Consider the following 72,089-nt stretch of genomic DNA (forward strand, 5'->3'; position numbering starts at 1 on the left):
AAGATAATAAGGAGAGTGTACCTCAGATTAAAAAAGAAATCCAGGAGGGTGGAAAAGAAATGAAAAGTTCCAAATATTTTCACTGCAATAAACTAGGCCATGTAAAGTCACAGTGTTGGTGGTTGAAGAAAAGCACTGGGAAGACTGATGTGGTAAAACAGGATAAGACAGTGGGGTTTGTTAGAGTGGTAAAGGAAAGCCCAAGGGAAGCGAAGGAGGTGCAAACGATTGTACAGCCTGTTCAAGAAGTTATTGTTAAGAAGGTGCCAGATGTATTTAATGAATTTACTTGTGTGGGTAAAGTTTACTCATGGTATCAGGAGGAGCAGGTAAAGAAGTCACAATTTTAAGAGATACAGGGGCTAGTCAATCTTTAATGGTAAGAGATGAGAAATTATGAAGTTTGGGAAGAATGTTGCCAGAAAAGGTGGTGATATGTGGAATTCAGGGTGAGAGGAGTAGCGTTCCATTATATAAGGTAAGGTTGGAAAGTCCAGTGAAGAGTGGTGAAGTGGTAGTAGGAGTAATAGTTAAACTATCTTGTCCAGGAATACAGTTTATCTTGGTTAATGATATAGCTGGATCACAGGTGGGAGTGATGCCTTCTGTGGTTGATAAGCCAGTGGAAAATCAGTCAACTGAAGGGTTGAAGGACAAATATCCTGGGATTTTTCCAGATTGTGTAGTAACAAGGTGGCAAAGTCACAGGTTAAGACAAGAGGAGAAATCAAGGAGTGAAGATGAAGTTGAAGTGCAATTATCAGAAACGATTTTTGATCAGATGGTTGAAAAAGAACAAGAACTGGTGGAGGATGAGGCGGATATTTTTAGTTCAGGAAAATTGGCGGAGTTGCAACAGAAAGATGTAGAAATAAAACGGATATATTAGAAAGCATATACGGAAGAGGAATCTGAGAGTATACCAGAGTGTTATTACCGCAAAAATGATGGCTTGATGAGAAAATGGAGACCTGTACATATGCAGGCGGATGAAAAGTGGGCAGGTTCATCAAGTAGTATTGCCGGTAGGGTATAGAAAGGAGGCGTTGCGAGTTGCGCATGAGGTACAAGTGGGAGGTCATTTGGGAATAAGGAAAATTCAAGCTAAAATCCAGAAACATTTTTATTGGCCTGGACTACATAAAGATGTAATTAAATTTGGTCAATCATGTCACACATGTCAAGTGACAGGGAAACCTCAAGCAGTGATAAAACCAGCGCCCATAATACCCATTCCAGCACTTGAGGAACTTTTTACAAGGATCCTAATCGATTATCATAGAATTTACAGTGCAGAAGGAGGCTATTCGGCCCATCGAGTCTGCACTGGCTCTTGGAAAGAGCACCCTACCCAAGGTCAACACCTCCACCCTATCCCCATAACCCAGTAACCCCACCCAACACTAAGGGCAATTTTGGACACTAACGCAATTTATCATAGCCAATCCACCTAACCTGCACATCTTTGAACTGTGGGAGGAAACCGGAGCACCTGGAGGAAACCCACGCACACACGGGGAGGATGTGCAGACTCCGCACAGACAGTGACCCAAGCAGGAAGCGAACCTGGGACCCTGGTGCTGTGAAGCAATTGTGCTATCCACAATGCTACCGTGCTGCAGGAGCGCTTCCTAAAACAAAAAGTGTGAATCAATATGTTTTGACTGTAATGGATGTCTACTAGGTTTCCAGAGGCCATTCCAGTACATAATATTACAGCTAAAAGGGTTGTGGAGGAGTTACTTAAATTCTTTACGAGATATGGACTACCCACAGAAATTCAATCGGATCAAGGAATGAATTTTACTTCAAAGTTATTCAAAGAAGGTATGGATAGCTTAGTAATAAAACAATTTAAATCAACTGCGTACCATCCAGAATCGCAGGGAGCGTTAGAAAGGTGGCATCAGACATTAAAGACAATGTTGAGGGCGTATTGTCAAGATTATCCAGAGGATTGGGATAAAGGAATCCCATTCGTATTGTTTGCAATTAGGGATGCACCTAATCAGTCTACCAAATTTAGTCCTTTTGAACTAATTTTTGGTCATGAGGTAAGAGGACCACTTAAATTGATTAAGGAAAAATTGGTGGGTGAGAAATCGGAAATTACACTCGTCAAATTTTAGGGAACGATTAAATAGAGGTGAATTGGCTAGACATTTGAAAGTTGCACAAAATGTGATGAAATGGGTAGCGGACAAGAAATCCGAAGTTCGTAGTTTAGCCAGTGGGGATAAAGTTTTAGTGTTGTTACCAATGGTAGGGGAGCCTTTAAATGCTAGGTTTTGTGGACCATATCAGATTGAAAGGAACTTAAGTGATGTGAATTATGTGGTAAAAACAACAGATAGAAGACTCACCGAGTGTGTCATGTGAATATGCTTAAAAGGTAATTTGAAAGGGAAGGAGAGAAAAAGGAGGTTTTAATGATACTAACTCAAAGTGATGAACCAAATCCAGATGACTGTGAATTTGACATACCTCAAATTTAATTGGAAAATGAGGATGTTCTTAAAAATTGGGATGAATTGTTAAGTTACCTTCCAGAGGAAAAACGAACTGACCTGAAAGAGTTATTGATATCACATGGGCAAGTTTGTAGAGATAAATTGGGAAGTACTAAAATGGCTATACACGACGTAGATGTGGGAAATGCTGTTCCTATCAAACACCATCCATATAGGCTTAATCCTTTAAAATTGGCACAGGTTAACAGAGATTGAGAGTATGCTGAAGAATGGCATAATTGAAGTGGATTGCAGCCAATGGAGCTCACCCATAGTGATGGTACCTAAACCAGACGGTACCCAATGGTTGTGGGTGGACTATCGAAAGGTGAATGCAGTTACAAGAACGGACTCCTATCCTGTCCCATCATTGAAGGATTGCATGGAGAGAGTGGGACAATCTGCTTTTATTTCCAACTTCCAAACATGGAAAGAACAGTTAAAACATCGTGTGGAGTTCTTCAATCGACTTCAGGAGGCGGGTTTGGTGATGAACCTAGCCAAAAGTGAATTTGGAGAAGCCCGAATCACTTCCCTTGCGGAGTTTCCGTTATCCTCAAGACGAAGGGAAATAATGCGATTTCTTAGCAGGAGTGGATTAGATTGAACATTTGTGCAAAGGTTTTGTGACGTGATTACTCCACTGATGGAATTGCTGAAGAAACGTAAAAAAATTCAATGGACAGCAGATTTTCAACAGGCATTTGACTGCCAGAAAGCTGTGATTACCAATGCTCCTGTATTGGAGAATTGCAAGGGACTCTGTGGTCAGATTGAACTAAAATATCTGATTCTGAAGAGAAATGCCGAGGAGTAGAGGAATGGATGGATCGTGCAGAGACTTTGTTCAAAGAGACTGTCAATCGAGAAGGATTTCGGTTGGAGGAGGAAGAACAAAGAAAAATGGACTATATTATTATACCTGTTTGCATGTGTTTTTTTTTTTAAACAAAAAATATTTACTGTGTACATTTCTTAGAGGATAGTGTAAAAGTGAAAAATGAAACCATCTTGAAGTTGATGGTTTTATTTTTTTTTCTTGGGGGGAGGTGTCATGCGAGAGTGCCTTTAAGAACTGAATGTTTAAGCAATGTACCTTTAAGAAAACAGTTATGTCATAGAATAGGTGGAGCTCAGCTCAGTTCAGCTATTTTACAGGTTTGTAGTTTCAGTTTGAAAAGTGCCTGGCTGTTTTTGCTGAGAGCAGTTTAAAAGTGCCTGGCTGTTTTGCTGGAGCTGAAGGCAACCAAGCTAATATATCTCTGCCATTCTACAGAAAATATATATATACTTTAACCTGATGTGATTTTGTTTAAAGGTGTTACGTCTCTTGGAAGTTTGAAGGAACAGTTTAAGGAATTATTTACTGTTGCAATATTTTCTGAGTTATCTATGAAGTAAGGGGTGTTAAGAGATCCAATGTTTATTTGAGATGTTAAGTTGAGTTCATGGAATAAACAGCGTTTTGTGTTTAAAAACCCACGTGTCCATAATTGTAATCCCACACCTAGGGAAAAAGCCGCGTGCTCGGAAAAGCAACAAATCCATTAAAGGGAGAGGTTGGTTGAACTCCATGATACATTTTGGGGTTCTGAAAACGCCTCGCCCATAACACACGTTAAATTCCATCTGCCACATTTTGGCCCACTCACCTATCGATATCCGTTTGTAAGGTTCTTATTTCCTCATTGCAACTTACTGTCCCACCTATTTTAGTGTCATCTGCAAATCTGGCGATCAAACCTTCTATCCCTGTATCCAAGTCATGAACATAGATTGTTAAAGTTGGGGCCCCAAGGACCGAACCCTATGACACACTACTAGTTACATCTTGTCATTCCGAAAAAGACCCATTTATCCAGGCTCTCTGTCTTCTGTCCATCAGCCAGTCCTCTATCCAAGTTAATAAATTACCCCGAACCCCATGTGATCTAATCTTGTGTATTAACCTTTTGTTCGGCACCTTATCAAACACCTTCCGAAGTCTAGATATACTACATCTACAGGATCCCCATTATCCACTTGGCTTGGTACATCTTGGAAGAATTCTACCAGATTTGTCAAACATGATTTACCAATCCATTGGAACATTGCCCATGTCCAGGGAATTTTAGAATATTATAAACAATGGATCCACTATCGCCAATGGCACTTTCTTTAACACCCGAGGATGTAGGCCATTAGGCCTTGTCTGCCTTCAATCCCAACAATTTGTTGTGTACGGTTTCCCTAATGATGCTGATTGTTCTATTACATCTGAATGACCAATTTCTAAGGCGATGGTGCTAGTGTCCTCCACCGTGAAAACAAAGCAAAATATTGATGAACCATCTCCGCCATTTCTGTGTTCTTTACTTTTGACTCTCTTGGTTCGTCTTCCAAGGAACCAACATTCACTTTAATGACTTGCTTCCCTTTTATGTACTTATAGAAGCTTTTGCTATCCTTATTGATATTTGGTGCGAGCTTTCTTTCATAATTTACCTTACCTCTTTTTTAATTACATTTTTTATTAACCCTTTGCTTATTTTTGAAGTTTCCCAATCTTCCAGACTGCCATTTGTGTTTGCAACATGATTATACCATTGTTTTTGTCTTTATATTGCCCTTACCATCCTTGTTTAGTCATGCATGCATTTTTACACCTTTTACCGTCTTTCTTCCTCTCTGGAATATATTTTAGTTATGAGGAATTAAGTTGTGAGGAATTGAGTATCTCCTTAAAAAACTGCACTGCTCATCAGCTGGCCTACCCATGGTATTGTCATACCTTTCTTACAAGCCCTCATTATTTCATGGTTTACACTGTGCCCCACTGTGGAACTACCTTTTGGGGACCTATAGATTACTCCTACCAGGGTCTTCCTCCCTTTGCTATTTTTTATTTCTACCCACACTGATTCCACATCTTGAACTCCGGTGCTTATATAATTTCATTCCATCACTGATCCATTTCTTCACCGACAAAGCTACAGCACTTCCTTTTCCTTTCAGTTTGTCTTTCTGAAATACTAGTACCCTTGGATAATCAATTCCCAGACCTGGTCTCCTTGTAACCATGACTCAGCAATCACCACATCATACCCATTTGTCTCTATTTGTGCCATTAACTCATAATTTGTTCTGATTGCTTCAAGCATTTAAATACAAAGCTTTTAAAATTTGTTCTATTGTCATATTTCCCTACTCTTTCGTAGTTCCTTGATGCAAAAAGCCATTTGCCGTTCTGTCCCTCACCTTTATTTTTTGGTAACCACCTGTCACATCGCTAACTGTAATTGAACCCACTCCCATTCAGTTTAAAGCCCTATCTACAGACCCAGTTATGCGATTTGCCAGGACTTTGGTCCCAGCATGATTCAGATGAAGACCGTCCCATCAGAACAGGCCCCTCCTTCCCCTGTACTGGTGACAATGTCCCATGAATTCAAACCCATTTCTCCCACACCAATCTTTAAGCCACACATTTACCTCCCTAATCTTACTGACTCTATGGCAGTTAGCTCGTGACTCAGGTATTAATCCAGAGATTACTACCTTTCTGGTTCTGCTTTTTTAATTTTCATATTCCTTTAGCAGAACCTCTTGCCTTTGGTCTATGTATATCATTGGTACCTACGTGGACCATAACAATTGGATCTTTACTATCCCACTCCAAGTTCCTCTGCAGCCCAGACGATTTCCCAAACCCTGGCACCAGGTAGGCAGCACAACCTTTGGACTCTCGATCCTGGTCACTGAGAACAGTGTCTATGTCCCTAGCTATACTATCCCCAATTATGACATTATCCTTCTCTCCCCCCACTTGAATGGCTCCCTGCACCACAGTGCTGTGGTCAGTTTGCTCATTCTCCCTGCAGTCCCCGTTCCAGTCCACACAGGGAGCAAGAATCTCAAATCTGTTGGACAAGGACAAAGGCTGAGGCTCTTGCAACCCTATCTCCTGGATACTTCCCCAGTGAGAAGTTATAACATTGGTTGTGTGCATATGAAAGACTCATAACTTATGATAAAATCCTAGTTGAAACGCTCCTAAAATGATTCAATGGTAAGTGATTCAATTTGTTCTGAAAATGACTGTTATATGAAAGAAAATGAAACGTTTTTAAAATTATTTTGAACACCATGGTATAGTGGAAACAATGTGGAATAACGAGTTCTGATTTTTAAGGTATAAACCAGAGAGTTGATTTCAGCTGTTTACAAATCTCAGCTGAAGCTTGAATTTGCATATTCAGGTTTCTGAAGTCACTTTTACAACAGTAGACAAACAGAATGAAGGGTTTTGGAAAACTGCAGATTATCAAAGACTGATGTGACATCAAAGGATAAAATCATTGATATTCATTTGAATTTTCACCATCGAACAAATCTTCCTCTATTTTTAATATTTAACTCTAACTACGGAAAATAAGGAAATTATTGAGACAAAATGCATTCATAAGACAAATCTTATGTCAGTATCTCAAAAAGGAGCAGAAATATTCAATAAGTTTTCTCACACTTATTTGTACAAAAGCAAGGAAATTGTTTCCATAGCACAGTGATAAACATAACAGCATTGTTACGCACTAATCGTGACCTATGAAATAACTGCACCACAAACAGGAAGAAACATGCAGCCACAATCTGATACATCTCAATGTCAAGATGGCATGCCTGGTCTAAGAGTGCACCTGAAATTTTTATTGCTTTTTAAATTTAAAAAAATCCTGTGCTATTCGTGACAAAACAATTCTATCACGTAATGTGCAAAAAGGCAAAATGTTAAAGTCAAAATAGTTCTTATTGTGGAGCAGCAAAAATAAGGAACAAAATAAAAATCAGTTAAATAGTGCTGGAGACGAGTCTTCAGTAAACCAGAATGAACCCTAATAAATTATGTATTTGTAAGAGTGCAAGTGCAAAATAATATATAATTAGTGGAAAGATATAATCACATTGGTTTCAAATTAATTAAAAAGGAGTGCCAAGCTGTAATACAATGTGGTTATTTAAATATATTTTTTTACTTGTGAACATATGAGTGGGCAACAAAATTACCAAACTTTTTCACAGTTATATTCATGCATATTGACCCAGAATCTGCTGCCACAATATGGGAAATACAATGGTGTTTGCAATTTTTAATGTGTAAACTGCCCAGCTACTTTTGGTAAGGAACAAATACCCTAATATTTGCAACTCATAAGTTGCATGACGATATACACTCCACTACTGTTAGACTCGCGAAAATGACTCGCAAAAATGGAGTCACAAATTTACACATTAATTGCCTGTTGAACTCTTCATAAACATTAGGGGTATATTTAACAGTGCATATATATCTTTATAATTAGGAGATTAATGCTCCTGCTATGCCAAACAACCTCTCCAGCCCAGAAAATTTAAACAATTAAAACTTCTGTTATAGATTTTTAAAATAGAAAATGTAATGTTTTTTCTGTCTTAATGGAATCTTTCTTTCCCTCTTATTTCTCATCCTGTACTTGATTTGACTTTTATTTCACTCTCTTCCTCCATCACTCATCTGTTTCTTGCTCAAACCCTAAATCTCATTGCTAAAGGAGGTAAACTGTTGGTCCCATCATTCATTAAGCTCGCCTTGCTGTGCCAGCCCACACTTCAAAAAACAAATAGAGCTAACATTTTGAGCTAGAGGGGAAACTCTAGAAGGAAGTCACCAAGAGGACACAAGAGGACAGTGCACACATAAGTGCATATTGACATGCACAAAAATCGAACATCAAAATTACAGGACAAAGCCCTTGCCTGCATCAATCAACCCACGACATGGGACGACCGCTTCAAAATATAATCCGGGACAGCTGTTCAAGTTGCCTATTTCCACACTTATTCCTCGTACTGGTTTTTCGAAGAATAGTTTTCACTCTACCTTCACTTTTAAACACAACACACATAAGCAGATCTCATCAATTAATTTATTTTTTGTAGCTTTCATAGCTGAAGTCTATACAGAGCTATCACACGGAAGAGAAAGAGTGGGAAGATTCCAAATGGTTCCTCTCAATGATGTATCTGCTTAAAACGAAGTCCACAATAGCCACATGTTCCAACTTTTGTCTCTTTGTCCTGATAAAGAAAGAAAGAAGAAAAGTCAAGATGTTGTTCTAAATTTGAAGAGTACTCAAAATAATTAACCAAAATAATTAATCAACTTACTAAATATCAAGGAGCAAATATTCACTTTACAATTATATGCAACGTTATTTTTAGGAGTGCGCTCATTTTATCCAAAATCTAACTATACTGTAGCATAATACAATGGATCTTCTTGTGTTTTGAACTGAATATTGTTTTTGAAGTGACCTGGAGAGAGACTCGGTACGACAGTGCAAGTTATAGATTAAGCTGTTTTATTTCACAGTGAGTATAGGAACACAATATCAGGAGATCATTCAGTTCTGCATGCTTACTTCTCAATTCAATTTAATCTGTTTATCTGCCTTAGCTTTATATTCCTTGATACCCTTGGCCTAACAGAAAAATCTAGCAATCTCAGCTTTAAAAGTTCCAAATCATCCAGCACCTAGTCTTTTAGGGTAGAGAATCCCAGGTTTCTACTACTCTTTGTAAAAGTGCTTCCTGATTGCTTCATGCAGAAATTGAGTTGTAGCCATTATAAAATTAACAATTTTTTTAGTTATTCCATTAAAAATAAGTAATATTCCAAGGTGACTTGGAAATAAATTTCTAAGAAATATTAGGTAAGTTATATGGATTATATATGGCTACAACATTAACCAAGCCAAGTTTACATTATTCACCCTTTCATTTTTGCTAATATTATTCTGTACTCAGCAAATAGGAATTTTCCAAGACTTGTCTTGGCTTGCTCTATCTTAGGATAAACAGATCACAGGACACTTCCAGTGAAAACTGATCTCTCTGAAATAGCAATCTTGCTATCTGGTGATCGGCCAATTTTCTTCCGTATAAATACTGATTAATAACAAATAGGTTCTTAAAAAGATCATAAACATAGCACTTTTTAAACATTTCAACAAGGAATATACCTATGAAATCTGGTAAAATCATATTGTTAAAGTAATCAAAGAATTTGAACCAATGCAAGCTAAACACATTCTTGCCACATGTAACCTGCATGCGCACAATAGTTTTATCTTTTTTTATTCAAATTTAGAAGACCCAATGATTTTTTTCCCAATTAAGGGACAATTTAGCATGGCCTATCTACCTACCCTGTACATCTTTGGGTTTGTGGGGGTGAGAGTCACACAGACACAGGGAAAATGTGCAAACTCCACACGGACAGTGATCCAGGGCCGGGATCGAACCCGGGTCCTCAGCACTGAGGCAACAGTGTTAACCACAGCACCACCATGCCACCCACAATAGTTTTATCTATATATAAATTAAACCAGGGGCTGGTTTAGCACACTCGGCTAAATCGCTGGCTTTGAAAGCAGACCAAGGCAGGCCAGCAGCACGGTTCGATTCCCGTACCAGCCTCCCCAAACAGGCGCTAGAATGTGGCGACTAGGGGCTTTTCACAGTAACTTCATTGAAGCCTACTTGTGACAATAAGCGATTTTCATTTCATTTCAATTTTCTTTGCAAGTGTCACATGCATATGTGTAACTTAATACCCAAAATTCAAACATCAGGAAAATTTATAATAGATTCTAACTTTCTACCAAATACATTTATGGAGCACTTATTTCAGCCAAATACTTACCAAGTTTATGTACACTTTAGGATGTCCAAGGGCTCCTCCACCACCATCGCATGAAACCACTCTATCTGAAGTCTCGGTTACTGGCTCCTCAGCAACTAAATCAATGGCAAAGCTTTCATTTACCTATCAAAATAAAATTGGAAGCGCACATGGTTTGACATTTAACTTTGAGAAAACAAATGTCAAAGTTTCCTCAGAATTCACAAAGAAAATACTCAAATTCTTGTATACATTTGTAATGCAATATGTAATATTGGGGGCCAGTTTAGCTCACTTGGCTTAAAACTTAAACATTTCCAGGGTTCACAGACTCGACGTACCTTTACATTAATATTGTATTGTCCAAAGGACATTGCACCTTTTGTTGTTTCTAGGTACTCAACAGCATTACTTGAACACAGGCCCGAAATAACAAACATTTCCTCAGCATTTTCTCTCATCACTTGCGTCCTCTCCCTCGCCTCCCCTCGAAACATGAGTGTGAACAGAGCAGGACAACAAGGACACATTTACTGGTCGTACACAGTATCAGCCAAGTCACAATATTAGAATGATGTATTGGTATTACTCTCATTGGTATTAAATGGAAATAAAATCCAGGAATTTATGATGTAAACGATTTGCTCGGAGTGCTGATTCTCCACATATTGTTGGATGATTTGTGCCACTCTGCCATCAAAGCTGATAAAGTTTGCTCCCAAATGTAAAGCTCCCCTTTGAACTATGATTTTACAATGTCATTATGAATTATTCCTGCTGTAGCCATTTAGAGTTTATAGTTAATTAATTTCCATACAGTGACCAATGAAGCTCTGACATCTCACAACATGTAGTGAATTGCTCATATTGAGAATTTTTATAAATCGGACTTGGCAATATTTTTGTGGCCATCTTGACATTCACATTCCTATTAGTGAATAAAGGCAACAGATTTTCAGCATTCATATGCTGTTTCTACACTCAAAAGCACCCATCATTCAAATGCAAATTAGAGTTCCTGCAGAAAATTAAGTTTTGGGACTCAGTATGCAAGTAATGTCATGATATGACATGCTAAGTGTCGAATAACATGTACATTTTAGAGCTATGATTCTCAAAGCTTTCCACCATGGAGTTTTCCTCAAATCTAGGCTTGTTGTAGGTTGCCTCAAAATCATAGCACAGAAGGAGTCCATTTCGCCAGTCGTGCCTCTGCTGGCTTTTTGAAAGAAGATCCAAGCTTAATCTCTGTTTGTACATAACTCTGTCAAACCTCTTAGCCTCAAGTACTTGTCCAATTGAATCAGCTTCCATTATCTTTGAGGCACCACATACCAACACACTAGGAGCAGCAGTAGGCCATTTGGCCCTTGAATCTGCTCTGCCATTGAAGATAATAGCCAATAGGATTGCAACTTCAAACCCATGTTTGTGCCTACCCCCAACAATGGAAACAATTAACTGCATCCCTGCATGGTTTTGAATCTATAACCTCTGTTTCTTGACCCACTCACCAGAGAATAGTTTCTCTATCTACTCTAGCGAAATCTCTAAACTCTCTCTGTTTCATAGAGAACAGTCCTATTTTTTTCCACTTTCGTCTCAGAACAGAAGTCTTGACAAATCTCCTCTATACCCTGTGTAGCCATCTGGGGTGGCCACTTCCAACTAGGTACAGAGAAACTCGCAAAGCCTGGCGGGTAAAATGGACAAGCCAAGACTCAGGCAGGCTCAGAGCCTGAAATGCATATTTCTCAGCAAAATGTCCAGACGGTATCGAAACTCCGTCCAATTAGCATTTTAATGGGGCCGATTAACATTTGATGGCCCATCTTCACCAAAACAAAGGACTGGTACTCAAGCAACCGGGACCGTCCCAGACATTTTGGCGCCACTCCCTGTTCAAGGGAAACGCAAACAACCGCAAACAACGGGGTCAGTGACCGCTTGGGCCACGCCCAGCCATCCAGATCCCCGCCCACTTATTGGTTAGGAATCGAACGGAGTGATCAGGGATCACCCAATTAGTAGGGCCCAAATCGAAGGACCACCCAAAAGAGCTCGAAACCCCCCCCCCCCCCCGGAGTATAAGAAGAGTTCGCCATATGTTCGCTCTCTCTTGGCGCCCTCTTGGCCTTGGTACCCAGGTCACGACCATCGCCAATTGCAGCAACACCAGAAGCAAGTCCAAATTCAACGCCCGCTACCAGACGGATGAGCCCAGCTGAGCAGCATTTACTCCTTCGAACCCGATAGATCCAGAATCGAACAGCCGCCACTCTTTTCTGACCTAAGCCGGGTGCCCCAAGTTAAGTACAGATTATCTTAGCTGATAGCTGATAGTTAACTAGAAGTATTTATGTTGCATGACTAATTGTGTGTAAATAAAGTATCCTTGACCTTGAACTAACTAACTGGTTGTTTGGCTCTTTGATCGGTATCCGGTTGAACCTTGTGGTGGTATCATTTGATACCTGGCGACTCAGAAATATAATATCGATATCTAAAGAAAGAAGGGCAACCTTATTGATTGCCATATTTATAGCAGGTAAAAAAGGCAACAGTACTCTAATTTTTTTTGTTATAGTGCAGTCACTGGAGGAGCAGGGCAACTCAGATGGAAATTTCCTGATTTCCCATTTAACTGAGCATTTGCAATGATTAGAAGTTGCTGTCGCTGGTAGAAGGGCTGGGGGCCACTGGTATAAGCGCTGGGGGCCCCGATCGGGTTGGAAGAGATAGCGGAGGGTCTGAAGGCCATGCAGTCGGGTAAAGCCCCGGGGCCAGACGGGCACCCAGTGGAGTTCTATAAAACATTCTCTGGGATATTGGGGCCACAGTTGATGAGGACTAGGTACTAGTGGAACACAGAGTCTCGCTTTACGCAGACAACCTGCTCCTGTATGTATTGGACCCATTAGAGGGGATGGAAGCAATTATGAGGATTCTGGGGGAATTTGGCCGGATTTCGGGGTATAAACTAAAATGGGGAAAAAGTGAGATATTTACGTTGTGGGCAAGGGGGCAGGAGAGGAGGTTGGGGAGCTACCATTTAGAGTGGTAGGTGGAAGCTTTCGGTACCTAGGCATCCAGGTGGCGCGGGAATGGGAACGGTTGCACAAGCTAAATCTGGTCCGACTAGTAGACCAAACGAAGGACGATTTTTGGAGGTGGGACACGCTCCCGTTGTCACTAGCTGGGGGGTGCAGACAGTGAAAATGACGGTCCTCACGAGGTTCCTGTTTGTGTTTCAGTATCTCCCCACCTTTATTCCACGGACCTTCTTTAAACGGGTCAATAAGGTAATTACTGGCTTTGTATGGGCGGGTAAGATCCCACGAGTAAAAAAAGGGGATGCTTGAGTGGAGCCGGGGGGGGGGGGGGGGGGGAGGATGGATGGAGGGTTTCAGAGATGGCAGAGAGCAGGGATTGAGAGGATGGGGGATGTGTTTATATAGGGGAGCTTTCCTAGCCTGAGCGAGCCGGAGGAGAAATTTGGATTGGCGAGGGGAAACAAATTTATGTACCTGCAGGTGCGGGACTGCTGGTTTCAACCTTCCCGCTCCTACCACCAAGGGGGATACAGGGCAGGGTAGTTTCCAGAGTATGGGTAGGAGAAGGGAGCGTCTCTGACATCTACAAGGAACTCATGGGGTCAGTGGAGAAGCAGACGGAGGAGCTGAAGCGCAAGTGGGAAGAGGAGTTGGGAGGAGAAATAGAGGATGGTCTCTGGGCTGCCGCGTTAAGCAGAGTCAACGCATCCACAACATGTGCCAGGCTCAGCCTGATCAATTCAAGGTTGTTCACCGGGCTCACATGATAGTGGCCGGGATGAGCAGGTTCTTTGAGGTGGAAGATAGGTGCGCAAGGTGTGCGGGAGGGCTGTGAACCATGTCCACATGTTCTGGACATGCCCAAAGCTTAGGGGATTCTGGCAGGTGTTTGCGGGTGTCATGTCCACAGTGTTAAAAACAAGGGTGGCAATGAGTCCAGAGGTGGCGATTTTTGGTGTGTTGGAAGATCCGGGAATCCAGGAGGAGAAAGAGGCAGACATTCTGGCCTTTGCTTCCCTGGTAGCCGGAGGCGGATATTATTAGCTTGGAAGGATTCAAAGCCCCTGAAGTCGGAGACCTGGCTATCTGACATGGCTATCTTTCTCTGCTTGGAGAAAATCAAGTTCGCCTTGAGAGGGTCAATGTTAGGGTTCGCCCGGGGGTGGCAACCGTTCATCGACTTCTTTGCAACAAATTAATCGTCAGCAGAAGGGGGGGGGGGTTCGCTTAGTTTAGAGTAGGGGGTTAATAAATGCGGGGCCTGTAAGGGAGGAAGACAGCTTTTGCACTATGTTTATAAATTCATGTACATTGCTAATTTTGTTGTTGTTGTAAATCATAAATACCTCAATAAAATGTTTATTAAAAAAAAAATTGCTGTCCAATTACTTTAATAATATGTAAGAAGTCTTACCACACCAGGTTAAAGTCCAACAGGCTTGTTTCGAATCACTAGCTTTCGGAGCGCAGCTTCTTCCTCAGGTGAAGGATCTCACCTGATGAAGGAGCTGCGCTCCGAAAGCTAGTGATTCAAAACAAACCTGTTGAACTTTAACCTGGTGTAGCAAGACGTCTTACTGTGCCCACCCCAGTCCAACGCCGGCATCTCCACGTCATTTAATACTACGAGTTTTGTGGTGAGCCTGACTTATTTTCCCCCCAAATCCTGGCCCTTGTTTCTACTGAATAAATTCTGGCAAACATGTTTTGCGATTTTTTATAAACCTTGAAATGTTATGTACCTATTTAAAAAGCATGAGAAATCTCAATATTCTCATGGTTTTACACTTTGAGATGGTGTTCCTAGAACAACATTACATGACTGATTAACTTAAGTGGAACACCATCTGATGTTATATAAAGGTAAAGTTGCCATAGACCCAGATGACCACAGGCGGTTTTGCCCTTTGAGCGGGAGCTGGTGGTGGTGAGTTAACCTGAAGGTCACCACACCTCAGACAAGGGCAAGGTTGAGAAGGCGGGGCCTTTCTGAATAACCTTAGCCGGTACAGGAATTGAAGCCGTGTTGGCCTCGCTCTGCACCACAAGTCAGTTGTCTAGCCAACTGAGCTAAAAGTTGGGAAGAGCTGGTTCATGACAAGGGAGTTGCTGCCTTGAGTGTATAAAACAAGTTCTGTTTCAGGACGTTGGAGCAGTGAAGCAACACTTCTTATATTTCTTGATTTTAGAAAGATGTCTGCATTACCAAAAGGGACGCTTTGAAGCTTTATGCACAGTGACAAGTGAATTGTTGGCACTGCAGTTAGTAAGCAGATGATGTGTTACAATTAGCAGTGCTGTAATGTCTAAATAACTGACGCTGTGAGTAACCTCACCTATTACATTGCCAGAAATAACAGGCTGAAGAAAACTGAAAGGAAACCTCAAACAAAACAGAGACATGCAACTGTCAATACTGAAAGAGGCATAACCTTTTCACCTGACCATTTCCATCATGGTGAATGCCTGGCTCTTTGCTTTGCAAAATAGTGTTTGAATATTACTTTCCTATTTTTATACTCCATTCCCTCTAAAATAAAGGCCCACATTCCATTTGCCTTCCCTTTAACACACATCGCAAGAGAAAATGTGGGAATCAAGCAGGAGGAGGAAATTAAGAGGCCCAGATTTTTAAAGGCAAGAAGAGATAGAGCACGGCAAAGCAGTTTGGGGAGGGGTGGAAGAGAACTAGCAAAAACCCAAGGAAGAGGAACAGAAGGTGTGCCTTGCAAGATTTGGTTTAGAAGCATCTTGAAAGATGTTGTAAATGAACAGGATCTTAAAGGTGATTTAGTAGATACAGAAAACCATTGAAATCGGTCAAGAGCCGAGGTGATAAATATGCAAGAGTTTGTGGAGGAGACAACTTACGAAACAAGCTCTTAAAAAACGACAACAAGCAAGGAAAGTATTTGTGAAATTTGCCTTCAAGGTGATGCATACATGGATTAAGCTTCCAGCAGTGATGGCAGAAGATAGGGGCATAAAAGAACAATGCTCATAAGTGGAAAACAGTCTAGCTGCATAATGCACCAGGTACAAAACACACAAAATCTCCAAAGTAAAATTTCCATCAATAAATTTCAGTGTTATACTTGGTACATATACTCCTCCCTGAAGAATTTTGGGGATGAGTATTTTCCATGTTACAAAGTAGACTGTGTAATGAACAATCCTTAAGTGATGCTACTACGCAATCAAAGGTATTTCAGCTTTCTGGATAATTAACAAGGTTAGCAAATAACTCTCAATCAACATTAATATTGCACATTAACATTGTTACATAATCAAAAAACATTTTACTGCAATTATTGTTTTCAAGATGTTAAACAGAAGAATTAAAACATGAAACAGCAGAAACACACAAGACCAAATCATGTTACAGTGCATCATATAGAAATGCATAAGCAAGATACCCCTATTTCACTGTATTCTAAGTTACCTTAATTCTTTAAGTGTTAGAAAATAAATGTACATATCTGTCATTGTGAAGTTACCGAGGTTGCTGATTTCACAACCCGCTCCAATTTTTAATATATGTAGTTGCTTCAAGAATTGACCTGGTTGCATCATGGAACCAAATTAATCAGTTAAAATATTGACCTTTAAAGCAAATTTACAATAACTTAAAACTGTTTTAAAGCATTCACCCAGGTAAGTAGAAAAAGTGAAATTAAAGTTAAAAAATTAAAATAACACAAGGAAGACAGGGAAAGAGGTGAATAGAATCAAAATATAGATGACAGTGGAAGGAGATTCAAATGTTTACACTTATATTTTTGTTCAAATTGTACTTTTGAGCTAAAGCTAGTCCAAATATTTATGTGGCTTTACTAGTGCCACGTAACTAGTGCCACTGTCCATACTGTAGTGTGGGAGCTTTAAGACAACAGAAACTTCCAGAGCAGTTCAAATATCATTCGAACTTTGGAAAACTTACTTCTTTCTGTCGACCAACAAATCTGACTTTTCGGTAATCATCCTTTTCATAAACCTGAAACAGAAGAAAAAAAGTGTTTTAAAAAACTTTAAGCACAAAGTGTAAATTTCATTATGTTGATCGTCACAAACTTTAACATGTAATGCATACCATTCAGAGGGAGGGTGCAGTAATAAATGTTAAGTTGGTTAGTGTAATTTTCATAATCCAAACAAATTACAAATATTCAGATCTATACAGTCTACAGTTATGTTTGGAAGGAAGGTTTTAAATCTTTGGATTGGATTGGATTTGGATTGGATTTGTTTATTGTCACGTGCACCGAGATACAATGAAAAGTTTTCTTCTGCAAGCAGCTCAACAGATCATTAAGTACATGAGAAGAAAAGGGAATAAAAGAAAATACATAATAGGGCAACACGACATATACAATGTAACTACATAAGCACTGGCATCGGATGAAGCATACAGGGTGTAGTGTTAATGAGGTCAGTCCATAAGAGGGTCATTTAGGAGTCTGGTGACAGTGGGGAAGAAGCTGTTTTTGAGTCTGCTCGTGCGTGTTCTCAGACTTCTATATCTCCTGCCTGATGGAAGAAGTTGGACGAGTGTCTAAGCCGGGTGGGAGGGATCTTTGATTATGCTGCCCGCTTTCCCCAGGCAGCGGGAGGTGTAGATGGAGTCAATGGATGGGAGGCAGGTTTGTGTGATGGACTGGGCGGTGTTCACGACTCTCTGAAGTTTCTTGCGGTCCTGGGCCGAGCAGTTGCCATACCAGGCTGTGATGCAGCCCGATAGGATGCTTTCTATGGTGCATCTGTAAGAGTTGGTACGGGTTAATGTGGACATGCCAAATTTCCTTAGTTTCCTGAGGAAGTATAGGCGCTGTTGTGCTTTCTTGGTGGTAGCGTCGACGTGGGTGGACCAGAACAGATTTTTGGAGATGTGCACCCCTAGGAATTTGAAACTGCTAACCATCTCCACCTCCGCCCCATTGATGCTGACAGGGGTGTGTACAGTACTTTGCTTCCTGAAGTCAATTACCAGCTCTTTAGTTTTGCTGGCATTGAGGGATAGATTGTTGTCGCTACACCACTCCACTAGATTCTCTATCTCCCTCCTGTATTCGGACTCGTCGTTATTCGAGATCCGGTCCACTATGGTCGTATCATCAGCAAACTTGTAGATGGAGTTGAAACCAAGTTTTGCCACGCAGTCGTGTGTGTACAGGGAGTAGAGTAGGGGGCTAAGTACGCAGCCTTGCGGGGCGCCGGTGTTGAGGACTATTGTGGAGGAGGTGTTGTTGTTCATTCTTACTGATTGTGGTCTGTTGGTCAGAAAATCGAGGATCCAGTTGCAGAGTGGGGAGCCAAGTCCTAGGTTTTGGAGATTTGATATGAGCTTGGCTGGGATTCTGGTGTTGAAGGCGGAGCTGTAGTCAATAAATAGGAGTCTGATGTAGGAGTCCTTGTTTTCGAGATGCTCTAGGGATGAGTGTAGGGCCAGGGAAATGGTATCTGATGTGGACCGGTTGCAGCGGTATGCGAATTGCAGTGGATCAAGGCGTTCTGGGAGTATGAAGGTGATGCGCTTCATGATCAACCTCTCGAAGCACTTCATTACGACTGGAGTCAGGGACACTGGTCGGTAGTCATTGAGGCACGTTGTCTGGTTCTTCTTTGGTACCGGTATGATGGTGGTCTTCTTGAAGCATGTGGGGACCTCGGAGTGGAGTAGGGACAGGTTAAAGATGTCCGTGAATACCTCTGCCAGCTGGTCCGCGCAGGTTCTGAGTGCACGACCAGGGATCCCGTCCGGGCCCGTCGCCTTCCGTGGGTTCACTTTCAGGAAGGCCAATCTGACTTCGGAAGCTGTGATGGTGGGTATGGGTGAATTATGGGCAGCTGGGGCACTCGACAGCGGATTGTTGGTTACCTGCTCGAACCGAGCATAGAATGCATTGAGTTCATTGGGGAGGGGTGCGCTGCTGCCAGAGATACTGTTCGGCTTCGCTTTGTAGCCCGTTATGTTGTTTAGTCCTTGCCACAACCGCCGAGAGTCTGTCTGTGACTCTAGCTTGGTTTGATATTCTCTCTTGGCATCTCTGATGGCTTTGCGGAGGTCGTACCTGGATTTCTTGTATAGGTCAGGGTCGTCTGCCTTGAACGCCTTAGATCTGTCCTTCAGTAGGGAGTCAATCTCGCGATTGAGCCATGGTTCTTTGGCACGCAGTCGTCCACACATTTGCTGATGAAGTCTGTGACGGTGGTGGCATACTCATTTAAGTTGGTCGCTGAGTTCTTAAATATGGACCAGTCCACTGTCTCTAAGCAGTCACGCAAGAGCTCTTCTGTCTCCTCGGACCAGCACTGCACAACCTTCTTAGCTGGATTCTCCCGCTTGAGTTTCTGCTTGTATGCTTGAACACAAACAGAAGATTCTGGAAATATTCAACATCCGTGGAGAAAACAGACAAGTCAATAGATCAGGAAATGAGGTAAATAATAAAATGGTCGCATTTGTAATCTTTTGCATCAGTACATTAAATAGCATTGATAAAAATAATAAATGATGCAAGACAAAGTATCAGAGGTTTAATTCACAGCATTTCTGTTTTTGATTCAGATTTGGCATTTGTAAATTTTTAGAAGGAGTTAGGATAAATGCGTTTCCAGAGAAGCTAGATGATACACAAGGGAGAAAGGAACAGTAAATGGGGTTAAATGAAGAAGGAACTGGAGGAGGCTAACGTGGAACAGAAAAACTGGGATGGACTTGTTGAGTCAAATAGCCTATTTCAGTATTGTAAACACTATGTAATACTATGCAAGAGTCCAAGAATTAGAGCTGAGGTTGTTTGGTCCGATCCTAAATTAGTATTTGAGTAAATTGTTAAAATATCAATAATATGTGTCCCAGTAGCCTGAATCTCATCTTAACAGAATCTATGTTGAAGTTCATCTCATCAAGTTTTAAATAGTCCTCATTAGAAGTGAACAGAAATTAAACCTGGGCCAAAGAACTGGATGGCTAAAACACAGTTTGTAAAGACAGTATAAACAAGATTTATACTGTCCTCCCTCTCAAAGCAAGAGCAGCAATGCACATCTGCAGCAGAAATCACTTACACTGTTAACAATGAATCGGATTATCCAAGAATACATGTCAATATTGAAGAGTGTGACAAAGATTTAAATCTTTCGTGGGACTTTGCTCTTAATGAAAAAAAACAAGGGGAGGAATTTTCAGTGATTGTAAACATTTTTTTCTGTCTTAAGTCGCTCCCAAACATTTCCACATTAATTGGAGAGTGTATTTATTTTCTTCCTCAAGCTCAATTACCTCCACACAACAAGTTAATTGGTTATTTATCCAACTGCTGCTTGTAAAACCCTGCCACATTAGTTGCTATGTTTCTGTACACATGGCACTACACTTCAAAGTAACCTATTTTGTGTGAAATGCTTAGAGAGATTTCTGGAAAATATGAGAAGTCATCCTCTCTCCACACCCCTCCCCCATCACCACCCCCCAACTAACACTGAAACCTTCTCCCACCCTTCATCCCATTAATTATCTTGGAAAAAAACAATAATTAACGGTTTCCTTCTTAAATCTCATTATATACATTTTAATATAGAAATGCAAAAGGGTGGAATCAGAAAGAATATGGCTGAAAGAATTTCACTGAGGCTTATATAGCATTAAATGCTGGAGATAAGATGATCCCAAAACATGACTTTAAGCTTAGCCAGGGCAGTACAAAAGGACATGAATTTAAAGCAGATGTTAGAAAAATGCCTTTACACAGAAGATGATAAACATTTGGAATAATCTATGTAAGTTTGTGAAGTCAGAGAGATGGATGGCTTCTGAATTCAAGGGAGGAGGCTCCTATTAATCTCTTTGCAAACATGAGGTCATTTAAACAAAAACAGACAGCACAACAGGGCTGAGTGCTTTCAAAATTATATATTTTCCCTTAAAAGCACTTCACAAATGCATTATCAATTATACATGTTATTCAGCATTAACAGCTATGGTAAAATTTTAAAATCCTTGTTATGCCTTACGTGAAAATAACAGACTTTGTCAATATTTGTATTATGTTTAACAATCCATGCATACATACTTTTAAAAGTGATAGTCATACAAACCGATCTGCAATGGATCATACTCATATTAAACATCTGCTGATAATTTTAGATTGAGCGAAGGCATATCTCCAGTTTATTTACTCAATTTTAGCACAAAATATAACAATCTGAAATATAATTACCAAACTTTATTCACAATTGGAATTATAAAATTTCAAATCCAAATGTGGACATAGCAGTTTCAAATATCTGTCCGTTCATACTTTTGATGTAAAATATATTTACCAACTCCAAATGTTGCACCGTCCATGAAATTACTCAAAATGTAACTTTTTTTGACAATGTAACACTACAATGTCCTATGACAGTGACAAAATGTATTATTCTTCCTGCCTCTGTCCAATCTTGTCCACGCAATGTGCAGTTCTGTGGGAAGCAACTGCCTTCTGGTAGCCCACCCAAGGTTTTCATCCTATCCAGGGGCATTTGGGCTATTCTACGAGGCAACTCTGTCCTTATCAGACACTCAAAGAGATTCATTCAAGCCGAGGTCCCTGAGCAGCATTTAGGGGATAACGTCAGCAAATCTTCTCCTTCTTAGTTCAAGGACAGTGAATTCTATCTGGCTGTATCACAGACTGGAAGGCAACTGCTTGGCCCAAACCGTAAGAAACGATAGAGAGTTGTGAACACAATCCAGTCCATCACGTGAACCCGCCTCCCATCCATTGACTCTGTCTACATCTCCTGCTGCCTTGGGAAAGCGGACAGCATAATCAAAGACCCCTCCCTCCCGGGTTGTTCACTCTTCCAACTTCTTCCATCAGACAGGAGAACATGCACTAACTAACAGGTTCAAAAACTTATTTTTTTCCACTGTTACCAGACTCCTGAATGAGACTCTTACGGCCTGATCTCTTCACACATCTTCTCTAGTGAGTAGTACTGCACTCCGTATGCTTCACCCGATGCCGGTATCTATTTACATTGTGTATTTATCTATGTCCTGTGGGGTTTTTTCATATATGGAATGATCTGTCTGGACTGTATGCAGAACAATACTTTTCACTGTACCTCGGTACACATGACAATAAAACAAGTCCAATCCAATACAGCAAATTTAACAGTTGCATCCCCCTACCACTCTGCTCATTGAAATCAGGTGACACACCACAAAGGGTACAGTGTTAACTCGGTTTCTCTCCACAGATGCTGCCAGGCCTGCTGGGTATTTCCACCATTTTCTGTTTTTATTTTGGATTCCCAGAATCCTGCATTTGGTTTTCATATAGATATAAGCTGCCTGGTGTAACACTGAGTTCAAGAAAATTCCACATTGTACCTATTGACCCTGCTATATAAACCTCAGTGAAATTTCCTCAGCCATATTTTATTTTAGCATACCTATATATATTGGAGGCGTTCACAGGTAAACTGAAGTGTAAACAGTGCAAGAATGTGTCTGCAAGCTGCTCAGTTGTAAAATCAAACAGTTTGAAGAACTGAAAGAAACAGTCAGTGTGTTCAAACATTAAGCAGCAACCGCAAACTCAATTTTCTAGTCATCATTTCTCTTTCTGGAAACTTGCCTGAGGCTGAACCAGATCATTTGAAATGAATGAAAATGAAAATCGCTTATTGTCACGAGTAGGCTTCAATGAAGTTACTGTGAAAAGTCCCTAGTCGCCACATCCCGGCGTCTGTTCGGGGAGGCTGTTACGGGAATTGAACCGTGCTGCTGGCCTGCCTTGGTCTGCTTTCAAAGCCAGCGATTTAGCCCTGTGCTAAACAGCCCCAGCTGTTTGGAACCTTGGAGTCTCATTTGACCAAGATGAGCTTCCAACTGCATATCTGTTCCAGCACTAAGATTGCCTTCTTCGACCTCTACAACATGGCTCAACTCTGCCTTCCCTTGGCTCACCTGCAGCTGAAATCCTTATTCATGTCTTTGGCATCTCTAAATTTGACTATTTCTTCACGCACCCATCTTCTATAAAGGTGGGCTCATTCAAAACTCTAAATTCTGTATCCCAACTTGCACTATTTCCATTCACTCATCCAGCTGAGGGCAGTAGAGCGGAGCTGCTGATTGGCTGTTGCGGGGAAAATTTGCATCAGTGCATTGCGGTCACCGTATCTTGAAGGTGGTTTGTGGAGGAGCTGTTGTCAATTAACAGTTAAACCAGAAGCACTTCTTCAGTGTTTCCCTTCCTACCTCCTCCTCTAACCAAATAAAAAGGCAATCACTGTAAGGATCCCAGCCGACTAAAGATCAAGAGGGAGTCTCGAGGGCAGTTAGAAGTAAAAGAAGTTGAACTGTGACGTCACAGCCTGCAGGTAAGTGATTGGCTGGTGACTGGTAAGTAGTTTTTCTTTCCCCCCCGAGGTGTTATCGTGCGGGGCGCAGTGGTTGCTGAGTGAGTGCTTGCTGCGAAGGGGAGTAATTTTTTTTTTTAAACTTACTGTTGGGAGTTTCCAGCTGAATCCGGTCGGAGTGAGGCCAGAGTGACTGCTGGGTAAGTAGTAAAGATTTAAATTGTTTGTGCAGGCCCATAACAGCTGATTGCTGTTCTCGTGTGGGGCATAGTGGTTGCTGGTTAAGTGTTTTATTTTTACCTGTATTTAAGTTGGCCAGTTTCTAAACCCTAGACACTACACTTGTAATGTCCCCCACCCTTCCACCTCCTTTAACCTAAGGGGTAGAGTGAATAACAGGTAAGCTCTTTCTTTCTTTTTCTTTTTTTATCTAGAGAGCATGGCAGGGAAGGCAGTGCAATGTTCCTCCTGCAGAATGCTTGAGGTGAGGGACGCCGTCAGTGTCCCTGCTGATTTCACCTGTGGGAAGTGCACCCAGCTCCAGCTTCTCAGAAACCGCGTTAGGGAACTGGAGCTGGAGGAACTTCGGATCATTCGGGAGGCAGAGGTGGTCAGAGATAGTAGCTTCAGGGATGTAGTTACTCCGAAGAATCAAGATAGATGGGTGACGGTGAGAGGGGCTGGGAGGAAGCAGTCAGTGCAGGGACCTCTGTGGTCCCCTCAGTAACAAGTATACCGCTTTGGATACTGTTGAGGGGGACGACCTACCAGGGGTAAGCCACGGTGAACGGTGGCTCAGAAGGGAAGGAGGGAGAGCAGGAGAGCAATAGTTATTGGTGACTCGATAGTTAGAGGGACAGATAGACGGTTCTGTGGCAGCGAAAGAGACTCACGGATGGTATGTTGCCTCCAGGGTGCTAGGGTCCGTGACGTCTCGGACCGTGTTTTCAGAATCCTTAAAGGGGAAGGGGAGCAGTCACAAGTCGTGGTACACATCGGTACCAACGACATGGGTAAGAGAAGGGTCGGGGATTTAAAACAGGAATTTAGGGAGCTAGGGTGGAAGCTAAGTTCCAGGATAAACCATGTTGTCATCTCTGGGTTGTTGCCGGTGCCACTTCCTAGTGAGGTGAGGAACAGGGAGAGAGTGCAGATAAACACGTGGCTGCAGGGATGGTGTAGGAGGGAGGGTTTCAGTTACGTGGATAATTGGAGCACATTCTGGGGAAGGTGGGACTTGTACGGACAGGACGGTTTGCACCTGACCCAGAGGGGCACCAATATCCTGGGAGGGAAATTTGCTACCACTCTTCGGGGAGGTTTAAACTAATTTGTCGGGGGGCTGGGAAAACGAGCTGCAGTCCAGAAGCCAGTGTCGAGAATAGTGAGGTACTGAGGAGAGTATCAAGGACGCAGGAGTGTACTGGCAGACAGAAAGGTGGGTTGAAGTGTGTCTACTTCAATGCAAGCAGCATCCGGAATAAGGTAGATGAACTTGGAGCGTGGATTGGTACTTGGGACTACGAGGTTGTTGCCAGCACGGTAGCATTGTGGATAGCACAATTGCTTCACAGCTCCAGGGTCCCTGGTTCGATTCCGGCTTGGGTCACTGTCTGTGCGGAGTCTGCATGTCCTACCGGTGTGTGCGTGGGTTTCCTCCCACAGTCCAAAGATGTGCAGGTTAGGTGGATTGGCCGTGATAAATTGCCCTTCGTGTCCAAAATTGCCCTTAGTGTTGGGTGGAGTTGCTGGGTTGTGGGGATAGGGTGGAGGTGTTGACCTTGAGTAGGGTACTCTTTCCAAGAGCCGGTGCAGACTCGATGGGCCGGATGGCCTCCTTCTGCACTGTAAATTCGATGATAATTACGGAGACATGGTTAGAACAGGGACAGTTGGAACAGGGTTGTTGGAAGTTCCGGGATACAGATGTTTCAGTAAGAGTAGGGAAGGTGGTAAAAGAGGTGGAGTAGCATTGTTAATCAAGGATAGTATAACGGCTGCAGAAATGCAGTTTGAAGGGGATCTGCCTACTGAGGTAATATGGTTCGAAGTTAGAAATAGGAAGGGAGCGGTCACATGGTTAGGAGTTTTCTATAGAGCCCCAAATAGTAACAGAGATGTGGAGGAAGAAATTGCAAAACAGATTATGGATAGGTGTGGAGGTATCAGGGTAGTTGTCATGGGTGACTTTAACGTTCCAAATATTGATTGGAACCTCTATAGGTCGAATAGTTCGGATGGGGCAGTTTTTGTACAGTGTGTGCAGGAGGGTTTCCGACACAATATGTGGATAGGCCGACAAGAGGGGGGGCCACATTGGATTTGGTACTGGGTAATGAACTGGGCCAAGTGTTAGATTTGTTTGTGGGAGACCACTTTGGAGATAGTGACCACAATTCGGTGTCTTTCACTATTGCAATGGAGAGGGATAGGGCCATACGGCAGGGCAAGGTTTATAATTGGGGGTGGGGTAATTATGATGTGATTAGGCAAGAATTAGGGAGCATAAGATGGGAACAGAAACTGTCAAGGAAAGGCACAAATGAAAAGTGGAGCTTGTTCAAGGAACAAATACTGCGTGTCCTTGATAGGTATTGTCCCTGTCAGGCAGGGAGGAAATGGCCGTGTGAGGGAACCATGGTTCACAAAAGAGGTTGAATGTCTTGCCAAGAGGAAAAAGGAAGAGTATGTAAGGAGGAGAAAACAAGGTTCCGTAGGGTCGCTTGACGGTTACAAGGTAGCAAGGAATGAGCTGAAAAAAGGGCTTAGGAGAGCAAGGAGGGGGCATGAGAAGTCCTTGGCGGGTCGGATCAAGGAAAACCCCCAAGGCTTTTTACTCTTACGTGAGAAATAAAAGAATGACCAGGGTGAGGGTAGGGCCGGTCAAGGACAGTAGTGGGAACTTGTGCATGGAGTCAGAAGAAATGGGAGGCGTTGAATGAATACTTTTCTTCAGTGTTCACAAAGGAGAGGGGCCATGTTTTTGAGGATGAGTGTGTGATTCAGGCGGGTAGGCTGGAGGAAGTAGATGTTCTGAGGAAGGGTATATTCGCAATTTTGAAAAACCTGAGGGTCGACAAGTCCCCTGGGCCAGATGGGTTACACCCAACGATTCTTTGGGAGGCAAGGGATGAGATTGCAGAGCCTTTGGCTTTGATCTTTGGGTCCTCGCTGTCCACGGGGATAGTGCCAGAGGACTGGAGAGTGGCGAATGTTGTTCCTCTGTTCAAGAAAGGGAATAGGAATGACCCTGGTAATTATAGGCCAGTTAGTCTTACTTCGGTGGTCGAGAAGATAATGGAAAAGGTCCTGAAGGATAGGATTTTATGCAGCTTAATCCGGGATAGTCAACATGGATTCGTGAAGGGTAGGTCTTGCCTCACAAATTTGATTGAATTCTTTAAGGAGGTAACTAAGTGTGCAGATGAAGGTAGAGCAATTGATGTTGTATACATGGATTTTAGTAAGGTGTTTGATAAGGTTCCCCATGGTCGGCTCATGAAGAAAGTAAGGAGGTGTGGGATAGAGGGAAATTTTGCCAATTGGATAAGTAACTGGCTATCACATAGAAGACACAGGGTGGTGGTGGATGGAATATTTTCAGACTAGAGACCAGTTACCAGCGGTGTACCACAGGGATCAGTGCTGGGTCCTCTGCTATTTGTGATTTTTATCAATGACTTGGAGAAGGGGGCTGAAGGGTTGGTCAGTAAATTTGCTGATGACACCAAGATTGGTGGAGTAGTGGATGAGGTGGAGGGCTGTTGTAGGCTGCAAAGAGACATTGATAGGATGCGGAGCTGGGCCATGAAATGGCAGATGGAGTTTAATCCTGATAAGTGCGAGGTGATTCATTTTGTTAGAAAAAATTTGAATGCGGATTACATGGTCAACGGTGGGGTTCTGAGGAATGAGGAGGAACAGAGAGATCTTGGGGTTCATGTCCACAGATCTCTGAAGGTTGCCACTCAAGTGGACAGAGCCGTAAAGATGGCTTATAGCATGTTAGCGTTTATTAACAGGGGGCTTGAGTTTAAGAGCCGCGAGGTTATGCTGCAACTGTACATGACCCTGGTGAGACCACATTTGGAGTAGTGTGTGCAGTTCTGGTCACCTCATTATAGGAAGGATGTGGAAGCATTGGAAAGGGTGCAAAGGAGATTTACCAGGATGCTGCCTGGTTTGCAGGATAGGTCTTATGAGGAAAGGTTGAGGGAGCTAGGGCTTTCCTCTTTGGAGCAGAGTACGATGAGAGGCGACTTAATAGAGGTTTATAAGATAATGAGGGGGATAGATAGAGTGGATGTTCAGAGACTTTTTCCTCGGGTGGATGTAGCTGTTACAAGGGGGCATAACTATAAGGTTCAGGGTGGGAGATACAGGAGGGATGTCCGAGGTAGGTTCTTTACTCAGAGAGTGGTTAGGGTGTGGAATGGACTGCCTGCTGTGATAGTGGAGTTGGACACTTTAGGAACTTTCAAGCGGTTATTGGATAGGCACATGGAGCACACCAGAATGACAGGGAGTGGAATAGCTTGATCTTGGTTTCGGACAATGCTCGGCACAACATCGAGGGCCAAAGGGCCTGTTCTGTGCTGTACTGTTCTATGTTCATAATCTTTGGGCTCACTGACCAATGCTGGCTCCTAGTCCAGCTATGCCTCAATTTTAAAATTTTCATGATGGTTTTCAAATCTTTCCATTTTTGTTTTCCTTCTGTAACCTCCTGCAGTCCTACAATATCTGAGATCTCTTGCTTGCCTCTAATTGTGATCTCAAGTGCATCCCCTGCTTTTAGTCATTCATGGGATCTGAACATCGCTGGCAAGACCAGAATCTATTGCGCATCCCTAATTGTGCCCAAGATGGTGCTGAGCCACCTTCTTTAACCACGATAGTCCATGTGATGTGAGTAAACCCACAGTACAGTTATGGAGGGGATTCCGACCCAGTGACAGTGAGAGAATGGCAACATAGTTCCAGTCAGGATGGCGTAGGACTTGTAGGGGAACTTAATGGTGGTGCTATTCCGATGCACCTGCTGCCCTTATGCTTCTAAATGGTAGCTCAAGGGTTTTGAAAATACTGCCAAAGGGGGCTTGACAAGTTGCTGCAATGCATATTGCTGCCACTGTGTGCCAATGGTGAATGTTTAAGGCGCTTTGAGGTTTAATTGAATGTAATGTTTAGGTTGACAAGGGCAATTGGTTGTCACTGGGCTTGAGTTCATAAGCACCACTAGGACAAACGCAGATTTTCAGAAAAAAGGGCAACAAGTAATGAAATGCCACAATTCAATTATATTGAGCAGATAAATTAGTTAAGGCATACATGCCAGAAGTGGATGGGAGTTCAGCCCCACATAATGCTTTTCAACAGGGACTTAACTGTCTAAAGTTAGAGAAGATAACTTTAAGTCCATGGAGCTTTTGTTTTGAAACAAGTGAAGTAAAAGATTATAATGTTGGACTTCCGGGTGCGGCGATGACCAGCTAAGTCGCACGTTTCGGCAGCTCCCGGTGGAACGGACTTTTGGGCTCTTAATAGGAGCCCCATCAGCAATTTTAACGGCAAATAACACTGTGCGGTAATCCAGAAGGGAATCCCCCCTGGACACGGATGGAAAAAAGAGAGGAAAGTAGCCGGATTGCGGTGGATCCTCAAGAGCAGCGGCCAGGAAGATGGCGTCGGAAGAAGGCAGTTTAATATGGGGCCCTGACCAACAAGAGTTCCTGCGGCGTTGCGTAGATGAACTCAAAAAGGAGATGAAGAAGGAGCTGTTGGCCCCGATATTACAAGCGATTGAGGGGCTAAAGGAGGAGCAAAAGACCCAGGAACAGGAGCCTCGGGTCGTGAAGGCAAAGGCTGCTGAGAATGAGGACGACATACAGGGCCTGGTGGTGAAAACGGAGATCCACGAGGCACAACACAAAAGATGTGTGGAAAGGCTGGAGGTGCTGGAGAACAATGCGAGGAGGAAGAACTTAAGGATTCTTGGTCTTCCCGAAGGTGCAGAGGGGGCAGACGTCAGGGCATATGTGAGCACGATGCTGCATTCGTTAATGGGATCGGAGGCCCCGACGGGTCCGCTGGAGGTGGAAGGAGCCTATCGAGTTATGGCGCGAAGACCGAGGGCTGGAGAAACTCCTCGAGCAATAGTTGTGAGATTTCTCCGATACAAGGACAGAGAGATGGTCCTCAGATGGGCCAAGAAAACTCGGAACAGTAGGTGGGAAAATGTGGTGATCCGCGTGTATCAAGATTGGAGCGCGGAGGTGGCGAGAAGGAGGGCAAGCTTTAATCGGGCCAAGGCGGTGTTGCAGAAAAGGAAGGTCAAATTCGGAATGCTGCAGCCGGCGAGACTGTGGGTCACACATCGAGGGAAACACCACTATTTTGAAACGGCAGACGAAGCGTGGACATTTATTGTCGAGGAGAAGCTGGAGTGAGCGGGCCAGAAGAAAAAGAACGTTTGGGACAAAAGCGGGGGGTGAATTTGTGGGATGAAGGGGGGGAAAGGGGGAAGAGAAGACTTCCCAGATTGTTAAACCTGCGACCCTGTAACTTCTCTCTCTTCCCCATGTCGTGGGGGAGGGGGGGAGGAAGGATGAGGAGCTGTGGGCGCCGGCCATTGGGGGCAGGGCCAAAAGGGGAAGCGCGGGCTTTGTTCCCGCGCTATGGTAATCATGGCGGGAACAGGGAAGCAGGAAGGAGGGGGCCTCGCACAGTGTGAGCCGAGGTCACGGGGGGAAGCCGAGGTCGGCCGAAGTTTGCTGACTTCTGGGAGCAACATGGGGGGTGCAATTACGCTAGCTTGGGATCTAGCGGGGGGGGGGGGGGGGGGGGTTAACTGGGTTGCTGCTGCTGGGGAGAAGGTGGAGCTGGTATGGGAGGGGGGGGTCGGGGCGGGGGGGCGCCGCCTGGGGGGGATACAGCTACGTGGGAACCGGGTGAGGAGCTGGATTGAAAAAGGAAATGGCTAGTCGTCAAGGGGGGGGGTAAAGAGCCCCCCAACCCGGTTGATCACGTGGAATGTGAGAGGGCTGAACGGGCCGATTAAGAGGGCACGGGTACTCGCACACCTAAAGAAACTTAAGGCAGATGTGGTTATGCTTCAGGAGACGCATCTGAAGCTGACAGAACGGGTTAGACTTCGCAAAGGATGGGTGGGGCAGGTGTTTCATTCGGGGCTGGATGCAAAAAACAAGGGGGTGGCCATACTAGTGGGGAAGCGGGTAATGTTTGAGGTAAAGACTATAGTGGCAGATAGTGGGGGCAGATACGTGATGGTGAGTGGCAAACTGCAAGGGGAGGCGGTGGTATTGGTGAACGTGTATGCCCCGAACTGGGATGATGCCAATTTTATGAGGCGTATGTTAGGACGCATCCCGGACCTAGAGGCGGGAAAGTTGGTAATGGGTGGAGACTTTAATACGGTGCTGGACCCAGGGCTGGACAGATCGAGGTCCAGGACCGGAAGGAGGCCGGCTGCAGCTAGGGTGCTTAATGATTTTATGGTGCAGATGGGAGGAGTAGATCCCTGGAGATTTAGTAGACCTAGGAGTAAGGAGTTTTCATTTTTCTCCTATGTACATAAAGTATTTTCATGAATAGTTTTTTTGTTTTGGGAAGGGCACTGATCCCAAAGGTGACGGGGACGGAGTACATGGCTATAGCCATCTCGGATCATGCTCCACACTAGGTGGACCTGGAGATAGGGGAAGAAAAACAACAGCTTCCACCCTGGAGAATGGACATGGGATTATTGGTAGATGAGGGGGGGTGTTTAAGGGTGAGGGGGTGTATTGAAAGGTACTTAGAAATTAATGATAATGGGGAGGTACAGGTGGGAGTGGTCTGTGAGGCACTGAAGGCAGTGGTTAGAGGGGAGCTGATATCTATTAGGGCACATAAAGGAAAGCAGGAGGGTAGGGAAAGGGAGCGGTTGTTGAAAGAACTGCTGAGGGTGGACAGACAAAAAGCGGAGGCACCGTAGGAGGGACTATACAGGGAAAGGCAAAGGCTACATATAGAGTTTGACTTGTTGACTACGGGTAAGGCAGAGGCACAATGGAGGAAGGCACAGGGTGTACAGTACGAATATGGGGAGAAGGCGAGTAGGTTGTTGGCCCACCAACTGAGGAAAAGGGGAGCAGCGAGGGAGATAGGAGGGGTGAGAGATGAGGAGGGGGAGATGGAGCGGGGAGCAGAGAGTGAATGGAGTGTTCAAGGCATTTTATGAAAGATGATATGAAGCGCAGCCCCGGACGGGAAGGAGAGAATGATGTGCTTTCTGGATCAGCTGGAATTTCCTAAGGTGGAGGAACAGGAGAGAGTGGGGCTGGGAGCACAGATTGAGACGGAGGAAGTAGTGAAAGGGATTGGAAGCATGCAGGCGGGGAAGGCCCCGGGACCAGACGGATTCCCAGTTGAATTCTATAAGAAATATTTGGACTTGCTGGCCCCGCTACTGATGAGAACCTTTAATGAGGCGAGGGAAAGGGGGAAGCTGCCCCCGACTATGTCAGAGGCAACGATATCGCTCCTCCTAAAGAAGGAAAAAGACCCGCTGCAATGCGGGTCATACAGGCCCATTTCCCTCCTGAATGTAGATGCTAAGATCCTGGCCAAGGTAATGGCAATGAGGATAGAGGAGTGTGTCCCTGGGGTGGTCCATGAGGACCAAACTGGGTTTGTGAAGGGGAGACAGCTAAATACAAATATACGGAGGCTGCTAGGGGTAATGGTGATGCCCCCACCAGAGGGGGAAGCGGAGATAGTGGTGGCGATGGATGCCGAGAAAGCATTTGATAGAGTGGAGTGGGATTATTTGTGGGAGGTGTTGAGGAGATTTGGCTTTGGGGACGGGTATATCAGGTGGGTACAGTTGCTGCATAGGGCCCCGATGGCGAGCGTGGTCACGAATGGACGGGGGTCTGACTATTTTCGGCTCCATAGAGGGACGAGGCAGGGATGTACTCTGTCCCCGTTATTGTTTGCACTGGCAATTGAACGCCTGGCCATGGCACTGAGGGGTTCCAGGAAGTGGAGGGGAGTACTTAGGGGGGGGAGAAGAGCACCGGGTATCTCTATATGCGGACAATTTGTTGCTATATGTGGCGGACCCGGCGGACGGGATGCCAGAGATAATGCGGATACTTGGGGAGTTTGGGGATTTTTCAGGGTATAAACTGAACATGGGGAAAAGTGAGTTATTTGTGGTGCACCCGGGGGAGCAGAGCAGAGAGATAGAGGATTTACCGTTGAGGAAGGTAACAAGGGACTTCCGGTACCTGGGGATCCAGATAGCCAAGAATTGGGGTACATTACATAGGCTTAATTTAACACGGTTGGTGGAACAGATGGAGGAGGATTTCAAGAGATGGGACATGGTGTCCTTGTCATTGGCAGGTAGGGTGCAGGCGGTTAAAATCGTGGTCCTCCCGAGATTCCTTTTTGTGTTCCAGTGCCTCCCGGTGGTCATCACGAAGGCTTTTTTCAAAAGAATTGAGAAGAGCATTATGAGTTTTGTGTGGGCTGGGAAGACCCCGAGAGTGAGGCGGGGATTCTTGCAGCGTAGTAGGGACAGGGGGGGGCTGGCACTACCGAGCCTAAGTGAGTACTACTGGGCCGCCAATGTTTCAATGGCGTGTAAGTGGATGGGAGAAGGGGAGGGAGCGGCGTGGAAGAGAATGGAGAGGGCGTCCTGCAAGGGGACTAGCCTGCAAGCAATGGTGACGGCGCCATTGCCGTTCTCACCAAAGAAATACACCACAAGCCCGGTGGTGGTGGCTACATTGAGAATTTGGGGGCAGTGGAGACGGCATAGGGGAGGGACGGGAGCTTTGGTGCGGTCCCCGATAAGAAACAATCATAGGTTCGTTCCGGGGAGAATGGATGGGGGGTTTGGAGCATGGCAAAGAGCTGGGAAAGTACAATTAAGAGATCTATTTGTAGATGGGACGTTTGCGAGTTTGGGAGCGCTGACGGAGAAATATGGGTTGCCCCAAGGGAATGCATTTCGGTATATGCAATTGAGGGCTCTTGTGAGGCAACAGGTGAGGGAATTCCTGCAGCTCCCGACGCAGGAAGTGCAGGATAGAGTGATCTCAGAGACATGGGTGGGGGACGGTAAGGTAGCGGACATATACAGGGAGATGAGGGACGAGGGGGAGATCATGGTAGATGAGCTGAAAGGGAAATGGGAAGAAGAACTGGGGGAGGAGATTGAGGGGGGGGCTGTGGGCGGATGCCCTACGTAGGGTAAACTCATCGTCCTCGTGTGCCAGGCTAAGCCTGATACAATTTAAGGTGCTACACAGGGCGCATATGACTGGAGCACGGCTTAGTAAATTTTTGGGGGTAGAGGATAGGTGTGCGAGATGCTCGAGAGGCCCAGCGAATCACACCCACATGTTCTGGTCATGCCCGGCACTACAGGGGTTCTGGGTGGGGGCGGCGAATGTGCTTTCGAAGGTGGTGGGGGTCCGGGTCGAACCAAGCTGGGGGTTGCCTATATTTGGGGTTGCAGAAGAGCCGGGAGTGCAGGAGGCGAGAGAGGCTGACGTGTTGGCCTTTGCGTCCCTTGTAGCCCGGCGCAGGATATTGTTAATGTGGAAGGAAGCTAAGCCCCCGGGGGTGGAGACCTGGATAAACGATATGGCAGGGTTCATAAAGTTAGAACGGATTAAGTTCGTGTTAAGGAGTTCGGCTCAGGGGTTCACCAGGCGGTGGCAACCGTTCGTCGACTACCTCACAGAAAGATAGAGGGAATGGAAAAGAAGTAGATAACAGCAGCAACCCAGGGGGGGGGGGGGGGGAGGAGGAGGAATCAGACGGACTCTCAGGGATGTTATTGTACATGTATAGGTATTTGGTATATGTAATTGTATATTGGACAGTTGGACTGTAATTTTGGAGAGTATTTATTTTGGACAAGGCAGTTGCCATTTAGTTTTGTTTCTCTTTTGTTTTTGTTTATATATATTATTTATTTATTTGTTTAAAACTGGCCACGGCTATTTATATAGCTTTATTGTTGTGTAAAAGAAACACTACGTATTGTTATGTTTGGCCAAAAAACTTGAATAAAATATTTTTTTTTAAAAAAGATTATAATGTTGCTGAAATCTGCTAATTTTGTTCTTGCTACTGTTTGATATCACTGCTTAATAAACTCGATATTTAATGACAGTCCCACTTTTGAAGTATAGCCATTATTTCATAAGCAAACATGGTAGCCAATTTGCACACAGCAAAGCTGAACAAAAAGCAAATTAATGAGTGAAAAGGTTCCCAATCCTTGCTTGGGGGCGGCTGGAACAGGTAGTTGGGATGAAGACTGGCAGGACAATTCCCTGCTCTTCCTCAAATAGTTCCAGGGGATCTTTAGTTCTTGAATTATATGGGAGGATGGACAGCAGGTCAGGACGGAGTAATAAAACACTCTAGAATATCTATCACATCACAATCTACAAATACAACAGCATGAGTATAAGAATTGGCAAGTCATGTTGCAGCTGTATAGAACCTTAGTTAGGCCACACTTGGAGTATAGTGTTCAATTCTGGTCGCCACACTACCAGAAGGATGTGGAGGCTTTAGAGAGGGTGCAGAAGAGATTTACCAGAATGTTGCCTGGTATGGAGGGCATAAGCTATGAGGAGCGATTGAATAAACTCGGTTTGTTCTCACTGGAACGAAGGAGGTTGAGGGGCGACCTGATAGAGGTATACAAAATTATGAGGGGCATAGACAGAGTGGATAGTCAGAGGCTTTTCCCCAGGGTAGAGGGGTCAATTACTAGGGGGCATAGGTTTAAGGTGAGAGGGGCAAGGTTTAGAGTAGATGTACGAGGCAAGTTTTTTACGCAGAGGGTAGTGGGTGCCTGGAACTCAATACCGGAGGAGGTAGTGGAAGCAGGGACGATAGGGACATTCAAGGGGCATCTTGACAAATATATGAATAGGATGGGAATAGAAGGATACGGACCCAGGAAGTGTAGAAGATTGTAGTTTAGTCGGGCAGTATGGTCGGCACGGGCTTGGAGGGCCGAAGGGCCTGTTCCTGTGCTGTACATTTCTTTGTTCTTTGTTATTAGAAAGCCGAGGCATTTTTTAGTATAATTGATGGACAGTTAAAGACCCATTGATGATTTGGGAAGCAAGAATTAAGCAAAGAACTTGCTCTGTAGCACAAGCCATGGAACTGGACTGAAGTGTTACCACAAGCAAAAAGGTATAATGACAGAACAAGCTACCTTACATAGGCAGTTTCTATTCTAAACATAGGGGTATAGCAATTTATATTCAAAATCCCAGACAATAGAAAACTGCGTGAAGCCATAAGATCTTCAGTTGCTTCACCAATGAACTGTTCTTGATCATAAAGTCAGGAGTGGTGCTGAATGCTAATGATTCCAGAGTATTCGGCTCCATTCTTAACTCCACTGATAATAGTCAATCATGCCAGCTGACAGCTGTATTTGAATAACATTTAAGCTTGAGCTAACAAGTGGTAGGTTACATGTGCGCCACATAAGTGCCAAACAATGACCAGCGCCATTTAACAAATTTACAATCAATATCCATAGACCTCAATCAGTAAGGATAAACAACACCTCCTCCACGGTAATCCTTAATACCTTATACTATACTCCCTACACACACACGATCGTATGGCAAAATGCTGCTCCAACTCCATCTACACGTTTGCTGACGACACGACCGTAGTGGGTTGGATCTCGAATATCAATGAGTCATAATACAGGAGGGAGATAGAGAACCTAATGGAGGAGTGTAACGACAACAATTTGTCCCTCAATGCCAGCAAAACTAAAGAGCTGGTCATTGACTTCAGGAAGCAAAGTCTGCATCAACGGGGCCAAGGTGGAGATGGTTGATAGCTTCAAATTCCTAGGTGTGCACATCACCAACAATGTGTCCTGGTCCATCTACATTAACGCTACGACCAAGAAAGCACAAACAGCGCCTATATTTTCTCAGGAAATTAAGGAAATTCGGCATGTCCACATTACCAACTTTTACAGAAGCACCATAGAAAGCATCCTATCTGGCTGTATCACAGCCTGGTATGGCAACTGCTCGGCCCAAGACTGTAAGAAACTAGAATTGTGAACACTGCCCAGTCCATCACACAAACCTGCCTCCCATCCATTGACTCTGTCTACACCTCACGCTGCTTTGGGAAAGCGGGCAGCATAATCAAAGACCCCTCCCACCCGGCTTATCACTCTTCCATCGGGCAGGAGATACAAAAGTCTGAGAACACGGACTAACAGGTTCAAAAACAGCTTCTTCCCCACTTTTACCAGATTCCTAAATGACCCTCTTATGGACTGATTTGATCTCTTCACACATCTTCTCTACTGCGTACATTCCTGTATGCTTCACCCGATGCCTGTGTCTATGAATTTACATTGTGTTTTTACATTTTCTTTTCATATACAGAATGATCTGTCTGAGCTGTAGCAAAACAATACTTTTCACTGTACCTCAGAACACGTGATAATAAATAAACAAAACAAATATCCTGGGAATCCTACTAACCAGAAACCTAACTGGACCAGACCCATCAATACTGTGATTATATTAAGGTAGATAAGTCCCCAGGGCCTGATGGGATCTACCCCAGAATACTGAAGGAGGCTGGAGAGGAAATTGCTGAGGCCTTGACAGAAATCTTTGGATCCTCGTTGTCTTCAGGGGATGTCCCGGAGGACTGGAGAATAGCCAATGTTGTTCCTCTGTTTAAGAAGGGTAGCAAGGATAATCCCGGGAACTACAGGCCGGTGAGCCTTACGTCAGTGGTAGGGAAATTACTGGAGAGAATTCTTCGAGACAGGATCTACTCCCATTTGGAAGCAAATGGACGTATTAGTGAGAGGCAGCACGGTTTTGTGAAGGGGAGGTCGTGTCTCACTAACTTGATAGAGTTTTTCGAGGAGGTCACTAAGATGATTGATGCAGGTAGGGCAGTAGATGTTGTCTATATGGACTTCAGTAAGGCCTTTGACAAGGTCCCTCATGGTAGACTAGTACAAAAGGTGAAGTCACACGGGATCAGGGGTGAACTGGCAAGGTGGATACAGAACTGGCTAGGCCATAGAAGGCAGAGGGTAGCAATGGAGGGATGCTTTTCTAATTGGAGGGCTGTGACCAGTGGTGTTCCACAGGGATCAGTGCTGGGACCTTTGCTCTTTGTAGTATATATAAATGATTTGGAGGAAAATGTAACTGGTCTGATTAGTAAGTTTGCAGACGACACAAAGGTTGGTGGAATTGCGGATAGCGATGAGGACTGTCTGAGGATACAGCAGGATTTAGATTGTCTGGAGACTTGGGCGGAGAGATGGCAGATGGAGTTTAATCCGGACAAATGTGAGGTAATGCATTTTGGAAGGTCTAATGCAGGTAGGGAATATACAGTGAATGGTAGAACCCTCAAGAGTATTGAAAGTCAAAGAGATCTAGGAGTACAGGTCCACAGGTCATTGAAAGGGGCAACACAGGTGGAGAAGGTAGTCAAGAAGGCATATGGCATGCTTGCCTTCATTGGCCGGGGCATTGAGTATAAGAATTGGCAAGTCATGTTGCAGCTGTATAGAACCTTAGTTAGGCCACACTTGGAGTATAGTGTTCAATTCTGGTCGCCACACTACCAGAAGGATGTGGAGGCTTTAGAGAGGGTGCAGAAGAGATTTACCAGAATGTTGCCTGGTATGGAGGGCATAAGCTATGAGGAGCGGTTGAATAAACTCGGTTTGTTCTCACTGGAACGAAGGAGGTTGAGGGGCGACCTGATAGAGGTATACAAAATTATGAGGGGCATAGACAGAGTGGATAGTCAGAGGCTTTTCCCCAGGGTAGAGGGGTCAATTACTAGGGGGCATAGGTTTAAGGTGAGAGGGGCAAGGTTTAGAGTAGATGTACGAGGCAAGTTTTTTACGCAGAGGGTAGTGGGTACCTGGAACTCGCTACCGGAGGTGGTAGTGGAAGCAGGGACGATAGGGACATTTAAGGGGCATCTTGACAAATATATGAATAGGATGGGAATAGAAGGATACGGACCCAGGAAGTGTAGAAGATTGTAGTTTAGTCGGGCAGTATGGTCGGCACGGGCTTGGAGGGTCGAAGGGCCTGTTCCTGTGCTGTACATTTCTTTGTTCTTTGTAACAGAGCAGGTTCATATTCTGTAACTTGTAGCTCACTACTCACCTCCCAACCATCTACAAGCTCAAGTCTCAAAGCTGATGGAATACTTAGCACTTTTCCTGTTGGGAGTAGCCATACAATACTCAAGAAGTTCTTCACCATTCTGAACAAAACAGTTCACTTTGTGTGTCCCTGGATTCAATATCCACTTTTTTTTTTAAATCGCCAACACACAATGGTTGTGTGTGTATTATCAACAGGACATATTGCAGCAGCTCACTAAGCCTAATTGAACAGAACCTCCATATGCTCTGATTTCTACCACTGTGAAAGACAAGTGCAGCAACAATGTCATGGGAAAAGCATCGTCTTCAAGTTCTACTTTAAGTAAACACCATTCTGATGTACATTCTTCCTTCATCGCTGGGTCAAAATCCTGGAATTTCCTCAATAACACAATGTGGGGGCACCTTTACTACAAGGACTGCAACTGTTCAGTATGATGGATACCTTAGGATAGGCAATAGAGGATAACTAATAGGGACAGCTTTGCCAACATCATTCACAGCTTGAAGAACAATTTTTAACATTTTAGTGAATCTTACATCAAAATAACTTTTCCTATTTATTTTGATTAACCATAAATTTGCAGAAAGGTAGCCTATATTAAATTCATGTTTTCAAAGTGGATGCAGAATTTAAATTTGTGGCTATGGGTGACATCAATTCCAAATTAATTTCCTCCTCAAACATTCTGGAAGTTTTAAAATATGCAGAGGTTCCGAACCAGCATATTTCAATATCAGAGGCAGTGCAATAACAGCATTTCTCATTATATTTCAGAAATGCTCAAAGAAATAGAAGTACCACACCATTCCAAGTCTGCAGAATATACAATTAATAAAGTGAAATGAAGATAGTGTTGCACTTCTTCACACATTCTGACAAGACATTTCTTACCGCGGAATAAAGAAGTGGACAGAAGGACAGTGCCCTTAATGAGGCTTTTGGACCATTACATGCTAGGATGTACTGATATATATTAAATTACTGCAAGCTGGAAACGGTAAATAAGTAGATTGTGTCAGCAAGTGTACCTATTAAGGAAAGTATCTGGAAGTATGTACAGGTGCTGCTATTCCCTAAAAGTAATCTGTCAGTACGATAGGATTCGACTAAAAATCCAAAGGGACACTGTTTGTGTAAACTTGGCTTTTCCACTAAACATCGCCTTTGGGTATGAGATGCATTGCAGTAACAGATTTGGAATTTTAGAATTTAATTAGGTTTGGGGGCTCGGGGACTGGGTTGTGCAATGAGCTACAATACTGTTCTTTCCACCTTAGGAGTTGGGCTTGAACGTAATCCAGATTTTTGAACAAAAGTGAATCAGCAAGGGTCCAACAATGAAATGAGCTGAGGTGCTCTCAGGTCACAGGCTGCATGGATCAACATTGCAAACATGTAAACTGACAATCTAACTTAGAACAGTTATATGTATGGCTTGTGTGAAAAATGAAGGTGATCTCACTGTAATAGCAAAGCAGTACTGATTTTATAAAGCTGTGCTTGAATTGTTGTGACAAAAATCACAGATGTTTTTACTCTGCATCTAACACATTGTATACCTGACAATCCTAAAAGGCACCAGAAATGGAAAGGTGCTCCATTCCCTAGCACAATAGGGAAACAATAGCATTGTGCTGATCTAACTAACCTAGCAACCCAGAGGCCTGGATAATGGTCGAGAGACAAGTTCAAATTCCACCGTGACATTGATTAATTGAAATATAGATAACTAAAAAAAATCTGGAATAAAAAGCTAGTACCAATATGATGAGCATGTAACTACCAGATTGTCATAAAAACCCAACATTGTGCAAGAATGAGACGGATCACGCCAGCCTCCCAGACGGTCTCGAGCCACTGCAGTTTGCCTATCACCGCAACCGGTCCACAGCAGATGCTATCTCCCTGGCTCAACAATCAACACTAACACCTCAACAACAAGGACACCTACGTAAGACAGCTGTTCACAGACTACAGCTCCCCCTTCAAAACCATTATCCCGACAAGACTAATAATCAAACTCTGCAATCTTGGACTTGACCCCCTCCCTGTGCAGCTGGCTCCTTGACTTCCTCACCAACAGACTGCAATTTGTCAGGATAGGCAACAGCACCTCCTCCATAATAGTCATCAACACCGGGGCCCCGCAAGGATGTGTACTCAGTCCTACTGTACTCCCTATACACCCATGACTGTGGGGCAAGATTCAACTCCAACTCAATCTATAAGTTTGCGGATGATACGACTGTGGTGGGCCGCATCTCAAACGACGAATCAGACTACAGAAGGGAGATAAATCACTTGGACACTATTCACGACACCCGATGATGCTCTTGTTCATGTATTTGCTTTGTTTGGCCCCTTGTTCCGCTCTGTAACCAATCACTGTTTGTCAATGTACCATTTGTTAATGTACTCTGTTGATTATTCTTTTTGTCTACTATGTACGTACTGTGTACATTCCCTCAGCTGCAGAAAAATACTTTTCACTGTACTTCGTACATGTGACAATAAATCAAATCAAATCAAAAGAATATCCTTTTGGGAAGGTAATCTGCCATTATTACCCAGTCTGGCCTATATGTGCTTCCAGACCCTCAAATGTGATTGCCTCTTAACTACCCTCTAAAATGAACCAAAAGCCATTTAGTTAAGGTCAATTCGGAATGGGCAATAAATGCTGGACTTGCCAATGACATCCATATTCTATGAATGAAAATAAAAACATATATTGGTGATCCTGATGATATCCAATTATTACTCAGAAATGCAATTATCTACATCTGGATACCCAATTAGCCACATGTGGCTAGCATATTGGGCAACACTGACCTATTCTTAGAGGTTTTTTAATTCTTTCATTTGATGTGAGTTTTGCTGACAAGGCAATTTTCCACATTGTATGGTAGATGGCAGTGTTGTAGAAGTACTTGAATAGCTTGACTAGTGTGCAACGGGTTTTGGAGCACAAGTTTACAGTACTACTGCTGGCATGTTACCAGGCCCAGAGCCTTTGATTAGATTTGATTTATTGTCACGTGTACCGAGGTACAATGAAAGGTATTGTCCTGTATACAGTCCAGAGAGATCGTTCCATCCATGAAAAAACATAAGACATACATAAATACACAATATAAATACATAGGCACAGACATCGGGTAAGCATACGGGGTGTAGTACGGCTCAATAGAGAAGATGTGTGAACAGATCAGTTCAGGCCACAAGAGGGTCATTCAGGAGTCTGGTAACAGCAGGGAAGAAACTGGGTAGACCAGGACAGATTGTTGGTGAGGTGCATGTATCCAGTGCTTTCAGCCATTTCTTGATAAGATCATAGAAACGTAGAATCCCCACAGTGCAAAAGGAGGCCATTCAGCCCAACAAATCTACATTGACCCTCTGAAAGAGCATCCTACATAGGCCCACTCCCCTCGCCCTATCCCTGTGATCTCATAACCTGCACACTCACGGGCAATTTAGCATGGTCAATCCACCTAACCTGAACATTTTTGGACTGTGGGAGGAAACCGGAGCACCCTTAAGAAACCCACGTGGACACGGGGAGAACGTGCAAACAATCACCCAAGGCTGAAATCGAACCCGGGTCCCTGGCGCTGTGAGGCAGCAGTACCACTGTGCTGTCGGTGACTGAATCAAATTGGCTGAAGACTGAAATAAAAACAAATTACTGTGCAAGCTGGAAATCTGAAATAAGAACAGAAGGTGCTGGAAACGGGCAGATCTGGCAGCTGAGGAACTCGTATTTGACTCAAAAACGTTAATTCTGTTTTTCACCCCACAATTACTGCCAGATTGCTTATTTCCAGCACTTCGTTTTTATTATGGCTGAAGACTGATGTCTGTGATCATAGAATTATGAATCATAGAATTTACAGTGCATAAGGAGGCCATTCGGTCCATCGAGTCTGCACCGGCCCTTGGAAAGAGCACCCTACTTAAGCCCACACCTCCACCCTATCCCTGTAACCCAACCTAACCTTTTTTGGACACTAAGAGCAATTTAGCATGGCCAATCCACCTAACCTGCACATCTTTGGACTGTGGGAGGAAACCAACGCAGACACGGGGAGAATGTGCAGATTCCGCACAGACAGTGACTCAAGCTAGAAATCGAACCTGGAACCCTGGGGCTGTGAAGCAACAGTGCTAACCACTGTGCTACCGTGCCGCCCGTGATGTTCGGGGCCTCAGGAAGGGGCCAAGATGGATCATTATGTGGCGCTTCTGGCTGAAGATGGCTGCAACTGCCTCATATTTGACTTTTTCACTGACGTGTTAGGCTCCCACATCATTGAGAATGAGGATACTTCTGGAGCCTCTACTTCTGGTTAGTTGCTTAAATTGTTCACTTCCATTCACGACTGTGTGTGGCAGGCCTGCAAGAAATTTGAGCATGCTGCTTCCACTGTTTAATATAGACAAGCTGTAGCTTCATTGGCCTATGGCTTTTTGATTGACTGTCTTTATAAATTGTTCGGGTGTCTTTTTTAAACTCTACTTGATATATAAATGTTGCTTCTAAAATGAAGTGAAGAATATAATGAGGCTAGCGATAAGGTCCTTCTATAATTTCCTACCTCCCCGTTTGCTATAACAACTGCTGGTGAGAGTTCAGTCGAATGCTTTTTATCCAAAGTTACAGAAGAGAACTGGAAAACTATGGAATTTTAATTATTTTGAAACAAGGGATTTGTAATTTAACTACAGTCTGCTATTTTTCCTCTTGCTACTACTTGTTACTAATTTAACCTCATTTGTAGTTTCAGCTTGAAGTACGACTATTATTATATAGGTAAATATAACAGTCCATTTTCACAAAGCAAGTCCCATTAATTGCAAATGAATGGTCAGTTAACTTACTTATTTTTAGTTGAGGAAGAAATGCTGGCCAGATTACCCTTCTCTTCAAATAGACCCACAGGATATTTTGCATCAACTTTAGTAGGTGGGCAGGGTCTCTCATGTGAAAGATGGCATTTCTGGCAATGCAGCACTTGTTCAGTGGCTGCAGTGTAGAAGTCAGTCCAGACCAGGACCTCAAGTCCACAGTAAGGATCTGATTCAGAGTTGAGTGTTATAAATACAGCCAAATTGACACTGGGTTCAAAATCACCAGAACCCTAGACATTTTGTGCACCAAGTTAAAGTTGCAAAGAGTAGAGAAAATCAGAACATACCACAATAGGAGCAGGAATAGGCTGTTTGGTCCTTTGCGCCTGCTCTGCCATACAACAAGTTCATAGCTGATTTGATGATAGATTAGGAATTCATCAGCCACTTCTATGTTGGTACAAGCCTCTTCGCTGTTATGCAGATAGGAGCACATCATAAATGTTAAGATCATGGTTCACTGGGCAGCAGAGATATCTTCACTCCTATCGATGTTTCGAAGACTTGGGACCTACAGTAGACATCTCAAAGCACCACCAGCAGTGTATTTGAAAGAGCCTCCAAATCAAATGACAAAGAAGGCAGTCCAACAGCAAGGTCTTCTCCCAAGTCAACATGCCCAGTATTGAGGTGCTGGTCACTCAAACCCACCTCCACAGAAACACTTTTAACAATATCCTCAAAACATTGCTGAAGTGGTCAAACCTCTCCACCGATTCGTGGTGACCAACCAAAATGGAATTCACCGAACAGAAAGAGCCATCATCTTGAACGTGCAGAGGCAAAGTCAAGGTGGCAGCGAGAGGGCACGAACCTCAAACAACTCATCGAACTGACCTTCCACACAACATCTGCCCCAGATGTAGCAGAGTCTGCAGATTGTGTATTGAACATATCAGCCAGCTGAGAACTAATCAAGCATGAGTGAAAGCAAATAATTCCTGAACTTGAAGGACCACCTGTCAGAGACAGGCTGGTGGGTATGACCTCATTTGAATTTATACTGAATCTCATTTTTCTTTAGCGATCTATTTTATTTTACAAGTTATTTTGGCTAGGAATGCACAGTCTTGCTCACATACCTTAAATCTTGGGTTTGAGATCCTGGTCCTCAGATGCTCTGACAGCAACAATCCTTGGCATATTCTTTTTTTTGCTGCTATCATATGCCTTTAGTTCATATACGAGGATGTCTACATACATACTAATGGAAAGCAGTTCAGCTTTGCCCACCTCAGATCTAAGACAGAGGTGTGCTAAGTCGGCATTAGAGTTGTGTTGAACTGATGATGGCACACTCACATTCAATATAAAGGAATGCCTTAAGTGGCAAATGAACAGACTCGTACACACCTGTATAGAGTTCTGTTTGACTATCAACATCAGGATGATCAATGTTATAGCACAGGAAGTTGCCAAATTACAAATCAGCCAAGACAATGAGAAACTGGACGTTGTTTAAGGCTTCACATATCTAGGCTCCACAACCAGCAGCAATCTGTCATTTGATGCTGAAATCAACACACGTATTGCAAAAGCTGCAACTGTAATGTCCAAGCTGAGCAAGAGTGTGGAACAACCTGAGCAAGAACACAAAGTCTACTAAGGCTGCATCCTCACTGAACTCCGCTACATAGCGAGACCTCAACGATATATACTAGACAGAAGGCAAGTTGGGCAATTTCTACCTTTCTCTTGACAGGACAGGTCATGAACTCAGCGGTCCTGGAATGTGCTAATTCCACCAGCATACACACTCATTGCTAAGCTAATGATGTCTGCTCTGGTTCAGCCACATTCAGCGTATGGATGATAACCATCTACGAATTACATTCTGAACAGTGAACTGGTCACTGGGTCACATTATGCTGAATGTCCATACCTCCACTACAAGGCTACCTGCAAGCAAGAGATGAACATTTTGACACTGAAATCTGGGAGACGGCATTGACAGCCGTGCCCTCTGCAGGCCGAATGTCTGGAGTGTCTCTGGAAGAGGCGAACAATAACAAAAAGCCCAGCTGGCCAAAAGAGCTCAGAGAAAACGAAGCCAGCGAATCGTGCACATTCACAGCCCACCCCTCTCAACTGCAGCAAATAAGGCAAAACGTGCCATGACAGAGTGGGGTTCCTGAGCAACACAAGGTTATGTTTAACAGAGAGCTGACCATGATGACATAAACCATCATCTCACGAGATGGAAGGCTGCCAAGAAGTTCACATGAAGCACATGCATGCCCCTGAAAAATAACTACTGAGTTGACCAGAGGGTACCTGTACCAAAACATGCTCCTCACTGATGCTTAATGTCTGGTACTTTTTGGATTTGTCTATCACCACTGTGTTTCTGCAATTTGTTTTTAAAACCATAACCACACTGTAGCAACAAAATGCACAAGTGCATTGTTCCATTAAACATCTTTAAGGGTGACATTTTTGTTTGATGGCCAGAAAAAAGTTGGTTATCGCTCCTAGTAGGGAAATTATGTCACATGCAGCCGACAAAAGAACTAAAGACATAAGAAATAGAAATATCAAAACCACTTAAAAAAAAGAATCATACAAACTCTAATGTGTTTTTCATCCAAATTATTATTATGTGGGACTATTATGTGCATGGGGCAGTGGTGTCCCAGTGGTATTGTCGCTAGACGAGTAATTCTGTGACCCAGGGTAATGCTCTGGAGAACTGGGTTTGAATCCCACCACGCCAGATAGTGGAACTTCAATTCAATAAAATTAAAAGATGACCATGAACTATTGCCACATGTGACGAATGGACTGCTGCCATCCTTACCTGGTTAGGCCGACATGTGACTCCAGATCCACAACAATGTGGTTGACTTTGAAAGGTTCAGAAAGCCTCTCAGTTGTCAAGGGCAACTAGGGATGGACAATAAATGCTGGCCTAATCAGCGACACCCACATCCCGTAAATGAATTTAAAAACACCCAAGTGTTCAACTGAGCCCTGCACCATCATTGATAGTGGCGAAACAGATGCAAAATTAGTCTAACTACCCTCAGCATTCCTAGATGCTGTTGTTGACTGTCGGTTGGTGAATCTAGCTGGGAAGATTGCATGTGGACATCAATAGAGAACAGAATAGCGACTACAGAGACACACTAGGCCAGGAAGGTAACAGGTTACCATCATAAATAGAAAACTGAGAAGGGAGAAAACTGAGAAGGGGGAAAACTGAGAAGATGGAAAACCTATCAACCACACCCCTTCAAACCTTCCCACTGCCTCCCATGCACGCCCCCCCCTCATACTGCTCACCCGCTGTCTCCTCCAATATCCTCTTACCTTCCAATCCCCCTCCCCATCTCCCAACTCTTCCATCAATCATTTCCACTCCCACACCTCATCTACCCACTCCTTCCTTCTCCCTTTCCCACATCTCCTTCCCCCTCACCTCATCTCTCCCTCCTCCCATGAACATTTCCCTCTCTGTCCACACCATCAGCTTCCACCTCCTCCACACCTTCATTTCCCCCACCAACTCATAGAATAGAATCATAGAATTTACAGTGCCAAAGGAGGCCATTTGGCCCATCGAGTCTGCACTGACCCTTGGAAAGAGCACCCTACATAAGCCCACAGCTCCACCGTATCCCCGTAAACCCACCTAACTTTTGGACACTAAGGGCAATTTAGCATGGCCAATTCACCTAACCTGCACATTTTTGGACTGTGGGAGGAAACCGGAGCACCCGGAGGAAACCCACGCAGACACGGGGAGAATGTGCAGACTCCGCAGACAGTGACCCAAGCTGGGAATCAAACCCAGATCCCTGGCAATGTGAAGCATCAGTGCTAACCACTGTGCTAACGTGCCACCCCTCTCTCCTCCATTCAGACATTTCACCCGACCATGACCCATCATCCCCTCCAGATCTTTCCCCTCCTCACACTATTAGTCCTCCACCGCCCCATCATGTACCCCTCCTCCACCCATCTACTCACCCTCCCCGACCATTTTTCTCCTCCTGACCCTGAGTATCTCCCCCTCCTGCGGCCATCACCACCCCTACCCCACATCATCTCCCCCTCTATCTCCCTTCTAAATCCCCCATCACCCGTCCTCCCCATCCTATCCATCACCACCTCCTTCCCCCGCCCAATCCCATCCACCCCTACCTAAATCAACCCCCCACCGCCTCCTCCCCCCAAATCACCCCCTCACCACCTCATCCCCCCAAATCACCCCCCACCACCTCCTCCCCCAAAATCACCCCTCTCACCACCCCCTCCTTCCAAATCACCCCCGCCTCCTCCCCCCCAATCACCCCCCACCACCCCACCCCCTAAAATCACCCCCACCACCTCCCCCCCCCAAACATCACCCCCCTCTCACCACCTCCTCCCTCCAAAATCATCGCCTCCTCCACCACCACCACCACCTCCCCCAAAATCACCCCCCTCCTTCCCCAAAATCACCCCCCCCCCAAAATCACCCTCAATTATCCCGTCTGCTCTCCTCTTTTACCTGTCCTGTGTGTGTCACTTTCTCCTCAGGCCGGCGGATGGTGGTGCCGACAGCAGCGGTCCCTGGGAGTGAGCGGGGCTTGAGGCGAGCAGCCAAACGCAGCACAACTCTGCTGTTCAGCAACGAAAGGCGCAACCCTGCGGCGGCCGCCATGACAGTCACCTTCAGCGGGGAGGCAGAGTCTGCATACCGCTGGGTCCTAGCGCCCGCCGAGTCACCACAGTAAAACAGGTACAGCAGCATGTTTCAATGATAAACTGGCCAACATTCAGATGAAACAAATACTGCACAACCGCAGATAAATGTGTTTTATTCATTCACGGTATGTGACTGCAGCTGTCAAAAGCAGCGTAAATTGTAATATTTCCAAGTTAGTTTGTGTGACTTGGAAGGGACAGTATTACTGGTGTTGTTCCCCTGTCCTTATTCTTGGTAGTAGAGGTCACATGTTTGAAATATGCTGTTTAAGGAGCCTTGGTGAGTTACTGCAATGCATCTTGTAGCTGGTGCATAATGCTACCATTGTGTGTTAGTGGTGGAGTATCCATACACATAAACATATAGTTCCTAAATCATATTAGAACATCACCAACTTTTCCGAATGTTGCTGGAGCTGCATTTATCCAATGAGTATTGATCACACTCCTGACTTGTATTCTGTTAGATGGTGGACAGGATTTGGGGAGTAAAAGTTGCTGTAGTATACTCAGCATCTGGTTTATTCTTGTACCTGTGGTGAATGTATTGCTGCTACAATTCACCACTGTATTGTATTGTATTATGTTGATGCCCTTGTGGGCTCTGCCTGTGGCTCCGCCCCCTTGGGGGTGGTATATAGATCTGCAGCCTGGAGGCGGCACTCAGTACAGAGCAGCCGCAGGCAGGCACAGATCTAGCTTATTAAAACCACTGTTCACTTCTACCAATCGTCTCATGTGAATTGATGGTCGCATCAATTTAATAAGCTAAGATATCGCAATGGAAGCGCCCTCAAACCTGATCGACTGGAACTCGATCCACAGGCAGCTGAAGCAAAAGGAATCTTTTCACACTGGCTCCGCTGCTTTGAGGCCTGCCTCACCGCCTCCTCCTCGCCCGCCGTCACCGAGGTACAGAAGCTGAGACTCCTCCACGCCCGGGTGAGCCACAGAATCTGTACTAATCGAAGACGCGACCACGTACGCAGACACGGTCGCGATCCTGAAAAGACATTACGTGAGGCCGGTGAAAGAAGTGTTCGCACGGCATCTCCTCACCACACGTCGTCAACGCCCCGGGGAATCGCTGGAGGAATATCTACGCGACCTGAGCGTAGTCGCTCAACTGCAACTACAAGGACGTCACAGCCTCGCAGCACTTGGAACTCGCCATCCTGGACACCTATGTGGCTGGAGTCCGGTCCAACTATGTCAGACAGCGCCTGTTCGAAAAGGGCGCCCTCGACATAGAAGGGACGGCAAAACTATCCACCTCATTAGAGGTAGCCTTCCAGAGCCTAAATGCTTTCCCCTCTGACCATGCAATTTCCTCGTGGGCGCTGGAGGCGTGACCATCACACGACCCGAGGGTGTCCCATGTCTGTGCCGCGCGGCTGCCCGCCCAACCCGGGGGGCAGCCTTGTTATTTCTGCAATCAGAACCAGCAGCGTTGCCCAGCTCGGAACCTGACCTGCAGCGACTGCGGCAAGAAAGGACATTTTGCCAAAGTCTGCTTGGCCCGACCCAAAGTTCCAAAATCGCAGGCCTGACTCACAGACTCACAGGCCCGCAGACACCGCAGCGTGGCTGCGTGCCTGCCGGTAACGCCCCCTTCTGACGCTTCATCCGCCTCGTGCTATCCGTGGGGGCCGCCATCTTTAACCCAACCCGACATGTGCGACTCATGGGGGCCGCCATCTTGGCCGCCATCTTGAATACAACCCAACACGTGCGACCGATGGGGGCCGCCATCTTCAACGCCGCCCGACATGTGCGACCGATGGGGGCCACCATCTTGGGACGACCCCGCTACCACGGACCACGCCGGCTACCCGCAGCTTGGTGCTGTCACTCTCGACCAATCACGGCCCAAGCACCTCAAAAACTCCATGATGACCGTCCGGGTCAATGGGCACGAAACGCCCTGTCTGTTTGACTCTAGGAGCACGGAGAGCTTGATCCATCCGGACATGGTAAGGCTCTGTTCCCTTCAGATTGCCCCCGCATCCCAAACAATCGCTCTTGCTTCCGGATGACATTCAGTGCAGATCCGGGGGTACTGTGTCGCGAACCTCGCAATACAGGGCGGCGAGTGTGCTGATTTTAAACTCTACATCCTCTCCCATCTCTGCGCTCCTCTCTTGTTAGGACTGGATTTCCAGTGCAACCTCAGAAGCCTGACCCTGAAGTTCCGCGGACCCCTACCCCCTCTCACCGTATGTAGCCTCGCGACCCTTAAGGTCGCCCCTCCCCCACTCTTCGCGAACCTCACCTCCGACTGTAAACCCGTCGCCACCAGGAGCAGGCGGTACAGTGCCCAGGACAGGACTTTTATCAAGTCGGAGGTCCAGCGGCTCTTGAGGGAGGGGATCATCGAGGCCAGTAATAGCCCCTGGAGAGCCCAAATGGTGGTCGTTAGGACCGGGGAAAAGAACCATATGGTTGTAGACTACAGCCAGACCATAAATCGTTACACGCAACTCGATGCAAACCCCCTTCCCCGCATAGCGGACATGGTTAATCAGATTGCAAACTACCGGGTGTTCTCCACGGTAGATCTGATGTCCGCATACCACCAGCTTCCGATCTGCCCGGAAGACCGCCACTACACTGCCTTTGAGGCAGACGGCCGCCTCTTCCACTTCCTCAGGGTCCCCTTCGGCGTCACCAATGGGGTCTCGGTATTCTGGTTGACCAGTACGGGCTGCGGGCCACATTTCCATACTTGGATAATGTCACCATCTGCGGCCATGATCAGCAGGACCACTAACCTTCAGAAGTTCCTCCAAACCGCCCAAGCCCTCAATCTCACCTACAACAAGGAGAAATGCGTTTTCCGCACAACCCGACTAGCCATCCTCGGCTATGTCGTGGAAAGCGGAGTCCTAGGGCCCGATCCCGACCGCATGCGCCCCCTCCTGCAACTTCCCCTTTCCCACTGCCCCAAGGCCCTGAAAAGATGCCTGGGGTTCTTCTCATATTATGCACAGTGGGTCCCCAACTATGCGGACAAAGCCCGCCCATTTATCAAAGCCACCATCTTTCCCCTGACGACTGAGGCCCGCCTGGCCTTCAGCCGCATCAAGGCAGACATTACCAAGGCCGCGATGCACACGGTGGATGAGTCCATCCCCTTCCAGGTGGAGAGTGACGCGTCGGATGTCGACCTGGCCGCTACCCTTAACCAGGCAGGCAGGCCTGTGGCCTTCTTTTCCCGTACCCTCAACGCCTCCGAGATTCGGGCGCCGGAATGTGGTGACTAGGGGCTTTTCACAGTAACTTCATTTGAAGCTTACATGTGACAATAAGCAATTTTCATTTCATTTCATTTCCTCTGTCAAAAAGAAAGCTCAAGCCATTGTGGAAGCTGTGCGGCATTGGAGGCACTACCTGGCCGGTAGGAGGTTCACCCTCGTCACCGACCAACGGTCAGTAGCCTTTATGTTCAACAACACACAGCGGGGCAAGATCAAGAATGATAAAATCTTGAGGTGGAGAATCAAACTCTCCACCTATAATTACGATATTGTGTATTGTTCTGGGAAGCTCAATGAGCCCCCAGGTGCCCTATCCCACGGCACATGCGCCAGCGCGCAAGATGACCAACGTTGGGCCATCCACAATGTCCTCTGTCACCCGGGGGTCACCCGGCTTCTCCGCTTCATCAAGGCCCGCAACCTGCCCTACTCCACCGAGGAGGTCAGGGCCATGATCAGGGACTGCCAAGTCTGCGCGGAGTGCAAGCCGCACTTCTATCGGCCAGACAAGGCCCACCTGGTGAAGGTATCCCGCCCCTTTGAGCGCCTCAGCGTCGATTTCAAAGGGCCCTCCCCTCCACTGACCACAACGTGTATTTTCTCAAATACTCCCGTTTCCCCTTTGCCATCCCATGCCCCGACATGACCGCGGCCACTGTCATTAAGGCCCTGCACAGTCTCTTCACCCTGTTCGGTTTCCACACTTTCGTCCACAGTGACCGGGACTCATCGTTTATGAGCGATGAACTGCGTCAGTATCTGCTCGATAAGGGCATTGCCTCGAGCAGGACTACCAGCTACAACCCCCGGGGAAACGGACAGATGGAGAGGGAGAACGCAACGGTATGGAAGGCCGTCCTTCTGACCCTGCGGTCTAGAAGTCTCCCGGTTTCCCGCTGGCAGGAGATCCTCCCCTATGTGCTCCACTCCATTCAGTCACTCCTCAGCCATGAACGAGACCCCTCACGACCGTCTATTTGTCTTCCCCAGAAAATCCACCTCCTGGGTCTCGCTTCCGTCCTGGTTGACCGGGGCCTGTCCTCCTTCGGAAGCACGTGAGGATCCATACGTCTGATACCCTGGTCGAGAGGGTCCAGCTCCTACATGCCAACCCTCAGTATGCTTACATGGCTGATGCGCAATTAATTGCACAAAGACGCAGATTGGGTACAACTGTGGCTTTATTACAGTCAGATGCGTGGCCTCCTGCTGCAGCTGGCGAAATGGCAGGGCAATGGAGGTCACGCATAGTTATACAGATCTTAGTGGGTGGAGCCAGCCGGCATGGGCTCCCGGTGAACCTGTAGTGCAGGTCCTACCTTACATCTCATAATACAGTGGTTCACCACATTTACCCCCTGTTAAAAATTATTCCGGCGGGGGGTGATGTGAAACTACATACAAATAGTGCAATTATGTACAGTGTTAAGAATGGGGAAAACAAGGAAGAAAAAACAGAAAAGTACATGTTGACGGTCCAGAGTCCGTCAAAGGTTCAGCCGATCTGATCCTTTGGTGCTTCGTTGGGAGCGGCGTAACGGTGGCGGCGAAGACGGTGCTGGCGGTGGTGGAGGTGGCACTGATGGCGGTGGTGGCGGTGCTGATGCTGGCCAGTCATCGGGGAACTCCGGGAGTGTGTCAAAATCCTCTTTGTCCTCTTGTGCGGAGGGGGGGGGGGAGGGGGGTTGGTCTAGTGGGGTCAATGTTCGTTGCGCGGTGGGGGGGGGGGGTGCATGGGTGGGGGAGTGTGTTGGGTGCCAGGTCCCTGAGTGAGACAGTATCTTGGCGGCCGTCGTGGAACTCCACGTAGGCATATTGAGGGTTGGCGTGGAGCAGGTGAACCCTGTCCACCAAGGGGTCCGCCTTGTGGAGTCGGACGGGCCTACAGAGAAGGACAGGTCCTGGAGCTGCGAGCCCAAGCCGGGAGCGACACCCCGGATGTGGACTTCCTGGGGAAGGTAAAAACACGTTCATGGGGTGTGGTATTAGTGGCGGAGCACAATAGTGACCGGATGGAGTGTAGAGCGAGAGGCTGGGAGGTTCCTGGACCGTAGGGCCAGCTGGACGGCCCCCCATACCGTCCCATTCTCCCGTTCTACTTGCCCGTTTCCCCGGGGGTTGTAGCTGGTCGTCCTGCTGGAGGCGATACCCCTGCTGAGCAGGAACTGACGCAGCTCATCGCTCATGAATGAGGATCCTCTGTCACTGTGGATGTAGGTGGGGAAACCGAACAGAGCGAAGATGGTGTTGAGGGCCTTGAGACGTTATATTGGGGCATTGGATAGCGAAGGGGAATCTGGAGTACTCATTGACCACACTGAGAATGTACGTGTTACGGTCGGTGGAGGGGAGGGGCCCTTTGAAATCCACGCTGAGGCGTTCAAATGGATTGGATTGGATTGGATTTGTTTATTGTCACGTGTACCGAGGTACAGTGAAAAGTAAGGTGGGAAGTCTTCACCAGGCGCGTACGGTCCGGCCGGTAGAAGTGCAGCTTGCACTCCGCACAGACCTGGCAGTCCCTGGTGACTGTTCTTACTTCCTCGACGGAGTAGGGCAGATTGCGAGCTTTGACCAGCTGGTACAATCGAGTGACCCCCGTGTCATGATATTCAGAGAAACATCATGGTGCAAACACACGTACACACTGATGGACAGATCAACGGACCAATCAATACACACGCAACATCACAGCCAATCACAAGCAAGAGCAGACACACTATAAAACAGGGAGCGCGACACTTCCGATTGTTTCCAGCAGGAGACAGCTCAGGGCACAGAGCTCACAGTAAGCCACTCAGACATTCACCATGTGCTGAGTGCCTCTCCAAGATAGTGTTAGGGCTGGGTCCACAGGTTAGAGGGTTATGAACGAACCACAGTAACCAGTTTACAAATGTTAATACTGTTAGTAATAAAACTGAGTTGTACCTTCCGCAACCGTGTTGGTTCGTCTGTGTAGCAGAGCACCCAACACGACATAGTACCAGGATTGGAACCCAGTACCTGTGAGACCTACCTACGCATCCTCAAGAATCCGCCATCCTGCGCCATGGACACAATCAGCCCGCCGCAGCTGCTCCAAATCGCTGGACACCTCGGCGTTAACAGGAAGTTGTTCAAACAGCGCTTCCAGTTCTTCCTAGAAGCCACAGAAAGGGAGAATGCTTCGGACACCAGGAAAATCGCCCTCCTCCTCTCCACGGCAGGGCAACACGCCATCCACATCTACAACTCCCTGGTGTTCGCGGAAGGTGAGGACAAGACGAAGTACAAGACGGTCCTTCTCAAACTCGAGCAGCACTTCAGCATCGAGGTGAACGAGAGTTTCGAGAGGTACCTCTTCCAGCAGCGCCTGCAGGGTAAGGATGAGCCTTTTCAATCCTTCCTTACACACCTCCATATCCTTGCGCAGTCCTGCGGTTACGAGGCCACCTCCAATTCCATGATTCGAGACCAGATAGTTTTTGGGGTCACCTCGGGCGCTCTACGCCAGCGGCTCCTCAATATAAAAAGTCTCACCCTAGCCACCGCTATCGAAGCCTGCGTCCTCCATGAAAATGCGACCAGCCGCTACTCCCAATTCCAAGCGGCCGAATCGGCACGGCAGGGGTCCTACGTGGCCGAATCGGCAGGGCTCCTACGAGGCTGAGCGGGTCCAGTCCATCGAGTTCCTCCCGGCCCGCGGCCCAGACGCGGGCGGCCATTTCGTGCGCTTTTCCCGGCCTCCCGCGCTTGTACGTGCCAAAAGAGACGTCGACGCAGAGGGTCGTGATGCGCAGGCGCACTCTACGCAGGACTGAACTGAGCATGCGCAATGGCGCAACGAACGCCATGACGTCACGACGTGCGGCAACTGTGGATCCGCACATTTAAAGCGGCAATGTCCAGCAAAGAACCGACAATGCCTCCGCTGTGGCAAGATGGGCCACTACGCTGCCTGCTGCCGAGCTGCTCAACCTGCCAATGCTCCCCGATTCCGACAGTCTCGCAGGGACGTGCGGACCATTCAGCCTCCATCCTCCGAATCATACCCGGATGATATACAGACCGGCGATACAGACGACCAGGAAGCCTTCCGTGTTGTGGTCATCGACAGGAACCGGATGTCTCCAAGCAGGACCCACCAGTGAACAGTGTCAATCCGGGTGATGAATGGTGTGCCACCCTAACGGTCAACCCGAATTCGTCGCCCACCTACAAGGCTGGACTTACGAGCCTGTTTGAACATTGGACTCACTAAAAGTTTTCTGCCACTATGTTAATAAGTTTCTCTTTTGTCGTTACAGGAGTTTGTTTTTGATGCCTGATGTTTACACTTGTTTTGTTAATGGTATAACCTCGTTGCTATGTTGCACCTGACACCTTCCTATGTATATAGTTTAGCCTCATGTACATGTTGTAGATATTGCACACACACACATTCAGCTGCACTCAGTACACATCCATATTTATTACCACATAGGCACATATTCTTGTAAAAAAAGGGGGGATGTCATGATATTCAGATAAACATCATGGTGCAAACACACGTACACACTGATGGACAGATCAACGGACCAATCAATACACACGCAACATCACAGCCAATCACAAGCAAGAGCAGACACACTATAAAACGGGGAACACGACACTTCCGATAGTTTCCAGCTGGAGACAGCTCAGGGCTCAGAGCTCACAGAAAGCCACTCAGATATTCACCATGCGCTGAGTGCCTCTCCAAGATAATGTTAGGGCTGGGTCCACAGGTTAGAGGGTTATGAACGAACCACAGTAACCAGTTTACAAATGTTAATACTGTTAGTAATAAAACTGAGTAGTACCTTCCGCAACCGTATTGGTTTGTCTGTGTAGCAGAGCACCCAACACACCCCGGGTGACAAAGGCTGTCGTGTAGGACCCGGAGTTGGTCGACTTGTGCGCTGTCACTTGTATCTCGGGAGAGGGCGTCTGAGGGCTCGTTGAGTTTACCGGGGCGATACAAAATCTCGTAATTATAGGTGGAGAGCTCAATTCTCCACTGCAAGATTGTATCATTTTTGATCTTGCCCGCTGTGTGTTATTGAACATGAAGGCTACCGACCGTTGGTCAGTGAGACGAGTGAATCTCTTACGGGCCAGGTAATGCCTCCAATGCCGCACAGCTTCAACGATAGCTTGGGCCTTTTTGTCAGGGCCACGAAGAATCCAGCACGAGTTTTAAGGATACAAAGTGATAACATTTATTTACAATAACATATGTAAATATAACAGCAGCAGCAACTCCCTTGCTGCACACTCCTTTCCTGCTGGTTCCAAACTGGCCAGCTTTATTTATACATGGAGTTTACTAATGGTTTCTCCGCCCCCCTCATTGGGGAAGCTCATACTCCCACAGGATTGTGGGATTGTCATTAGTCCCCAACCAATGGCAAGCAGGCAGGTTAGAACATCCCTCCCCCACAAAGTCCAAGGAATCCACCGAAGACCCTGGTGAAGGAGGGCGTCGGACTCGTTTTGCCGCAGGCAGGACACCATTTGCACGCGGCGCTGGATCAGGCGGCGTGTAACGAGATGGAGACCGGCGCTTCCGTGATGAATGGCGTAACGGTTGTACATCCACGGCCCATGGACCCGAGGATTCCCCCTCTGATGCGTCCTGTGTCTCCATCTCGGAGTCAGAGTCTGCTGCCCCCGTCATGTCAGCGTCTCTATCTCCATTCGGTTCTGTAACGACCTGTGCAGGCTTTGAGTGAGGCACCAGAGGAAGATTGTGAGGACTACCTTCCCTTGTCTCTGGTCTCTGCGGCTGTAGAAATGAACTCCGGGGGCGGGGAATCTTTTGAGGGGATAGTCTTCTGGACCGAACGTGGTCTACATGTTTGCGCTGGAGACGACCCTGGGCTTGCACCTGGTAAGATATAGGGCCTGTTTGGCGAAAGATTATGCCAGGAACCCACTGGGCACCACCAGCAAAATTCCGAACGAACACTGGGTCACCGGGCGCAAACTGCCGAATCGGTGCCGAGAAAATCCCTGTCCCTGCCGTTCTTGTGTGCGGCGTACTTTTGCGCCAATGTCCGAGAAAATCATACTAAGGCGGGTGCGAAGTCTCCGGCCCATTAGGAGTTCTGCGGGAGCTACCCCAGTCACTGCATGGGGGGTGGTCCTATACGTAAACAAAAAGCGAGCCAGTCTCGTGTCCATTGATCCGGAAGACTGCTTCTTTAGGCCTCTTTTGAATGTTTGCACTGCGCGCTCTGCCAACCCATTTGAAGCCGGGTGGTAAGGGGCAGTGCGGATATGGCGTATGCCGTTCATCTTTATGAATCTCGCAAACTCCTCACTCGTGAATGGAGTGCTGTTATCCGTGACCAGCACCTCGGGGAGGCCATGCGTACTAAAAGACAAACGCATCTTTTCAATTGTTGCGCAGGACGTTGTCCCCTGCATCTTATGCACCTCTAGCCATTTAGACTGGGCGTCGATTAATAGAAGGAACATGGATCCTTGAAAAGGGCCTGCAAAATCTGCATTCAAGCGCACCCAAGGCCGCCCTGGTCATTCCCAGTGATGTAGGGGCACGGCCGACGGAAGCTTCTGATGCTCCTGGCAAATGGAGCAGTTTTGGGCCACCTTCTCAATGTCGGTGTCGAGGCCTGGCCACCAGACATAACTCCGAGCCAACATTTCCATTTTGGTCACACGTGGATGCCCATTGTGCAAGTCTCTTAGTATCAGCTCCTGGCCTTTTTCCGGGACAATCACACGCATCCCCCACAAGAGGATGCCGTCTTCCACGTTGAATTCTGACAGATTGGAGGAAAATGCACGCAACTCGCTTGGGAGCTGTCTACGCTGCCCACCATACAGGACTATGTGCCGAACCTTTGACAGGACTGGCTCCGTCTGGGTCCACGCACGGATCTGTGATGCCGTGACAGGCAAGGTGTCCATAAAATTAGGGTTGCAGCCACCTCACCGGTCGTGGGGGTCGGCATGGGGCCGGTCGATAAAGGCAATCGGCTCAGTGCGTCGGCATTTGCTATCTGCGTTCCTGGTTTGTGCTCCAGAGAATATTCATATGCAGCAAGCAACAAAGCCCAGCGCTGGATCCGTGCGGAAGCAATGGGCGGTATTGGCTTATCCTCTCTGAAAAGTCCCAGCAGAGGCTTATGATCAGTCACGATAGTGAAATGGCGGCCATACACGTACTGGTGGAAGCGTTTCACCGCAAAAACCACTGCCAGGCCCTCCTTCTCGATCTGCGAGTACTTTTTCTCCGCTGCAGTCAATGTGCGGTAGGCGAAAGCTATCGGTTGCTCGGCCCCATTCTCCATCTTGTGGGACAGGACGGCCCCAATACCATACGGGGATGCATCACATGTGACGAGCAAAGGCTTTCCCGGATCATAGTGGGTTAGTAACCCAGACAACGACAATTGTTGCTTTACCAGCCGGAAAGCGGTTTCTTGCGACTGACCCCAAACCCAGGTGTGATTTTTCTTTAGCAGAAGGTGCAACGGGGCCAGCGTAGTTGCCAGATTGGGGAGGAACTTCCCGTAATAGTTTACGAGACCGAGAAAAGAACAAAGATGCGAAGTGTCAGTCGAGGCGGGGGCCTGTTGAATCGCACGCACCTTCTCTGCGACGGGGTGCAAACCTTCGCGGTCCACCCGATAACCTAGGTAGACTACTTCCTTTGACTGAAATACGCACTTTGTGTGATGTAAACGGACTCCAGCCTCCGAAAAGCGTCTAAGGACAGCCTCCAGATTTTCCAAATGTTCCTGCTCCGACGTCCCTGTAATCAAAACGTCATCTAAGTAGACAGCGACACGTGGTAAACCTCTCAAAATGCCCTCCATAACACGTTGAAAAATAGCGCAGGCAGAGGATACTCCAAAAGGCAACCATGTATATTCATACAGGCTCCGGTGTGTATTAATCGTTACATATGGTCGGGAGGCAGGGTCCAGCTCCAACTGTCGGTAGGCGTGACTCATATCTAATTTTGTGAACGAGAGTCCGCCTGCAAGCTCCGCGTAGAGATCATCGGTCGATTCGGGAAGCTATACTCACTGTAAGTTTATAGTCGCCACACAAGCGAACTGTGGCATCTGGCTTCATTACAGGTACAATTGGTGCTGCCCAGTCAGCAAAACGGACGGGCCTGATAATACCCAAACTCTCCAAAAGAGTGAGCTCCCCTTCTACCTTCTCGAGCAAGGCGTAAGGCACCGGGCGCGCCCGGAAATAGCGCGGCGTGGCTCCTGGTTCGACTTGGATACGGGCTACGGCCCCTTTTATTTTCCCCAAACCAGGCTGGAATACATCTGGGTATCGTCCTCACACCTCAGTCAACCCTCCAGAAACTGTTTGGAGGATGGGCTGCCATTGCAACCGCAAATGGCGCAACCAGTCCCGACCCAACATTCTGGGCCCATGGCCGCGCACCACGATAAGTGGGAAACGCCCCTCCTGGCGTCCATAAACAACAGGGGTCATTGTAGTTCCTGCAATGTCCAGTGGTTCCCCCGTGTAGGTGGCCAACCTGGCCTGTGAGTCAGTTAATGTAAGGGTCTGTATACCCTGCTTGATGCGGTCGAATGTCCTCTGGGCGATCACGGAGACCGCTGCGTCAGTGTCCAGCTCCATCTCAAGTGGGTGACCATTGACCCGTACTGTCACCTTAATGGGGGCCACACTGGGAGCTGCCACACAATGCAGTTGCAGGCAGTCGTCCTCCGTCTCCACGTCCTCAGGAGTAGTCGCCGCAGGTTCATCCACATGGAAGGTACAGTCCCTGGGCTGGTCCCAGTTTCAGTCGGAACGACGGCGCCCCCAGGACCGGCGTCCACGACGGGGTCGGCGCCTACAATTCTGACACGAACATGGCTCCTCATCCATTGGTTCTGGAGAAGGCTCCCTTATTGTTTTTGCTTCCAAAGTGAATAACCTCACACTTATCCAAATTATACTGCATTTGCCATTGATTTGCCCACTCGCCCAACGTATCCAGATCATGCTGTAGGATCCCTGCATCCTAGTCACAGTTCACCCTTCCACCCAACTTGGTATCATCTGCAAACTTTGAGATGTTACATTTTGTTCCCTCATCCAAATATTGTGAATAGCTGGAGTCCCAACACCGATCCCTGTGGCATCCCACTAGTTACTGCCTGCCAATTTGAAAAGGACCCATTAATTCCAGCACTATGTTTCCTCTTTGCCAACCAGTTTTCTATGCACCTCGATACACTTCCCCCAATGAAATGAAAATCGCTTATTGTCACAAGTAGGCTTCAAATGAAGTTACTGTGAAAAGCCCCTAGTCGCCACATTCCGGCGCCTGTTCGGGAAGGCTGTTATGGGAATCGAACCGTGCTGCTGGCCTGCCTTGGTCTGCTTCCAAAGCCAGCGATTTAGCCCTGTGCTAAACAGCCCCTTGCGCTTTAATCCCATGCGCTTTAATTTTGCACAATAATCTCTTATGCGGGACTTTGTCGAACACCTTCTGAAAGTCCAAATATACCACATCGACTGGCTCCCCCTTGTCAACTGTACTGGTTACATCTTCAAAGAATTCCAACAGATTTGTCAAGCATGATTTCTCCTTCATAAATCCATGCTGACTCTGACTGATCCTGCCACTGCTTTCTAAATGTTCCACTAGAAAGTCCTTGATAATGGATTCAAGAATTTTCCCCATTAGCGATGTTAGGCTTACTGATCTATAATTCCCTGCTTTCTCTCCACCACCCTTTTTGAATATTGGAGAGACATTAGCTATCCTCCAATCTGCAGGGACTATTCCAGAGTCTATAGAATCCCAGAAGATGACCACCAATGCATCCACTATTTGCAGAGCCACCTCCTTAAGTACCCTGGGATGCAGATTTTCAGGCCCTGGGGATTTATCCGCCTTCAATACCATCAATTTTCCCAGCACCATTTCTCTATTAATGTTGATCTCCCTCAGGTCTTCCCTCTCACTAAACCTTTAATTCTCCAGCATTTCTGGTATCTGATTTTGTCCTCTTTTGTGAAGACAGAAACAAAGTATGTATTCAATTGCTCAGCCATTTCTTTGTGCCTTATTATGCATTCCCCTGTTTCTGTCTGGAGGGACCTACATTTTTCTTTACCAGACCTATAGAAACTCTTAGTGTCAGTTTTTATGTTCCCTGCAAGCTTACTTTCATACTGTACTTTCCCCTTCTTAATCAATCCCTTCGTCCTTCTTTGCTGAATTCTAAACTGCTCCCAATCCTCAGACCTATTATTTTTCTTGACCAATCTGTATGCTTCTTCCTTGGATCGGATACTATTTCTAATTTCCTTTGTAAGCCATGGATTTTGTGCCTGACAGGAATGAACAGTTTGCTGCTGTTCCCCCATGCGTTCTTTGAATGTTTGCCATTGTCTATCCATTGTCATCCCTTTAAGTAACTCTTCCCAATCTATCAAGGCCATATCTTCATAGTTTCCTTCATTAAGATTCAGCACCCTTGTCTCTGAATCAACTACTTCACTCTCCATCTTGATAAAAACTTCTATCATGTTATGGTCGCTCATCCCCAAGGAGTCTCGCACAGCCAGATTGGCAATGTTCCCTTCTCATTACACAGTACCCAGTCTAAGATGGTGTGCTCTCTAGTTGGTTCCTCCACATATTGGTCAAGAAAAACCATCCCGTATACTCCAGGAATTCCTCCTCTACGGCATTATGAGAGAAGATGTTGAGCACTTGTAGTGAGAGTCACCTGGGAGGAGTTTAAACAAACGCAAAGATGTATTGAAGGAGACATGTCTGTAAAACTATGGACTTCTGGTGGTGGCATGTGGAGAGGAGTCACACACAAGTTGGCTCCCTCCAGGGTACTTTATTTTGTGCCCTTTTCGGCCAGTTATTTGGGGGTGTTTGGGTTAAAACTTTGTTAGGTTTTGGGGATCATGTACCCACGCAAAAGAAATACCCAGAAATTCTTGGTCAAGGAAACCAGCAAATGAAGAATTGTCAACAGACTTGTAGGCTTCTCAAGGCTCGTCCACTGAGTAAATGGCAGCAGAAGCTGCTACCATGACTCTGGCCACTCCATTGTCAGCTGAAATGCTTGCAGACATTTTGGCAATGGAATTTCAGAAACAGCAGTGGGTTGTCTCCGAAGGACCTCCACAATTAATGGGAGATGTCCTAGCCCCCATTCAGTCGGCGTTAGCAAAGACCGGTGAGACGGTAAAGGCGCATGGCATGGCGTTACAGAGTGTGGAGGTGGCTGTCACGAGGCAGAGTGATTAGATTGTCTCCTTGGAAGCTGAGAAGGCAATAATGGCCAGTGTTAATAAAGCACTGAAGGCCGAAATGGATGATTTGGAGAATCGCTCCAGGAGACTGAACCTTAGAATCGTGGGACTACCAGAGTGAATGGAAGACCAAAATCTGACTGACTGCATTTCAAAGGCATTTGGGAAGGTGGTGGGACAGGGTGGATTGGCATTCCCACCCGAGCTGGATCGAGGCCAGCGGTCACTCAGGCAGAAGCCCCATTCTGGCGAACCACCACAGGCGATCATCGTTATTGTAGCCATCTGAGATGGCCACCTGTAAAGGACCATGGGAATTATGGCCAACCCAGGACTCAGACAGATACAGAGCTTATGTGAATATGAAACACAGGTAACGAGGCCTGATCAAACCAACCACACTCCCCCCCCCCACCCCCCACCCCCGTCCAGCAACCAGTACAGCCACAGACTGATCGGCGCCACTCCCTTTACTCAGAAAGCCAAACTGCCTTTCAGCTTGATTCAGTTCAAGGTGGTGCACAGGGCACATCTGAGTAAGACAAGGATGAGAGTTTTTTTCTCGGGGGTGGAGGATAGGTGTGAAAGTTGTTTTGGGGACCGGCGACTCGTACCCACATGTTCTGGTCATGTCCTAAGCTTGTCAGGGATTGTTGATATCGAGCTGGAGCCTTGTCCGCTGGTGGCCATTCTCGGGGTCTCATACTCGCCAGTGCTGCAGACGTGCGGGAAGGCGGATATCCTCACCTTTGCTTCATTAAAAGCCTGGAGGCGAATTCTGCTTGTGTGGAGATCTCTTTCTCCACCCAGTGCCTCGGCCTGGTTGGGCAACCGAATGGAGTTCCTATATCTAGAGAAGGTCAAGTACAACATTAGGGAGTCGGTAGAAGGTTCTACTCGAGGTGGCAGCCATTCATTTCCTTTTTCAGAGTTAGTCACCGTCAGCTGTTGGAGCGGCGGGCGGGGTTTTAGTTGGTTCTTTTTTTTTAGTTATATTTTGCGAGGATGGTTCAGGGTGGTTGTTTAGAGTTGATTGTGTTATTTGTGCATTGTACCTTTATGTAATTGTTATCATAAAATATTTCTTCAATAAAAATATAAATATTTAAAATATGGCTGTCATACTATAACAGAAAGAAACCTGTCTCTCTGCAAGTAGACGCTTCTACAAAAGGACTGGGATCAGCCCTGGTACAAGAGAGAAAACTGATAGTGTCCACACCCAAAGCTCTAAAATCAGCTGACACCAGATATATCAACAGAGAACGAGAGATTTTGACAATTGTGTATGGATGTGAGAAATTCTATATATATCGCCATGGGAAAAAGTTCAGAGGGGGAGCAGATCTACAAGAAAAATCTGTCAAACTCCAGCAAGACTGCAAGGGCTATTCTTGAAACTCCAGCATTACAATTTTGATTTGAAATACACGCCAGGAAGAGAAACGATGCTAGCAGATGCCCTATCTCAGTTGTCGCCACAGGAGAAACGTGCAATAAAAGATCTAGGTATAAAAATCCATCACCTAGTCAATGTAACAGCACCAAAGGTATATCCAATCATGTCATGGAACCCAGCAAAATAGTTGAAGTGCAGACTAAGGTCATATATCATAGAGAAACAAAACCAATAAGCAAATGAGAGTGAACAGTGTTGATATTTGTTTTACAGCTAAGCAGAAAAAGCATGAAGATCATTAACATTGCAATTAACTAATGAGACAACATTAACAGCATCATCAACAAGTGAAAAAACTTTAGCATCATCAGCAAGTGACACAACATTAGCAATATCAAGCACGACTCCTATAACATCGGGAGCAATACACGCAACACCTATATTGCATGGCATCTCTTCACTGAGAGTGCTGAATTTTATTTATTCATTCAAAGGATGTGGGTGTCACTGGTGAGGCCAGCATTTCACTATTCAGCCTTAATTTTCCTTGAGAAGGTGGTGGTGAGCGGCTTTCTTGAACCATTGCAGTTCATGTGGTGTAGATACACCCACTGTGCTATTAGGAAGGGAGTTCCCAGATTTTGACCAAGCGATAATGAAGGAATGGCGAAATATTTCCAAGTCAGGGTGGTGAGTGACTTGAAGGGGAATGTCCAGGTGGTGGAGTTCGCATGTATTTGCCAAATCCACAAAAGAAGGTACCGCACATAAGTGATACTGTGAATAATATTTTGTGAAATGAAGAGGAGCTATAAAGACTCTTAAATTGTTCACTTAATTTTGTTACTCCACCCTGGGCAAGTGCAGAGTCAATTCCAGCCTAACGTGCCTTGGAGTCACAACACAAGTGAATTAACCAATAATCCTTATAAAAATTCCTAAAGTCTTTGCCCAATAATTGCAGTCACCAGGTTTGTAAATGTAAACACAATTACTGTTTATAACCAGAATAATGATGAAATATGCAGTAATTACAACTGGATATCAAGCAAGCTAACCTACTACCCCCTTTAACTGTCCCACCTTCGACCCACGCACACAAGACAGACAAACACAGAGGGGAGGGAAGGGTGAATATAATAAGGATGCAGGAAGATAAAAGTTTTTGCTTCTCATGGTTCTGTGGAAGGCTTTCCACACAACATGCTGGTTGATCAAAGCCTCTGGTTTACAGTTGGTGATGATCTTCTTTGCAGAGTCACTCAGTACAGTACTTACAGACAGCAGGCCTTCTGGAGAGTCACTTTAGTTCTTATCAAACTGGGGCTTCAACTCAAGGCTCACTGTCAAGCCTATTTCTTTATCTCGCATCAATCCTTGCTTCCAGCTCGTGGTTTGACTTCAAGCCTTTGCAGTCTTGAGAGAATGGCACCCAGACCTACTGGAGAGAGAATCGGCCCTCACAGTGGCCTTATGCAGAGAGTTTGATCTCTGCATAAGCTGGATCTTTTGAATTAATTAGAACCCTCCATCCAAGCTGCAGAATCAAACGTGAAACCAAAACCTAAACCCTTGAAGCTCTGAAACATTCCAGTGGGGTCAGATCCAACCACTACATGTTACCGGGCAGAGCACAGCCTTTTGGGCCAATTAATTGGCAACCAGCCACATCAATCAAACCAAGTCATCACTGAGGCCAGACAATCTCCGATCACCAGTCTAAAGCAGCACAGCCGTCTGGATCCTGCTGTTTTAATTAAAGGAACAGGCTTCTTGCAGGCTGCTTTGCCTTAAAGTTATAGGTCCATTAAATATCCATGGATCCAAAATGTAACAGCAAAATAAAAGAAAGAGTAAATAAGAGAATAAATAGGAAGGACCCTTACATACCTCCCACTCTAAAAGAGTGAAACTTCAGGGCATGGACTCTTCAATATGAAGTATCATAGTATCATAGAATGTACAGTGCAGAAGGAGGCTATTCAGCCCATTGAGTCTGCACCAGCCCTTGGAAAGGGCATCCTACCTAAGCCCACACCTCTACCCTATGCCCGTAACCCAGTAACCCCACCTAAACCTTTTGGACACTAAGGGCAATTTATCACGGCCAATCCACCTACCCTGCACATCTTTGAACTGTGGGAGGAAACCGGAGCACCCGGAGGAAACCCACGCAGACACGGGGAGAAAGTGCAAACTCCACACAGACAGTGACCCAAGCCGGGAATCGAACCTGGGACCCTGGAACTGTGAAGCAACTGTGCTTAACCACTGTGCTACCGTGCCCCCCCCCTATCATAACGACATAAATCACAACACATATCCATCCCCAGGATACAGGTTTCCTTCCCAGTCTCTACATTGGTAACTAGTCAGCCCTAAACTGCACGACAAAGTATCCGTAATCACGTCATCCTTTCGAGGCTTTGTACAATTTGAACATTGAACTGTTGTAATAATTAACTCCAACGGAATAGCCTTGCTTTCCAGCTTTTAAATTTGTCTATAAATGCAAGTGGACTATGGTCTGAGTAAACCAAGCTTTATTCGTTGTTAAGTCGGACATGTACTTCAAAATGCTGCATGGTTAGCAGCAAGGCAAAGGCTTTCTTTTCAATGGTGGAATACTTTCTCCTGCACAAATTTAGTTTTTTAGAAAAATACGCCACTGGCTTCTCTATTCCTGCATCACCATCTTGTAGTATCACTGCCCCTACCCCCAGGTCATTTGCATCTGTGGTCATATTAAATGGTCTGGAAAAATCCGGTGTGGCCAGCACCGGTTCTCTGATTCAGATGGTCCTCCACTTCTCAAATGCCTTTTGGAAGTTTGCAGTCCACAACATTTTTGCTTGCTTCCCTAGCACATTGGTTAAAGGTACTGCTACAGTTGTAAAGAGTGGGACAAATTTCCTACAGAGCTGCACATACCCATGAACCTCATAATTTCCTGTTGGTTCTGGGAGTGGGAAAGTCCAACAATGTCCATACTTTGGCCATTTTGGGCACCACTTTCCCCTGTCCCACCACAAAGCCTAAATAGGTGCCTCTTGCCCAGGCAAACTCACTTTTGGCCAAATTATTTACTAGCCTGGCCAACTCCAGTTGTTTGAATAGTTCCTCCAATTGCTCCATATGTTCTTTCCATGTGTTACTATACACCATCATATCATCCAAATAGACCAATAGTTAGGCACTATTTGGGACATAGAGGACGAGATTCTCTCAGCCCGGGGCTGGGCCGGAGAATCCTCACGCCACGCCGCCCCGACACCGGCACGGCAATTCTCCGCAGCACGTGGTTGGCGCGCTGCCGGTCACGGGCCGCTCTATGCGGCCGGCCCGCCGATTCCCGGCCCGGGATGGGTCAAACAGCCGGCGTGGAAATGCAGAGTCCCGCGGGCGCCGTCCATAATTGTTCTCAGCCGGCAGGAACTCAGCGTTGAAGAGTCGGGTGGCGGCTGTGGTAATCACCACTGTGTATATATTAGGAGATGTGTGATAAGGCCCTGTACTACAGGTATGGGGGTAGTCCCTGCCTGCTGGCTCCGCCCAGTAGGCGGAGTATAAATATGTGTGCTCCCTATACAGCAGCCACTTTGCCAGCTGCTGTAGGAGGCCACACACCTTAGAGTAGTAAAGCCTCAGTTGTATTCAACTCTCATCTCTGTGCAATTGGTCGTGCATCAATTTATTACTCAAAGATTTTCAGAAGATGGACCTCCGCATCAAGCCGGATCGCCTGCAGCTGGATCCGCAATCAAGCGACGCCAAAAAGGACTTTCAACACTGGCTACCTTGTTTCGAAGCTTACATCAGGTCTGCACCAGACCCAGTCCCGGAAGCTCAGAAGATCCAGATACTTTACTCGCGGCTGAGCTCCAACGTCTTTCCGCTTTTCCAGGATGCGCCGAACTACGACGAAGCCATGGCGCTACTGAAAGAAAATTACGCCCAGCAGATGAACAGGCTCTTCGCCAGACATGTCCTCTCGACTCGCAATCAACTCCCTGGTGAGTCCGTGCTTTTATTCCCATGGTCAGAACCTGTGACTGTCAGGCTGTCACGGCCACGGAACATTTGAACCTCCTCATGCGGGACGCCTTCGTTACGGGGATAGGGTCAGACCTCATATGCCAGCGACTTTTAGAGGGGGCCACGCTCGAACTCGCAGCAACAAAAAAAAATGGCGATATCAATGACGGTCGCCTCGCGCGATATTCAGGCCTACACCCCCATCCACGCGGGCCCACCCCTCCTACACATTGTGGACTCCGCAGACGGCAGCCCCACCGGGGGCCTCACCCAGCCAATACGCCTATGCCACACGCCAGCCAGCCAACCCCAGGAGCCCCTGATGTTACTTCTGCGGGCAACAGAAACACCCCCGCCAACGCTGCCCAGCCCGCACCGCCCTTTGCAAGGCCTGCGGCAAGAAGGGGCACTTTGTTACGGTGTGCCAGGCCCGCTCAGTCGCCGCTATTGCCCCGACCCACCTCGCGTACGGACAATGGGCGCTGCCATCTTCACCTCCCTGGACCACGCGCGACCAGTGGGCGCCGCCATCTTCTCCCCCTCAGACCACGCGCAGCCAGTGGGCGCCGCCATCTTCCCCTTCTCAGACCACGTGCGGCCCGTGGGCGGTGCCATCCTTTTCAACCCCCGCCACGTGTGGCCCGTGGGCACCGCCATCTTGTCCACCCCAAGATCCTCAGGCGCCGCCATCTTGTCTCCCCCACGGCATATGGGCACCCACCATTGTTCCAGGACCCGTGCCCCCTGGGCACCCCATCGTTCGACACCAGTGACAACCAGCCACGACTCGCCTCGGTCACGATCAACCAGTCTTGCCCACACAATCTAGCCACCGCCTCGGCAAGTGTGAAGATCTATGGGCACGAGACCTCTTGCCTGCTGGACTCCGGGAGCACCGAAAGCTTCATACATCCCGATACGGTAAGGCGCTGCTCCCTTGCGGTACACCCCGCCAATCAAAGAATCTCCCTGGCCTCCGGATCCCACTCCATGGCGATCCGGGAGTTCGGCACGGTCACACTCACGGTCCAGGGCGCAGAATTCAGCGGCTTCCGCCTCTACGTCCTCCCCAACCTCTGTGCTGCCCTGCTACTCGGCCTGGACTTCCAGTGTAACCTCCAGAGCCTAACCTTGAAATTCGGCGGGCCCCTACCACCCCTTACTGTGTGCGGCCTCGCGACCCTAAAGGTCGACCCACCTTCCCTATTCGCAAACCTAACCCCGATTGCAAACCCGTCGCCACCAGGAGCAGACGGTACAGCGCCCAGGACAGGACCTTCATCAGGTCCGAGGTCCAGCGGCTGCTTCGGAAAGGCATCATCGAGGCCAGCAACAGCCCCTGGAGAGCCCAAGTGGTAGTGGTGAAAACTGGGGAGAAACAGAATGGTCGTGGACTACAGCCAGACCATCAATAGGTACACGCAGCTCGACGCGTACCCCCTCCCTCCCATATCTGATATGGTCAATCAGATTGCACAGTACCGGGTCTTCTCAACAGTAGACCTAAAATCCGCCTACCACCAGCTCCCCATCCGTAAGGCGGACCGCCTTCGAGGCAGATAGCTGCCTCTACCATATTCTCAGGGTTCCCCTCGGCGTCACCAACGGGGTCTCGGTCTTCCAAAGGGAGATGGACCGAATGGTCGACTGGTACGGGTTGCGGGCCACCTTCCCGTACCGAGACAATGTCACCATCTGCAGCCACGATCAGCAGGACCACGATGCCAACCTTGCCAAATTTCTCCACACCGCCACTCTCCTAAACCTCACCTATAACAAGGAGAAGTGCGTATTCAGCACGAACCGCTTAGCCATCCTCGGCTATGTGGTCCAGAACGGAGATCTGGGGCCCGATCCTGACCCCCTCATAGAGCTCCTCCTTCCCCACTGCCCCAAGGCCCTCAAACGCTGTCCGGGGGTCTTTTCATATTACGCCCAGTGGGTCCCAAACTATGCGGACAAGACTCGCCGACTCATTCAATCCACCGCTTTCCCACTGACGGCCGAGACTCAACATGCCTTCAACCGTATTACAGCCGATATCGCCAAGGCCGCGATGCACGCAGTAGACGAGACGCTGCCCTTTCAAGTGGAGAGCGACACATCAGACGTCGCCCTAGCCGCCACCCTCAATCAGGCAGGCTGGCCCGTGGCATTCTTTTCACGAACCCTTCGTGCCTCCGAAATTCGGCATTCCTCCGTCGAAAAAGAAGCCCAAGCTATCGTTGAAGCTATGCGGCATTGGAGGCATTACCTGGCCAGCAGGAGATTCACTCTCCTCACTGACCAATGGTCGGTAGCCTTCATGTTCAATGACACACAGCGGGGTAAGATCAAAAATGATAAAATCTTGAGGTGGAGGATCGGGTTCTCCACCTACAACTACAAGATTTTGTATCATCTCGGCAAGCTCAACAAGCTCCCAGATGCCCTATCCCAAGGTACATGTGCCAGCGCATAAGTAGACTGACTCCGGACCTTGCACAACAACCTTTGTCACCCGAGAGTCACACGGTTGTACCATTTCATAAAGGCCCGCAATCTGCCCGACTCCGTCGAGGAAGTCAGGGCAATCACCAGGGACTGGCAGGTCTATGCGGAGTGCAAACCGCACTTCTATCAGCCGGACTGCGCGCGCCTGGTGAAGGCCTCCCGCCCCTTTGAACGCCTCAGCGTGGGTTTCAAAGGGCCCCTCCCCTCCACCGACCGGAACACGTATTTCCTCAGTGTGGTCGATGAATACTCCAGATTCCCCTTCGCCATCCCTTGCCCCGACATGACGTCTGCCACCTTCATTAAAGCCCTCAACACAATCTTCGCTCTGTTCGGCTTCCCCGCCTACATCCACAGTGACAGGGGATCCTCATTCATGAGTGATGAGCTGCGTCAGTTCCTGCTCAGCAGGGGTATCGCCTCCAGCAGGACGACCAGCTTAACCCCCGGGGAAACGGGCAGGTGGAGAGGGAGAACGGGACGGTCTGGAGGGCCGTCCAACTGACCCTACGGTCTAGAAATCTCCCGGCCTCCCGCTGGCAAGAGGTCATCCCCGACGCACTGCACTCCATTCGGTCGCTACTATGCACCACCACTAACGACACACCCCATGAACATCTCTTTGCCTTCCCCAGGAAGTCCACATCCGGGGTGTCGCTCCCGACCTGGCTCTCAGCTCCAGGACCCGTACTCCTCCGTAGGCACGTCCGACTCCACAAGGCGGACCCGTTGGTTGAAAGGGTGCAGTAACTCCACGCTCATCCCCAGTATGCCTACATAGCATACCCCGACGGCCACCAGGATACTGTCTCCCTCAGGACCTGGCACCAGCATGTTCCACAGACACACCCCACTCCGGCCCGGCTCCACCCCCCCTTCCCCCGACGCACCCAGCAGCAACCCCCCCAGGACCATCCGTCCTCCCCTTGCCCACGCCCGAGGATGAAGAGGACTTTGGCATGCTCCCGGAGTCACCGAGGACCAGACCAACACCAGAATCGCCGGCACCACTGCATCGCTCCCAACGCCACATCAAGGCCCCGGCCCGGCTAAATCTATAATTGGTTCGGGACTATCAAACCACCTTGTACTGGACTTCAGAAATAATTTTTTTTCCCACTTCTGTATATTAAACTTGCTCTGTAAATAGTTCTCCACCACC

At 46.6% G+C, this 72,089-nt stretch overlaps 1 protein-coding gene across 1 annotated transcript; it reads right to left on the reverse strand.

Moving 5' to 3' along the window:
- Nucleotides 1-8,438: 8,438 nt before the first annotated feature.
- ndufs6 (NADH:ubiquinone oxidoreductase subunit S6) lies at nucleotides 8,439-48,518 on the reverse strand. Its single transcript, XM_072509499.1, has 4 exons — nucleotides 48,261-48,518; nucleotides 17,203-17,256; nucleotides 10,231-10,353; nucleotides 8,439-8,603 (listed from the first exon to the last, which is right to left on the reverse strand). Exons 1-4 carry the CDS (start codon nucleotides 48,501-48,503, stop codon nucleotides 8,538-8,540), a joined length of 486 nt encoding a protein of 161 aa, XP_072365600.1. The 5' UTR covers nucleotides 48,504-48,518; the 3' UTR covers nucleotides 8,439-8,537.
- Between the last annotated feature and the right edge of the window lie 23,571 nt (nucleotides 48,519-72,089).

The sequence above is a fragment of the Scyliorhinus torazame genome, chromosome 6 (genome assembly GCF_047496885.1).
Source record: "Scyliorhinus torazame isolate Kashiwa2021f chromosome 6, sScyTor2.1, whole genome shotgun sequence".
In the NCBI taxonomy this organism is placed as follows: Eukaryota; Metazoa; Chordata; class Chondrichthyes; order Carcharhiniformes; family Scyliorhinidae; genus Scyliorhinus; species Scyliorhinus torazame.

Bases quoted from the DNA above. Each gene is read 5' to 3' on its own strand.
- ndufs6 (XM_072509499.1), bottom strand. From the start codon at position 48,503: ATGCTGCTGTACCTGTTTTACTGTGGTGACTCGGCGGGCGCTAGGACC. The intron at 10,354-17,202 runs GTAAGTTTTCCA...TTATTTTGATAG, and splicing joins TTGTTGGTCGACAGAAAGAA to GTAAATGAAAGCTTTGCCAT. The intron at 8,604-10,230 runs GTAAGTATTTGG...TTTCTTTATCAG, and splicing joins CTAAAGTGTACATAAACTTG to GACAAAGAGACAAAAGTTGG.